General features: G+C 38.6%; 1 protein-coding gene and 1 pseudogene across 2 annotated transcripts; one reads left to right on the top strand and one right to left on the bottom strand.

Moving 5' to 3' along the window:
* Positions 1–3, top strand: part of LOC138151808 (large ribosomal subunit protein eL18 pseudogene) — a 782-nt pseudogene extending 779 nt beyond the window's left edge.
* A 5,914-nt stretch (positions 4–5,917) lies between these two features.
* Positions 5,918–48,615, bottom strand: LOC138151809 (serine/threonine-protein kinase 35-like). Of its 2 annotated transcripts, XM_069075378.1 has the most exons (5): positions 48,479–48,615; positions 45,078–45,693; positions 32,248–32,464; positions 29,304–29,556; positions 5,918–6,186 (listed from the first exon to the last, which is right to left on the bottom strand). In XM_069075378.1, the coding sequence occupies exons 2-4, from the start codon at positions 45,621–45,623 to the stop codon at positions 29,315–29,317; spliced, it is 1,005 nt and encodes a 334-aa protein (XP_068931479.1). In that variant the 5' UTR covers positions 45,624–45,693; positions 48,479–48,615; the 3' UTR covers positions 5,918–6,186; positions 29,304–29,314. The 2 variants fall into 2 exon arrangements, with proteins under 2 accessions (XP_068931479.1, XP_068931481.1); XM_069075380.1 differs by lacking the exon at positions 29,304–29,556.
* Positions 48,616–72,089: the final 23,474 nt, after the last annotated feature.

Consider the following 72,089-nt stretch of genomic DNA (forward strand, 5'->3'; position numbering starts at 1 on the left):
AAAAGATAATCTGTGAGTATTATGAAAAGATTTGTCTTACATAATTGCTTATCTCCATAATATTCCTTTTACTATCTGTCACAAAGTATGTGGCTTCCATTTGTTCCAACATTTTGAATCTTGACTCTGCTGTGCCCCTACATTCCTTCTTTTTACCCCACATCAACCTATTTTGTTTCTAAAAACCTAGACTAAGAAACAGCATCTGAGAAAACAAACATCATGGACATGGTCTCCTGCTGTGGAATATCAAAGAGCAGTGTCGACAGAAGAGGAACATCTTTAGTCCAGCAGGTTATATTCACTTAAAGTGGTTGTCACTACCTACTCTATTTTTATATTTTGTGACTTATTTTCAGGTTTTTTTTTAACCAGAAAAATACTATTGTTCTAAACTGTATTTTTAGCTTTATCTGTAAATTTCAATGTGATCTTACTACATCTTAGGGCCACTTTCCCCCCAAATACACTTAACTCCCTGATAAAGACGACTGAGAAAAAATTCAGAAATTTAGAAAATAGACAAATTTGCCTCAATTGTATGACACATAAAAAGAACACTGGGTTTGATGTCAGATTTGGGTGTGAACCCTGGAAAAGCCCCAGATCACCCTGAGACCTAACATAAGTCACTCTTCATCTTTCTTGGCCTTGGTAAATGAGGAGAATAATATGTGCACTATCCACCCTTCTCTCAGGGTTGTGAAGAGAAACAAATTATATAATGCTTCTGATCTGCTCATCTTCAACCCTATTAAGACTCCAGCAGCAGATTTTTCTGCTCCTGCTCCTAAATTCCCTGGAGAAAAATCTTTAAATCAATGTGATTTTACTCACTACCAGTTTATGACATAATGACAGTGGGACCCTTACACCACAATCTTAATACATGACTAACTCCTTATCTCACTCCCCATAGCAATTATTCCACACGTTTCCCATCTTTGTCTCTCCCCAAACCCCAAGTCAAATAATCAGTCAACGACTTCACACCCACCTATTTTTATGGTAGAAAACTTAGTTAAGTCTGGTTCACTAATGATGGAGGCCTCTCGGCTCACGTAGCTCTCACCATTCCTCACCCAATACTCTTTCGCTCCCTGTCCTTGTCCTCTAAACTCACCCCACCTTCCCTATTCTCTTATTTCTATCCTGGGCACCATAATCCTGCGAGTCATGCAGGTCTGTCATCTTGTCTGCTCACTCTCTTTCATGCCACATGACTAATCGATTGCTAAGTCTTGTTGGTTCTGCCTCCCTCACTCTGCCATCTCGTCCCCTCCCACGAAGCCTCCACCCTGGTTCAACCCTAATCACGTCTCACCTACATTTATTGCAATAGCCTCCCATTTGGTGTCCCTGCCTCATCCCCACAGGTTTCATCCCCACTGCCAAAGTGACGTTACTAAAGCATTAGTCTGAGCAAGGCACTCTACTCACTACCTGTTAAACCAGCAGCAACTCATCATCTTTAGGATCAAATTCAAAATTCCTCTGCTTGGTATTTAAAGCCTTTCAGGATCTGCCTTTCCAGACTTATTATAAATAGCCCTCCATCATGCACTTTATAGTCCAGTCAAATTGCATTATTTCTGCTTTTGTTTATATCTCCAGCACTTAGCACAATGCCTGGCACATTTGTTATTCCATCAATCAGTCATGCCTGACCCTGTGACACTATGGACTTGTCCCTGGGGTTTTCTTGGCAAAGATACTGGAATAGTTGCCACTTCCTTCTCCAATGTGGTCCCATTTTGCAGATGATGAACTAAGGCATATTAAGTGACTTGCCCAGGGTCACACAGTATCTGAGGCTGGATTTGAACTCAGATCCTGCCAACTCTAGGCTTGGTTCTCTACCCACTGCACCACCTAGCTGACTCAATAGTAAGCGTGGCACATAGTAAACACTTAATAAATGACATACCTGAAGTTTATTATCTTCTGTATCTGTGCCCCATACATGGAATATACTCCCTTCTTACCTCCCCTTCTTAAAATCCCTATTCCCTTCCAAAGTCAGTTCAAATAGCACCGTCAACACGGTGCTGCTAGGGCATCAGTAAGAAAAATTAACTTGTATTGATTTGGTGTACATGTATATGTGTATCTGTTGTCTGCTTGATAGCAAAAACTTTCACTTTTATCTTTGAACTTCCTGTAGCTAGCACACAGTAGGCACTTAATAAATGCTTTTTGATTGATCACAGAAGAGGTATGTTAGTCTTCACGAATATTCATCTTTCTCTGTATCTTTGATACCACCCTTGTTCCAGCAGCCATCTTTTTGTTTTTGTAGGCAATTGAGGTTAAGTGACTTGCCCAGGGCCACACAGCTGGTAAGTGTCTGAGGCTGAATTTGAACTCAGGTCCTTCTGACTCCAGGGTCATTGTGCTACCTAGTTCACCTAGCTGCCCCAGTCATTTTCTATCATGATGCATCTTCAATCTCCATTTGTTCTTTCATATCCTTCTACAAACATACTTCAATCTCCAACTCCCCCCCTCCCCCCCCCAATGCCTTCCCTTGACCCTTCTATTCCATATCTTCCTTCAGCTCTTCATTGCTATACTTTTGGGAAAAAAATTGTCTATCATCTTTTTCATCATACATTGTCTCTTCCACACCTCTCAATCTATGACTTCCAAGGTATCATCCTGTGATGTCATCAGTCCTCTTCGAAAACAAAGGACAAACAACACACACTAAAGTTGCTCTCTTAATGATAGTGTGCTCTGCCCCAGAGACCCCTTCCTCTGAACGGCTGATTCCTCCCAGAACATAGATTTTAAGGCAAGTACTAAGGCCTGCCGTGTCTTCATTCCTCTCCAGACTTTATCATAGCCCCAGTAGGTACCTCCTCTCCTCACACCCACCCCCCACACACTTTGCAACTTTCTTTTGAGAACTGTTTTAATCCATTAGGATGTAAGCTCCCTGAGGGCAAAGACTGTATTTCTACTTGTATTTGTATTCCTAAAACTTAGCACAAGTGCCTAGCACACAGAGCTTCATAAATGCTTACTGACTTGATTTGGTCAGCAAAAATCTCACCACTAACTACAAAGGTCTTTTTCACCCTTATCCTTGACTTTGTTAGACAGCTTGACCAGCCCCTCCCTCTGAGCACCGGCACACTCCCCTGCTTATCTTACCTCTCTGGCCACCTCCCTGCCTCCTTGTTCGTCTGTTGAGCTCTGGAAAGCAGGTGTTTTCCAAGGTTTTATTCTACATCCACTTCCCTGGCAATCTCACTCACTCCTAGAGCTTCAAATACTATCTCCATGGAGCTGGCTTCCAAATCCTCATCTCCATCCCTGACTTCTTTTGAGCTCTACACCCCCATCTCCAGATGCCTAAAGAATAATCCCACTGCTATCTCAAAGTTACCTGGTCTAAAACAGTATAGTCATTTTTTTCCCCTTCTATCTTGACTCTTTCTGTGATTCCCCTGTCCCTCATGTTTGAGACCTTGGGGTCATTTTTTCTTCAAAGCTTTCACTTTATGTTCAATGGTCATGCACTCCGTGGCAGTAGAGCAAATAAATATTCCAAGATATAACACCCCATGTTCTCTATTGGCTTCCCACTCTACTGCTACCAGCACCCAAGGTCTAAAAGAATAAAGATTTCTCCCATCTTGGCTGAGTCCCCATGACAATCCTTTTTGGAGTTATCTCTTAATTCTTCCCTCACTATCAATAATAAATTATCTCATTGTCTCAGGAATCTTCATAGTAGTCCCTAAGTGGGAAGGGTACACAGATGACACCCCTTATTTGTTTCTATGATTACAGTCGCTAAACCTATGTATTCATATGAGCACATTCCATAGTTTGATGTTCATTCCCTGCTCTACTCCCATGGCCTCCAACAAAGTTAAAAGGCTTTCATTATTACCTGCCTAGTACCACCAGGCTATTGCAGTAGCAGGCCGACCAATCTTCCTGGCAGACCTTTCCTCATGCAATTCATCCTTCATGCCACCGCTAGATTCATCTCCCTTACATACAGAACTGTCATCTTATTTCTCTGCTCAAAGAGCTTTAGTGCCTCCCAACTGACCTCAAACTTTTAATTTTTTTTCTGACAAGAAGTAGTGTGTCTTATTGACTAAAGGACAGGCCTTGAAATGAGAGTGTGAGTCACATTCCACCTCTGATGAATACCAGTTATGTGAATAAAGGCAACTTGTATAACTTCTGAGTATTGCAGGTAACCCTCTAAGTATATAAGTTACAGGTGCCAGATGTCAAACTGCACTGTTGGACAGCTTCCACACTGAGAACCCTATGAAAGCAGAGATTCATATCAAATACATATACACACACACACACATATATATGCACATATACATATATATGTGTGTATATGTATACATATATATTTAAATCAAACCTCTTCATAGTCTGGTGTCTTTTGGTGTCTTTTTTTTTTTTTAAAAGAGTCTTCCTTTGCCAGCTTTATCTCATTTTATTCTTCTCCCCATACCCTATGCATTAGTCAGACTAGACTAGTTGTTCCAAATATGGTGTCCATTTTCCCAACTTCATGCCTTTGCTCACACCTTATGCCTAGAACATCCTCTCTTTCCACCATTCTCTAAAGCTTGACACTGACAGCCCTCCTTACCTGAAGTCCTCTCTGATCCCCACTGTCAAGAATAATAACAATCTACTTTGTCAGACTTCACATAGTATCTTGTTCTATATTTTTGTACTACAGTTGATATATATCTCATAATATAGACAACTCCAATATGAAAAATCCATCTCCAGACAAAGAACTGATGGTGTCTGAATACAGATTGAACCATAATTTTTTAAAAAGCAATTGGGGTTAAGTAACTTGCTCAAAGTTACACAGACAGTTATTTCTGGGTGTGGTGCTGAGTATCTGAGCCTGGATTCAATCCCAGGTCATCCCGACTCTGGGGCTGGTGCTCTTACTCGCTGTGCTACCTGGCCGCCCCGAACCATACTTTTTAACTTTATTTTTCTTCAACTTTTTTTTTTTGTTCTGTTTTCTTTCACAACATGACTGTTATGGAAATGTCATGTATAATCTATATTAAACTGCTTGCCTTCTCAATGAGGGAGAGGGGGTGAGGAGGGAAGAAGAGAGAGAATTTGGAACTCAAAGTTTTAAAAACAAATGTTAAAAATTGTTTTATACATGTAACTGGGGAAAAATAAAATGTTAAATAAAAAAAAGAAAGTTGGCTGTTGAAATGAGTTGTCAATTGTGTTTTAACTCAGGTCAAATAGAATTGTGAAATAGCTAAAAGAAAATAGCATTTGTAGTACAGTAAAATTGTCTGGAGTTTTCCCATACTCGAGGTCAAACCTTTTTCTCACTTCCATCTATGTCTTTCCAGCACTTATGCCAGCTACAGATGGGTTCCCTAAGCATGCTACCTGCATGCATCTCCTCGAATGGATGGTGTTAGTGACAAACAGGCAGAGAAGTAGAGTTCATGGTTTTGGCTACAAATGGAGCAAGAAGCCTTGAAACCATCTCTCTCTTTTCTACAGAAGAAAGTCCGAGCAACTTTTATTTAGGGAGCCTGATATTCAAAAGACCCTTCACAGTCTGATCCTGGGTTACTTTTCTGGCCTCATCTTCTCATCAGCCCTCTCAGAAGCTTTTCACTTCAGCCTAACTTGTATTTTTTAGACTAAATTTATGAGCCATGACCTCTTGTCCTCATTGTCTAGTATTTTTTTTCCTTGTGATACAGCTCTCAACATGCTGTCTCAGTCTTCATAGCATCCCCAAGGTGAGAAAGCATAAACTAGCATCTTCCTGCTTTACGTTGTTAAATTTGTGTACATATACGTGCACACTCTCCATTGAGGTGAATGTGATAGCAGTTTCTCCAAACGTAAAAAGAGTAATTTTTCAAAGTGTCAGCAAATCTTTCAAAAAGCTTTTAAAACCCAGTTTTATTTCAATACTTAACAATTAAGAACCTGTTGGGAGAAGGGAAGAAGAAGAAAAAGACATGGAAATTTCTAAGTGTATAACTGCCAAAACCCATTCTTGCTGCTTCCAGGTTCCCATGAGCACCACTCTGGTTCTGTAGGATTCCACGAGTTTTTGTTTAGAACTCCTACAGGGCCTTCTGAAGTTTGACATGATAACTTCTATGAATGGCCTCATCCGCCATTGAACTATGATCACTCCTGGAATGAGAAAGAGAAAAGCATTAGTAGGAATTCTACCCTATATTCTATAACAAGAAGATGGAACACAGGCGAATAGGCTTATATAAATACCACAGCAGTGGTTAATACCTGATACTGAAAAAAGACCATCCTAGCAGAAAGGGAGGTGACTAAGCATTTGTACAGAGCTTACTACATACCAGGCATTTTATAAATATCTCATGTGATCTTTACAACAACTCTGTGAGGTAGGTACTACTATTTTCTTAATTTTGTAGTTGAGGAAACTGAGGCAAACAGAGATTAAGTGATTTGTCTAGGGCCACACAGCTAGTATCTGAGGCTGAATTTGAACTCCAATCTTCCTGACTCCAGGCCCAGCACTCTAAGAGTGCTGTACAACCTAGCTATTTCAGACTTATTAGGTTGTCTAGTCTGGTTATGGTCAGCAACCTTACAACATTGGAAGCTGAATTTTAGCTAAAATGGGAAAAAGAGAAAAAGGGGGTTTAGCTAGAAGAGATGAGATAATCTAGTTCACTAACTTTATCTTTCATTTTACATATGATGGCTACTTCTACTGTGACTAAAAATGGATTATGAATTCTTAATTTTCTCTGCTTTCAATAGCTTCAGACTCACACTAGCTATCATCTCAGCTTTCACATATACATAGGTGGCCTCCATCCCCCTGCATCTGAGCCCCTAGAATTCTGATCTATCAATATGACCAAACTCATTCAAGCAAAAGCCACTTCCACATCACTATTTTCTCCATTATGTCCTGAAATCTGGATTCTACCACCAGAACTCAAAAGTGCCATCAAACTGAGTTTCCTAAAGTACAGGTCTGACCATGTCACTACACCCTCCTTCCATTCAATCAGTGGCTCCCTATTGCCTCCAAGATCAAGTAGAAAATATTCTGCTTAGCAATCAAAACTATCCAAAGCTTTTCCTGCTTTTCCAGGCTTCTTATACCTCCTCTCCCTCTCCCCCAACCATATACTCTGAGATCCAGTGACACTGGCTTCCTTGCCATTCCTTGACCCATACAACTTGTCTCCAGACTCCAAGCATTTTCGCTGGCTATCTTCCATGGCTGAAATGTTTTTCCTCTTCATTTCCATTTTTTTTATTTCCCTGTTTTCTTTCAATTCCCACCTAAAATCCTACCTTCTATAAAAGTGTTTTCCTGGGGCGGCTAGGTGGCGCAGTGAGTAAGAGCACCAGCCCCGGAGTCAGGATGACCCAGGATTGGTTCTGGACTCAGATACTTAACACCCACACAAAAAAATTGGCTGTGTAACCTTGGGCAAGTTACTTAACCCCAATTGCTTAAAAAAAAAGTGTTTTCCAATCCTCCTTCAGGCTGATGCCTTCCCTCTGCTGAACATTTCTAAATTATCCTGTATGTATCTTGTTCATACATTCATGTTTTCATGCTGTGTCCCTCTCAGAGGTTCCCAAAGTGGGTGATACCACCCCCTGGGGGGCACTGAAATGATCAGGACGGGGCGGTAGTAGCCTTGGGTACAATTGGAAGGCACTGAATAAAAATAAGGGGGCTGTAGAAGCATAAGGAAAGAAGAGAAGAAAATTTTGAAAAAAACATTCATACATGTTTCATCTGTTGTATTAACAGAGTTAAAGTCATAGTGATTACAATATTTTCCAAACAGGTCCACAAAATGCAAGTTATAACTGATCAGTGGTCAAGGTGGCCAATAGGTCTTAACAAGCAAGTGCCGGCAGGCAAGTGTGTCACACATTCTTGGGAAGTCCAGCATGCTTTGACTTGTTTACAATACGATACTATACAGCTACATGACGTAATATTGTTTCATTAAAGTTTCAAGGCAGAAAAAATCCACAAATTTACAGTAAATTACTAAATTTAAGAAGAGTCTTTTTAAAAAATATATTTTGTATTTTTTTAAATAATGCAAATTTAAAAAAAAAAAACCTGTTAAAGATATTAGATTTCCAGGGTGGGGTGCTGAGTAATGTTTTTTAAAGCGGTGGTAGGCCAAAAAATTTTGGGAACCTCTGTTCTAGATTATGAGCTCCTTGGAAGCAAGAACTATTTTTTGCCTTTGTGCTTAGCACAATGCCTGGCATATAGCAGGTTCTTAATAAATGCTCATAGACTTGATTTGGCTTTTAAAAGAGAATCATTTCCACTTCTTTTCTGAGTCATAAATGTCTTTAATGACTTTCATGCCACTTCCAACATGCAACTCCTTATTGGTGGTATTCTGCAGTCTCCTTAATGCCTCTCTGCATTTTTCCATTGGACTTTTTTATTCTACCTGCTATTTTGATTCTTTTAAATTATGGTTTTACATAATGAAACAATATGGCATCAGTAAAAGAACTGGATTTTCTAAAACCTGGATCTTGTGATAGGAAGAACTAACCCAATTGCCCAGATGTGATCTCCTCCTCTTCCTCCTCCTCCTCCTCCTCCAGTACATTCATCATTCATCATTCACTTGGTTTTTCCAGTGCAGATTGCTAAACCTACTTTTCTTTCCAGTGTGGACCAAATTAAGGGGGCCCCAAAGTGCTCTAGGGGTCACAAAGCACAATGTTCTCAACATACAGAAACATTGCAGAGCTTACAAGTAGGCTGTGAGTTTTTTTTTAATTTCAACTTTTCACAGGACATCCTTCATAATACTGGAAAACACTTTCATTTCATCAGATCATTCTTCTCAAAATACCATTTCAACTATATAAATACCCTACTCAACTATATAAATCTCCATTGCATCTATATTTTCTACAGAATAAAATCCAAACCCCTTCAGAGACAAACATTATTCATTAAAAAGTGCAACTCTGTTGCATTATTATGATATGAAGATGACCATGAGTTTCTTGAATACTACACTTGGAAAGTGTAAGCTAGAAGGGTTTTGAATATAGGCACAACAGACTGTCTGCTATCCATAAAAGCAGAGAGGTTCTTATTAAGAGATTGACCACAAGATGCTATGAAATCTTTGGCAAAAACTTTGGCAAACCCATGGAGTACCCCAAAATAAAATATGGTCCTCATTCCCACGTAGTCATTTAATGAATAAGCTGATACAGTACAGATTATAAACTAGGTAAAGCAAACCTCAAAGTTAATACAATTTAGAATATAGGATAAAAGATGAAAAAACAGTGCATACAATTAAAAACACATCCTGACTTACTTAAACAAAATGCTGATTCTGAAAAATTAGGAAAAGATAAAAGTTAATATATGGACTCTGATGAGACCATTTTGTAGAGCATTTTAACCAATGTAAAAAGAGTCACCAAAATGGAAAAGTCACAACATCCCAGAAATCACCACAGCCAACAACATGATCATCTTCCTAAGTAGAGAGTTGTAGAGGCCAAGAGAAACACTGACTTGGAATAATCAATCAATGAACATTTATTAAGTACCTATTATATGCCAGCATGAGCAGCTAGATGGCACAGTGGATAGAGTGCTAGGTCTGGAATCAACAACTCATCGATTGTGCATGTACAACCTACATCAGATTGCTTATTGTCTTGGGGAGGGGAGAGAAGGGAGGAGAAAAATTTGGAATTCAAAATACAAAAATGAATGCTAAAAACTATCATTGCATGTAATTAGAAAAATACTATTAAAAAAAGACTCATCTTTGTGAAATCAAATCTGGCCTCAGACATTTACTAGCTGTGTGATCCTAGGCAAGCCACTTAGCCCCATTTGCCTCAGTCTCCTCATCTGTAAAAATGAGCTGGAAAAGGAAATGGCAAACTACTCCAGTATCTTTGCCAAGAAAACCCCAAATAAGGTCATGAAGAGTCAGACACAATTGACCAGTAACGACATCATATGCCAGCACTGTGCTAGGTGATGAGGATATAAAGACAAAATTCCCAGCCCTCAAGGAGTTTACATTCTATAAGAGGAGACAACATGTAAGTATATACAAAATAAATACCACATAATGACAGACAGGGGAAGGAAAGGCCTCCAACAGAGGGTGGAATATGAATTGACCTTGGAAGGTAACTATGGGTTCTAAGAGGCAGAGATGAAGAGGGAGTGTTTTCCTGTTATAAGGTATAGCCAAAACAAAAGCACAGAGATAAGAGATGGAATGTGAAGTTAAAAGACAGTAAAACCATAGAGTCTGATTGGACCATAGAGTGTATGAAGGCAAGCAGCATATAACAAGCCTAAAAATATAAGTTAGAGCCAGAAGGGCTAATGGGAGAGTTTGTATTAGATCTGAGAGTGACATGCTCAGAAATATGCTTTAGTAAGATCACTTTGGCAGTAGTGTGGAGGATAAGTTGGAAAGGGAAGAGATTAGGCTACTGTAATAGTTCAAGCAAGAAGTTATTAGGGCCAGATCTAGAGTGGTAAACTTGTGAGCAAAGGGAAGGAAAGGAGATGCAATGGAGGTAGAATCAACAAGACTTAGCAACTTATTGGATATTTGGGGTAAGGAAGAACTCAGAATCAAGGATGACTACAAGATTGTAAAACCTGAATGACTGAAAGGATGATAGTACCCTAGACAGATTTAGGGAAATTTGGATGAGGTTTTTGGAAGATAGAGAATTCTGTTTAGACATCCTGAGTTTGAGATACCTACAGAATATTCTCCACTCCTCAAACTTTTTCACCCTTCACATTCAATCTTTTTGCCAATTCAAAATTGCCAAGTCCTGTGAATGATACCTTCATAACAATCCCCTCCTCTTCCCTATGCTGCCACCACCCTAATTCAGGCATTCATCACCTCATGCCTAGACTACTGTAATAATCTGCTTGGTTGCCTCAGAATATTTACAAATGTCCTCAATTTGGTCTATGCCCATTCAAAAAGATTAATGGTAGATAGAAGTGTGCAGTACATAATGCCTTGCATGAAAAAGTAGTATAAAACTGGGTGCTGTGTCTGCTGGTTTTGCTTAAAGATTTTTCTTAGTTACAAAGGATTCAGCTGAGAGGAGGGAGGTAGGGGATATTCAGGGGGGAAATGACAGGGGTGTAAAAAAAGAAAACAACAATAAAATTTTTTAAAAATAAAACAGTATGAAATATATAGTCAAGGATAGGTATGAGAAAAAAGGAGTTGTTCAAAAAGAATAAGGAGTAACAACTGGGTATCTGAAAAGGTATGCTGGTACAGACAAAATATTAAAAGACATAGAGGGAGGTCTCCAGCATGTCGTGTAAATGTTTTACGAAGGATTCATGAAAATTTAAGAGCCACACAGGATGAGAAGCCATGACTGGGTTGCAATCTGTGCCTGTGAAGGGAGTACCCACTTTGAGGATGACAAGCCCATCAAAGTATCTCCACTACTCCATTAAATCAAGTCTCTACTAAAGCCAGATAAGGGCAGCTAGGTGGCACAGTGAATAAAGTACCAGTCCTGGAGTCAGGAAGACTCATCTTCCTGTGTTCAAATCCAGGCTCAGATACTTCTAGCTGTGTAATCCTGGGCAAGTCACTTAACCCTGTTTGCCTCAATTTCCTCATCTATAAAATGAGCTGGAAAAGGAAATGGCAAACCACTTCGGTATCTTTACCAAGAAAACTCCAAGTGGAGTCACAAAGAGTCAGACATGACTGAACAACAACAAAGCCAGATTGATCTAGCCCTTTGCTCACTCTAAACTTCCCAACTATCTTTTACTTCTACTCTTTCCACAATATAAATCCTATCCATCTTTCAAAACCCAAACCACCCTATTTGTTCTGCAAAACCTTTCCTGACAACCCCATCCCACAGTGATCTCTAAAATCTTTTACCAGTCATTTGTTACTTGACAATATAAAATAATAACTTTTTTTTCTACACGTGCCTTATCTTTTCTACTACAGTGTGAGCTTTTTAAATCTGGAACTGTATCTTATGCCTTTACACATCCACCACAGCGGATGTGTTTGCTGATTTAAAAGTAGAGACATAGGGTAGAATAAGAAACAAATCAACATAAGGAAAGAACACCAGCATAAAGAACCAAATATAAAAGGGGAAAAAAAACCAGAAGAATTCAAGAAAGCGAGCAGAAATTAACCACAGATGTGACTTTGACTTCTAAGCTATATTTAATTTTAGCAAATTAAATTCCTACCTGTGTTATGACCTTTCTGTATAATCCACTGGTGTCTGTAGCCCTCGCACAGTGCCTGACAAACAGTAGGTGCTTAATACTTGTTGATTGATCAATATCACAAAATGAAGATCACATTGCTATACCACCTAACTTTACAAAAGATTATTCCTCATAACCACTCTGTGGAGAAAGGTAGCACAAGTAGTAATATCTCCTTTTATAAATGAGGAAATGAAGGCTTAGAAAAATTAAAACAATTTGCCCATGATCACACAATAAGTGGCAAAACCATTCATAGAAACCAGGTCTTCTGACTGAAAGTCCAATATACTTCCAACCCCTGCATCTTGCCTCTGTTCTCCAAGTTTCTCTCATTGCCATTCCTCCCATTATCTAAGAGGAAGACAGCTATTGATCAGTTTACTTTTGTTCCAGTTATTTTAATTTTTCAGTTAAGTATTGCCTTATCAGACCTTCTTCCTTAAAGAGAAAATGTTGATGGTGACACACAAGAAAAAAATTAGTTCTCTAAAATATTAAATCACCAAGAATGTGTCTTGACATATGTGGTACCTGCCCTTTTTGAGTTGGGTGTTTTCAAATAAGTTTTTGTTACACTGAATTTGACAGACACCAATAAAAATGAACATTTCCATATAAAAAAGAACAGGACAAGATATCCAGGATCAATTTGGCCTCAGTTTATACGTTTCTGTTCCCATACTAATGCTTCAGGCCACAGTGAAATCAACAGTAACCTTTTCCACAACTCATTGTTCATCTGAAACTGGGTAGTACTGATAAATGCCCTGCCTTGTCTGGCCACTAACCAGGTTGAAAAAGAACAAGAGGAAATTGGATCAGCAAGAGAATAAATCTATGCTGTGCAGAGGCTCAACCCGCCTCTGGTGATAAGCAAAATAATAATAATAATGATAATAATAATAATAATGCCCTTGACATTTCACCCTTTCTCAGGAGGGTGTTGTTCTATAACTATTCTATAACTAGATTTGAAATTTGGTTATAAACCATTTTAAACAAATTATCTTTAAAAGGTTCAGAAGGAAAGAGAACCAACTTTTTTCTTAAATAAATACCATGAAAGCTGCACAAAAGTTTGTGATTAGTCTTTATCATCATTACCACTATTAGTACAATACATCAAGGATCTGTGATTCTGTCACTAAGGGCATTCCTTCCACCAGTACAGATAGCCTATCTTAGAGAGTTGTTGTGGCCAAAAATGTCCGTATCATCTGGGCAGTTAATCAACAACCAGGCACTCTTCTAAGCAATAAGAAGTTCACATTCAAATGGGAGAACAACATGTAAATAAATAGGTACACACAAGATGCATTTGTTGTTACTGTTCGGTTTTTTTTTTTCAGTCGTGTCTGACTCTTGGCAAATATAATGGAGTAGTTTGCCATTTCTTTCTTCAGCTCATTTTACAGATGAGGCACTGAGGTAAACAAGGTTAAGTGACTGACCCAGGGTCACAAAGCTAGCAAGTATCTGAGCCCAGATTTGAACTCATGAAGGTGACTCTTCCTGACACCAGGCCTAGCCCTCTACCCACTGCGCCACCTAGCTGTCCCACATGAGATATATACGGAGTGGATAGAAGCTTACCTTAGACAGGAAAGCTCTAACAGCTGGGGGGATCAGGATATGTCTCCTGCAGAACAGAGTATTTATCTGAGTCTCTAAGAAAGCCAAAGATGCTAAAGAGCAGAGGTAAGGAAGAAGGGAGCCTTTGAGGCATGGATGGCACCCACCATAAAGGCACAAAGACATGAACTGGAGTATCATGTGTGATACAAAAGCAAACAAAGCCAGCATGGCTGGGCCTAGAATTTATGGAGAGGAATGATGTATAAAGACTGGAATGATAGGAACCTTCCCTGGGTGATACCATTCTCTCCTGGTATGAGCTGAGATTTTTATCTCACTCCTGGTCATTTACTACTATATTTTTTTAGTATGTTCTGATATGTAAAAAATTCTCAGATTTTTGCTTGCTGTCTTGCTTGAGTAGAAGGGTTTACTCACGAGTCACTATTTGTGATGATCTTTTGCATAACCAGAGTTTTTTGGAAAGGGGCTAAATTGGCATCTGAAACCTAAGTGATATTCTCCTCCATAAGAGTGATCCTTAAGAGTGAAGAAGCTTTTCTTCTGAACCTCCAAATATCATGCCCTTAGATTAGAAATATTTGTAGGAGTAAAATACACATTTATATATATATATATACATATGATATCTATAATGCAAATCATATATGTGTGCATAAGAAATTCATCACATATATATTTGAAATTCTAGCCCAATAATCCTTTTACATGGGAGAGAGGAGAGACTGCCCAGTCTCAGCAGACCTGAAGCCTTGCTGCCCCTTTCTCCTTTGCAAGTGGTGATGAAATTTCCACAAAGGTGAGCCAGACATCAATTCATCTCTATCCATGTTACAATGGAGCTATGCACTTACATATTTAGACAGTCCCCTAATACATACACACACACACACACACACACACACACACACACACACACACACACACCTTACAAAGACTTTAAAATGCTAAACAGAGCAGTTGATATTTGATGGTGATATGCCTGAGATTCCTCAGTGTTGCAGACCCATGCTCATGGTCCCTCTAGTCTGGTATAACCTACTGGACCTCGTGCTCTACTGGCATAGCTTTCAAGGGTCTAGGGTCAATTCCCACAATACAGTGAGACATTGGACTTTGGTGCAGGTATAATTGCTGCTGCTACTCCTCTTCCTCCTTCAACTGTTACTATTACTCTTACTAATACTGTTACTACTGTTACAATTACTCTTACTTCTTCTACTACTATTAGTTGACATTTATAATGCCTGTTATACTTCTAAGGTACTTTACAGATATTTCCATTTGATCTTCACAAGGACTCTGTGAGGTGAGCCAAATGGCATTACTGGTCCTATTTTGAAGATTAAAAAAAAAAAAACTAAGGCTCAAACAGGTGAAAAGAACCTCTGAATCAAAATCCCTTGTTCTTTGAACCCCACTTCTATATGGTTCTATAAGGAATAAAAGTTTTCTATTTTCCATATTAATGAGGTTAATTTAATTAATCAATGAGATTTCCTATATCTTCTTATGAAATCTCATTTATGCTAATTAAATAAAATGCTGTTGAAAATTTAATTCATTTCATTTCTTGAAAATATACATAGTTAATGAGATTTCCAATGTGTCTAGACTTTGGGGACACCCTCTATAGAGATATAGAAATCTGTCCTTGGTCCTTTCTGTACCCCAGGAGAACCATTCAACAAATATTAACTACCTTTGCTCAGTTGTTTCCAGTTGTGTCTTATTCTTTATGACCCCAATAGGGATTTTCTTGGCAAAGATACTGGAGTGGTTTGCCATTTCCTTCTCCAGGTTATTTTACAGATGAGGAAACTGAGGCAAAAAGGATTAACTGACTTGCCCAGGGTCACACAGCTACCTACTGTGTGATAGATGTCAGGGGAGACAGAAAGCTCATGCCCTCACTGATCTCTCAGGTTCCTTCCAGGTCCAACATGTCCCTCTCAATGAATGAGGAACAATTTTAATGTCTTCTTCCTAACTGTCACTAGCAAGCAGATTTTTTTCTCTTGGTCCAGACCTATAATTCAATCTAAGTAAAGATCTCCTGATGTGGGAGCTACCTCCACCTGATGCTGATCTGCAATTTCTTTGTAACTTAGTCCTAGGGAGTTGCTAGGGTAATGAGTTTAAGTGACCTGCCCAGAGTCATATAACTAGAAAAATTGGTGAGAGTCAGCTAGGGGGAAAAATAAGCCTCCATGAAACCTGGCAGGAGTCCCAGCTAAGTAGACCATCCCCAAAGCATCTTCAGATAGAAATGAAAGGAGGAAATGGACAGAATGATCTTGTCTCATCAGCAGTGATAATGGAACTGTCATATTTGCCCAGAGGCAGCTAGGTTGCTCAGTGGATAAAGCACTAGTCCTGGACTCAGAAAGACCTGAATTCAAATCCAGGCTCAGATACATACTAGATATGCGACCCTGGGCAAGTCACTTAACCCTGTTTGCCTCAGTTTCCTCCACTGTAAAATAGGGATAATAACTGCACCTACCTTACAAAGTTATTGTGAGGATCAAATAAGATAATATGTGTAAAGTACTTAGCACAGGACTGAACACATAGTAAGCATTTGATAAAAGTTTATTTCCTACCCCTTGTGCTCAGTAGAGCAAAAGTCTGGCAGGCCATCCCAAGCTATATTTGGACTCTACAACCTCAATACCTTACACTCAATGTGAGGAATTAGCAATGACACTTAAGATGTAATCAAGACCAGCTGTTCCAGACCAAAGACTATAACGAGCTGGTGGAAGTTTAATTGGATCGGTTTTCAAGGTTTTACAAAAGAAAAATATTCTGAATGAAGGAAAAATATCACAATGCTTTCCCAAAAAAGGCACCTGGGTAATTACCGATTCATACACCTTCCTCAAAATTATAAAAATCTTCATGAGGATGGTCTATGAATATCTTCAATGAAAATGCAGGTTAATAAAACAGATTTTTGTAAATCATTTTTTATAGCAGACCAAACCTTTTGGTTACAACTGAATGGGAGGAAAAGAGAATTCTAAGATCCTGTAGTGTCTACCATTTGTCAATTTTTAGAATGCTCGTAACTTAATTTTTTGACATGGCCAATGTAAGAATTTGTTGTTCTTGACTCTGCATATTTGTGATAGGGATTTTGCCTTCTTTCCTCTGCCTCATCCTTCCCCCTGGGAAGTAGGGGATGATATGGGAAGGAAAGGAGATAAATGCTTAGGTGAAAAAAGAAAGGTTTTTTTTTTTTTAAAGAAAAAAAGCATATGACTGAGTAACACAAAATGCAGCCTTGAAGAATCATAGCATACAAGGTGTCACACACATGTTAAAATTACACAAGACTATGACATACACCTGGAGAAGGAAATGGCAAACACTCCAGTATCTTTGCCAAGAAAACCCCAAATGGGGTCACAAAGAGTCAGACATGACTGAAACAACTGAACTACAACGATGACAGGTACCACTATGGAGGTAACTATTCAGTGATCTGCTCACAACTGACATGAAGCAATGTAGAAAAAAAGATAGATACCTAAGGTGATTGTTGTGTCATGGAAGATTTAACACAAAATCCAGACAAAAGGATTATCTCATGGTGAAATTCTAGAAATTCTCCTTTTCAAAGATGACTATATACTAACTGCATTAAGCCTCCCTCTCCTGACCCAAAGATATAAAGCCTCTTCGGTATAATCCACAGCAATGCAAAGAGTAAGGTTAACCATCTACACTTTAAAAACAAAGCAAATGAAGAATGCATATTTCCCAGACATGCAAGCTAGACAGACAGTCCCCAAGTTAGATTATTGATATGTGTGTTCTTTACAGGTGCTATATATGGACAAAACTGTACCCAGAATTGAGTAGGATGCAGAAATCAAGCAAAATCTCATTTGAGGAAATGTTCAGTCCTTTCAACAGTCCCAAATTGCTTGCTGACACAAATGTCTATATTTTTAACACCAACTCTCATTTCCTTCCATCCAGTCTCTCCACCTCTAGTCTCACCCAAAACACCCTCCTTCACTATAATCTTTTTAATGTATCATTCTGATTATGTCATTTACCTACTCAAAAATGGATCCCCAAGGCCTACAGGAAAAAATACAATCTGCCTGGTCTGGCATTGAGTCCTCAAAAATCTGACATTTCCATTCTTATCTGTCATTACTTATACAAGCTGTCCACTTCTCAACAATATCTCAGTCAATCAATAAACATTTATTGAGCCAAAATCCAGAGTTTCCAGGTTAAAGAAAATACTTGAAGCAGCAAGAACTATTTCAAGTATAGAGGGGTCACAGCCAGGATCAAACATGACACAGCAGCAGCCTCCAGCTTGAAGGAGAAGACAGCTTGGAATGCCATGTTTCAAAAGGCAAAATATATAGGATCATAGCAAAGAATTACTTACCCAGCAAAACCGAATACAATCCTACAGGGGAAAAAAATGGATCTTTAATGAGATAGAGGGTTTCTAAGCATTTCTGATGAAAAGACCAGAGCTATTTATAAACTCTGAAGTTCAAACACAGGCATTAAAAGAAACATAAAAAGATAAAAAAACGAATGAATAATGATATGAAGAACTAAAACAAGGATAAACTACTTGCATTCGAATATGGGGAGTTGATACATGTGCCCCCTGTGAACTCTATCGTAATCAACTGTCATAGAGGGAGTCAAATTAGATAGAAGGTTCGGGAGTGCTTCTGTTCTACTTGATCTTAAAAGAAGAACAGAAAAGGAGGGGAAGAGGAATACATTGGGGGAGGGGAAGGAAAGGAAGGTTAAGGAAAATTATCACACATAATCACAGTGTGCAAACAGATATCTATACAAACAAGGAAGAGGAGTTGAGGGAGAGTGACTGACATGTAGAGTCTCACTCTCATCTGGATTAGTCAAAGGAAGAAAATACACACACACAGATGTTTACAAAAACAAAAGTCGCTCAACAGAGAAGTAGAAGAGAATGGAGAAAAGTAAGATAGGAGACTTAGATGAAGAGTAGGTTAAGGGAAGGGTTAATCCTAAGCAAAATAAACTTAAAGGATACATGAAAATGCTTACAACTCTTTTTTGAGTTAGCAAAGGATGGGAAGCTGAGGTGGTGTCCATCAACTGGAGAATAGCTGAACAAGTTACAGTATATAAATGGTATATATAATACTATTTTATGCTGTAAGAAATGATGAAGGAGATGGTTTTGGAAAAACCCAAGAAGACCTGTATGAACTGATTTAGAGTGAAATAACTAGAACCAGGGGAAAAATTTATTCAAAGACAATATGGCAAAGGCAAACAATTTTGAAAGAATTAGGAACTTGGATCAGCGTAATGAACAACTATGATACCAGAAGACTAATGAAGAAAAAGTCACCCAGTGGAGAAGGACTCATAGTACAAAGTTCTTACATATATATATATGAACATGTATATGTATATGTATATGTATATATACATATGTGCACACACATATAAAACTATATGGGGTGTATGTGTATATGCACATATATGTTATATACATATATGTATATACATGCATATGTGTATGTGTATTTAAAGCTAGAGGTGGCTTTAGAGGTTATCTAACCCAACCCCTTCATTTTACAAATGAGGAAATTGAGACCCAGAGAAGTCAAATGACTTGTCCAACTCATACAGCCTTGGGCAGAGATAAAAACGTAGCAGAATTCAGATTCTTTGAGAGAAAATCCAAGACTCTTTCCACTGCCTTTGCTACAGTCTAGCATGGACCTCTTCACTTACAAAAGTTCCATGGAATAAACAGTTTACCTCTCAATGAACTGGAGACTCCCTTAGCCAGAACAGCAGGTCCCTAGCTTTGTATAATAACTAAAGTAGAATTTCTTTGTTTCCATCTTTTAAAATAACAGATAGATTACTACAGAAAAATGTTAGGCAAGAAAAAAGACCTAAAATGCCAATTTATTTTACATTTATTTCATTTTATAGTAACACTTCCAAGAAAGCATGGTTTATATAGCCAAATAAAATGACATGAACTCTGTACTAAAAAAAGGTGGACAGGATGAGACAAACAGGTTTTTCAGTTTTTCCCTTGCCTGTAATGAATCTACCCATGCATTGTAAATACTAAACAGGACAGAGCTGCAGCTAGACTCCCTTGAGACTCAGTCACACTAACAGAAATAAAACACCATTTCATTATCAAGGCAAGGAGAGATGCTTAGAGCTTTGGGAACAATTGTTGATTATGGTAGGGAACTTTGCTGCTTTTTAAGTTACTTCTTTTAAGGGCCTAGAATTAACTGATTCAGAAACACAGAGGTTTAGTGCTAACTGAAACATTTTTCTCCTACTAAACAAAACCAAGAACAAAACGGAAGTTGATTTTGACAAAATCTTCTTTAATATAACCAGTCTCATTTGGCCAAAATCATGAGTCACACCATTATGAAAACAGACTGAAGAGAATGGGTACAATGGTACAGCCTTCAGGTAACATGAGCCTGTGTACTTTCATTTTCCTCAAGTCCCACTTCTGACACAAAGAACTAATATTTCTGGTACTCTAATATTAAAGAGGGCAGCTAGGTAGTGCAATGGATACAGTACCACGCCTAGAGTCAGGAAGACTCACATTCCTGAGTTCAAATCTGGCCTCAGACACTCACTAGCTGTGTGATCCTGGGCAAGTCACTTAATCCTATTTGCTTCCGTTTCCTCATCTGTAAAATGAGCTGGAAAAGGAAATGGCAAATCACTCTAGTGTCTTTGCCAAGAAAGCCCCAAATGGGGTCATGAAGAGTTGGACATGACTGAAAATGACTGTACAACAACAGCAAGAACAACACTATTAAAGAGATCACAGAAATAATAATATTCCCTGAAGCAGAATAACCTTATATAGAGCTGATAAAGATGAACTCCACTTTTTGCAACTCAAATGTAATGCTTACACAATTAGGCCAATACATTAAAAGAAAACTAATTAATTCACTTTTACTGGAAAGGTTACATATTCATTTCACAAACATAAAACTTTGAAAATAATCCTAAATTCTCAAAGTCCTGTAGAGTAGGGCGAATTCCTCTAGTTGGGAACATCCAGAAAATGATTATAAAATCTGTTCAGGCAACTGGAATAGCTTACCTATTGTTTAGACACACAAGAGCTCAGCAATATTTGCTCAGTGTGAGAACAGGTAGGAATAAGGAGAGAAAGAAAATGGGAGAATATTAGTAAATTAATAAGTAACCGATTTTGTAAAAGAACCCAGAAATATAAGCATGACATAATGTTCTAGTGTACAAAATTTTTAAAATACATATTTGACAATAACACAAAATATGCCAAATTACATAAATGTACATGTAAATGAATAGGGATAGGTGGGGGCACAAGAGTACTATTCCCCAAATAGCCAAGAACAGCTAATCTAAGCAGTAATACTAACAGTTTGGCAAAACCCAGAATTTGATTTAATATTTCAAATGAGGGATGAAAGAATACCTAAGTTGATGTGGGATGGTGAAATGAGCTAGGGTCTAGTCCCAGACTTCAGTCAATGACTTGACTGTGGGCAAAGCACTTAGCCTCTCTGAATCTAATCTTTCTCAGCTGTAAAATGGATGATAAAACTGCTTGCCCCTGCTATCTCACAGGATTCATGTGAGGATCAAATAAATAAATGTCAAAGCCCTTTGTAAACTGTGAAGTGCTATATACAGGAATTTTCTTGGGAAGTCAGAGCTCATAGTCAAACCTCAATTAAGAGAGAGAATAGAACCACCCAAACAGAGAGACATACTCAAGTCAAGTTAGCACAAGACCAATCTGCCTCAGAAAATGGGAAAATGACCCTTCAAGATCTGGAACTAATCACCCCTCAAGAGCAGATAATTTTAATTAGGGTTTTAATTAGCACATCAGTTCACAGAAATATCCAGTGGGACTAAAATGTAGCAATTCAGAAGTTACAATGGAATCAGCATACAAAAAAATTAAAAATATTCAAGACAACAGCAGTTGCCTGCTTCCCCATGACACCAAACAGGAACCATGTAAGCCCTTGTAAACATAGACTATTATTTCACATAATTTATGAAACAGCAAATTAACTTGTTTTACCTTATGTGAATTTCAACCTTGAAGAATTTTTTTCAGTTTTAAGATACTACTACTGTCTAACAAATGCGTAAACATGTAACCCAGTTCCAGACAGAACAATGCTACCTTCTATTCATAGAACATTTCATACTTTTTGACAATATCTTCATATCTATAATATCCATTTGATGTTCATTTGACCTAAACAAGGCAGGAAAAACAACCATTTTGCAAAGAAGGAAATTGAGGTTCCAAGAAAGCAACTACTTGCAAACATCATTTTTTTAGGCTAATTGACTTGCCCAAGGTCACACAGCTAGTAAGTGTTAAGTGTCTGAGGTTAGATTTGAGCTCAGGTCTTCCTGGCTCTGGGGCAGGTGCTCTATACACTGTACCACCTAGCCCCCCCTGCAAACATCATTAAACAAAATAGTGTCAGAGACAGAACTAGAACCCACATTTCCTTACTTAAAGTGTCCAGAGTTCTTTCTACTACACCACAAAGAAAGAGAGCAAGTAAGTTTCTGGATCTTCTTATCTAGAATCAGAGGATGCTCAGCCATTTGAGAAATTCCTATGTCCTTGGGGTAGGTACAAACTAAGGATAAAAGGAAGGGTCAGTGGCAGGCAAATCATGGTATTTTGCAAGTGCTACCAAAATTTCCCCATCAGGAAGGGTATTGCTACTATTTTTTTTTAAATCTATTAAACATATACCATTAGTAAGACCCTCCTGAGAATCCTATCTGATGTGGTATGGAGATGAACTTGGATTCTTGAAGACTATAGCAACAAAGCAAGAGGTCAGGAAGGCTCTACTCTGTTGAAAAGGCTCTAAGGATAATCCCCACAAAAGACTAAATCAACTGTATTGTGGACCAGCCTAGCTAAGAAGAGAGAATCATCACCAGTTACACTGGCAACTAGGCAATGAACATTTTGTCCATGATGACCCATGAAACAAAGAAAATGCATATATGGCTCAGCCCTGTGTAGCCCCCTTCTACCTACAAAGCAACAGTAACAGACTGGCAGAAAAGGGAATAGAAGATGTCAAGATTTTCCATTTTTAGAACATCCCCATTAACTTTAGTACCCTAAATGTGAGATTTTTTCTATCAGTGACCAACCAATTCAAATACCATTCAAAGGACTGAACCACATCTATGTTGATATTCACACAATAAACTCAGAAGAAAGCACAAGCTGCAGTTGAACAGAAATATGGCCACCAGATTCTCTGTGAAGAAGCAAAGAAGTTGATTTCATCACCCTCTGAAGAGCAACAAATGCCATGAAACCCTTGGTCATTATACCTCATGATAAGCACAGACAAAAAGACCCCCTCGAAGATCATCGCAGCTTATGAACCCCCGTAGTGCAGAGGAAGAAGAGCTAGAGCAGTTCTGTGAAGAAGTGGACCAGATCCTCCTAAGCAAACCAAAGACCTTTTACTCCCCAGTGACTTCAAGGCAAGGTGGGTACAGAAGTGGATGATGAAAAAAAAGCTGGAAAATACAAGCCATATTTGAGAAATGAAAAAAGCTGGCAGATTACTCAAAAGTCTCATGCCTGTGTGTTATCAATCACTTTCTTCCAGAAGAAATTTGGAAAGCCCTAGCCATGGAAAGCATCAAACATCACCACAAAAAAATGAAACGGATTATATATCATATATGTGTGTGTGTATATATATATATACATATATATATCTTAATAGAGAGAAAATTACTGGTCACTGTTGTGGAAATGATATCGATTTAACTGTCTATGTGTAGTCAACCCACTGACACATTAGAATAGAGCACAGGTTAAAATAAACATCAAATCAGAAGACTGAGAAGACAGTGTTAAAAACTTCATTAGCTTCAACCTGAACTATTCAAATAAACCAATAGATGCTCAAGTGAGGAAATGGAAATGAGCAAAGATACTGACCTTGATTATCATCACTTCCTGAAAGTGTAACCTACATAAAACAATCATTGCAATGAAGCAGCCTAAAGAGCCCGGAACCCAGTGTAGCTAGCAAACACTTAATCTCCTTGCCAAGAAGAGATATGGTAGCCATGGGAAACACCGGTTTAGGAAATTAGTTCATTTTTAAAACACTAGGAAGGAAGGTGGCAGACTACCCACAGCAAGGTCTCATAAAGCAGCAAAAATAAGTCTATAGAAAGATCAACAAGAGATCCAAATGAACCACTTCACCTTAAAAACATTCTTAAATGAAACTGGCGAGAGAACAACAAATAGAATAAAAAGGAACAAATTTGTAGATGTTTCTGTGAATATTTACTTTCATTAACAATGACAGAGGAACTGCATTTGGGCCATAATTCCTTAGTCCCTAATGTATTATGGCACTTAGAATGAAGCAGAAGTGGCACTTAGGAAGAAGAGCTGGCCCAGCTTATCCTCAGCCTTAAATACTTGAGAAGATCCATGCTGGAGGCATACAATTTTGAAAGCATTGAGGAATCACTTGGGAGGAATTCTCAAAGAGAAGATAGCAAAAAGAATGTGGGGAGGGGTGGGGTAGGGTGAGGTAGAATCTCAGATTATACTAACACCCCCCAAAATCAACTGAAAGTTCATCAATAACTAACAACTCATATTTGCTTACTTTCTCATCATTATAAAAATCTTTCTGAAATGATCGCAACATTGAGGGTATTCTTGATAAGACTCTCTACAGCAGGCCTGCACAACTTGTGGCCTGCCAAAGGATTTCGGATGGCCCATGAAAAATGTAGAGGAAAACATTTAAATAAAGAGAAGCTTGGTGGGGGAGGAGGAGAAAGTTTTTCCTTGAGAGGAAATGAGAAAGTTTGGTTTAAGAGTATTGGTCATTTGGAAATTCTTTCTGTTTGAGACTCTGCTCCCATTTCAAGAATACAGTCAATTTCTTTTTGTCATGTGGTTCTCCTATTTTCATGGATTTAAATTGATTTTTCAGTGTGGTAACTCCCCTCTTTCCAAACTCACCCACTTCACATACTTTCTTTTGTCTCCTACCCCCTCACCAAGAGAAAGTTGATGAGGCATTGAAAAAATTCATCCAACATACATACCAGGTTGTAAAGCTCTTGGGCCCTTGTCTAAGACTCTTAGTGAGATTCAAATTGTAACTAGAAGTAAAGGGGATGAAAGGAGATAAAGTGGGGGAGTTTAAAGAGAGGTGAATTTTTTAGTATAGAAGACCACAATTGTCATCACAATTCATTTCTGGAAATTGTATCACGAAGCTTATCATTTTAAGCAGACTGCTTCCTCACCACCATGAGAACAATGTTAAGATTGGGGACTGTGTTCCTTTATGTCCTTATTTCTCTCCAGGGTATGCTGCTGACTCATCCTCACAAAATTTTCTCTATCATGCCATAGAAAACCCTTCAATGCTAGAAGCTCACTCCACCTCTGGACTATTGGCAGCTAGGCAGTGCAGTAGGTAGAATGTCAGGGCTGTAGTCAAGACATGAGTTCAAATCTAGCCTCTGACACTTACTAGCTGTGTGACCCCGAGCAAATCATTTAACCTCTGTCTGAATCAGTTTCCCCAACTAGAAAATGGGGATAAAAACAGCACTTATCTGTCGAGGTTGTCGCGAGGCTCCAATGAGATAATAATTGTAAAGTATTTAACACAGTGCCTAGCACATAGTAAGCACTATATAAAATGTTGGCTATTATTATTTTTCACATTGGAAGCACTCTCAGACCCTGTGGCCTCTCCCTCTGAGTGGCTGGTTCTTCCCAGACCTCCACTGTAAGGAAGAGGCCCAGGCCAGCCATGTCTTCATTCTTCTCCAAGCTGCACAGCTGACTCATTTCCGTAGGCTTTTCTCTGCCATGTCCCATCACCACGTACCCACATCTCCACCTTCACTGCCCCTTTTCAGCTCCCTTTTATGTGTTGTCTTCCCATTTTAGAATATAAGTTCCTTGAGAGTAGGGATTGTTTTTCTTTCTGCTTATATTTATATATTCATCACTTAACTTAGTATTTAGAACATAGGAAGCACTTAATAAATGCTTAGTGATTCACTGAGCACTCATCATCAATAAATGTTAGTTATGACCTAAGGGTTCTAAAAGCAAAGATGCAACTGTAAACCTCAATAAAAATGGTAAAGTTTTCCCCTATAAAATAGGCATTAATGCACTGCACAGATTATACATGGGACTGGCTCTGATGTTCTATAGACATAGATTCTTTATTGCTTTTAGGAACTATGATTTTATTGGCAGGGGTACTCCCTTCTATAGAAGACAACCCTCTATGACTTAGTAGATGGCCTTGGAGATTTCTATGGTTGAAAATTTATCATCCTGGTGAAAAGCCTTTTCTAATTTAGTCAGACAGGTTCTTGGATGGCAAAAATACCACCTGTCACTGGACATATTTGTTGTTATTGTTCAATCGGGTTCAACTCTTCATGACCCCATTTGGGGTTTTCTTGGCAAAGATACTGGGGTGCTTTGCCATTCTCTTCTCCAGCTCATTTTACAGATGAGGAAATTGAGGCAAACAGGGTTAGTGACTTGCTCAGAGTCACATAGCTATTAAGTATCTGAGGCTGGATTTGAACTCATGAGGATGAGTTTTCCTGACTCCAGACCCAGTGCTCTATCCATTGCACCACTTACCTGCTTCTAGGAGACTTCATTCAACAAAATAAATAACAATAAAACACATTTAGTAAATGTATGAAGCACAGTACTTGGTCCAAGATAAAATAAGAAGGGTGCCTGAACCTAATAGTTAATGAAACAAGTAAAGCCATCCCCCTAATTGTACCTACTCCCACTCAGGTACAATGGTTCCCAGTTTTTTTGGAAGGAAGAGTTGCTTTTAATTTCTCTAAAGACTCAAGGTGACCGTGGCCAGTTAGAGGATTGAAAATAATAAAGCACCCAGGGAAAGCAGGGCTACCAACAACACCTTCAGAAATATTGGGAATCTTGGCAGACTTCGGAGTGGGTTGGGAAACTTGTCAACAGAAATTGACTTGGAAATCAATTCAATTCAATATGCATTTATTGGAAGCCTACTATGTGTCAAGACATAGAGACAGAAAGATAAAATAAAAACCAATCCCTGCATCCCTTCTCTTGCTGTTCATCAGCTCCCACAGGTGCAATTATCATCTCTATGTCCATGACTCTCAAATCTATATATCTATCCCTGATCTCCTTACTCACCTCCATTCCAACATGACCTAAATGCTAAAACACCATCTGATGTTCTGTGGACATCTCAAACTCAGTATGTCCAAAACAGAATTCTTTATATTTTTCCCAAAATGTATCCTTCCCCCAAATTTTCCTCTCTCTGGTGAGGGCACACCATCCTTCCCTTCACTCAGGTTCACAGCCTATGACAGAGATTCACTATCTCTACACTTCCTTCTCCCACTATATCCAATCAATTGCCAAATCTTGTTGATTCTACTACTACCACATCTCCTGAATCCAAATCTTCTCTCTGTGCCAGTTTCACCTCTACCACTATACTATTTGGACTCCTTGCTTCCATCTTTTCTCTTCTCTAATCTTATCTCTTGCACAGCTCCCAAACTGGATATTCCTAAAACACAGATTTCACTATGTCACTCCCCTAATAAAAAATCTTCCATAAAAAAACCTTCCATAGTTCCCTATTGCCTTTAAAATAAGATACAAAATCTTTGTTCTATCATTTAAAACCTTCCACCTATCTTCCCAGTCTTAATACTCTTCACATAGAGTCAAATTGGCCTGCCAACTTTTGCTTGTATTTGACATTCCAACTCCTACCTTATGTGCCTTTGTACAGATTGTCACCCCCAAAGTCTGGAATGTGCCCCTTTCTCACTTCTACTTCTTAGAATCTCTGTCTTCCTTCAAAGCACGGGTACTCTTACAGGAGGCCTTTCCTGATCTCCCCACTTGTTAGTACTTTCTCCCTCTACAATTTACCTTGTTTAAATTCAGTGGTGTACATATTGTAACCTTCAGCAGAATGTAAGCTCCTTGAGGGTAGGCAGTATTTTATTTTTGTCTTTTTATCCCCAGAAACTGCCACAATGTCTTACATATAATAGGCAATTTATATATTTATTAAATTAAATTCAGGTAGTATATTCTACTGGGAAATATAATATGTACCTATTAGATAAGTAAAGACAAGATAATTTAAGGTAGGAAAGAGCTCTGATAACTAAAAGGATCAAGAAATACTTCCCATGGGAAAAGCTACCTGAGTTGGGCCATAAAGGAAGATTAAGTTTTTAAAGTGGCAAACTGGGAAGGGAGTGTATTAGAGGTATGTGGTCCAACGTGGACAAAGGCTTATCCCTTTGTGGGAGAGCAAGAAAAGAAACACCAGGTTTGGAGAATAGTAAATAGGTGGGTTTGACAGGAATGTAGAGTGCATGAAGAGGAATAATATAAAATAAGTCTAGAAACAAGACTAGACTAGAAACAGATGATAAAGATCTTTAAATACAAGATAAGAAGTTTGTATTTTATACTAAAAGTAACAGAGCATCACTGAAGCTTCTTGGGTAACAGTGAAACATGTTTAGACCTACACTTAAAAGAAAATTATTTGGTGTAGAGACTAAGAGGAGGGAGAGATAAAGAACAGGGAAATCAATTAAGAGACTATTACAGGGGAGGTGAAAGTGATGTCCAGGAGAGAAGTGAAGGTCTTGACTGAAGTAGTGCTCATGTTTGTAGAAGGAAGAAGACAGACAGATGCAAGAGAAGTGGCAGTAAAATTTACAAGACTTGGCAAATGACTGAAGGTGGTGAGCAAAGAGTCAAGAATAACTCCGAAGCTGCAAACCTAAATAACAGACACAAGGAAGTTTGGAGGAATAGTAGGCTTTGGTATTTGGGGGCTTGTTAAGGGAAGGGAATATAACATGAGTTCTATTTTTGAACATGTTGAGTTTGAGGTGCCCACAGGATAGCGAGGCAGATATATCTAGTAGACAGTCAAATAATACTCTGAGATCTTCCAATAGAACCCAATCTTTGAGAGAACCATACCCCTGAAGCTGTAATCATTTAAATTAGAACTAGGAAGGATCTTGGAAATCATGTAGTCCATCTCACTTGTGTTACAGATGAGGAAACTGGGGTCTACAGAGGTTAACTGATTTACCCAAGGTTGTATAGTAACTACCTAAACCATGATTCAAACCTAAGTCCTTTAAAATCCAGTGTATTTTGTGCTAAACTTCCCTCACCCTCTTCCTCTAATAACCAAACATTTATAAAGACTTAAAATATACCAACCTGAATATATTTTACTTTGAAGAGCTGGAACATTGGGTCTTTTCCCCATAGGAAGTCTGCTTAATACGGCTTTCAAGCTGGAAGGCATCTAGCCGTTCCTTGGGGTTAAAAGCCAACATGTCGTGGAGAAGTCTACAGAGATCATTTGGGATGGACCTCTTTTTCTTCAAGGGAATATGCAGCTCCATGCTTGGGTTTTCTAGCATTGCCTCCCCAACTGGTATTATGTCCTTCCCTTGGCATATGTAAGTTCCTGAGAACAAGATGAGGGGCAAGAAAGAAAAAAAAGTGACCTGTTTCTAAATAAACTCAGAGATGCTACATGCAACAGAAAAATATAAATGGCAATACATAAAACTCAGCCTCAAAGGTTACAATAGCCTCTAAGACTAGATGATAACAAATGAATTGCACTAGAGATTAAAAGAAAACCAAATAAAGACAACAGGATTTAAGCAGTGAATCTTCCTAATTTGACCAAATAGCCAAAGTCAGTCAAGAGTACACCAAAAACAGATTTCCAAAAGTATATTATGGATTGTTACATTCTTAAGATAAAATGCCTTTAATATACCACTAAATACAAGTTAATAGATAATTTAACTAAGATGCAGGATAAAGACTGAAAATCCAGATTAGGACATTGAGGATTTGACAAGCTTCTCTCACTACATCAAAAACCACAAAGATAGATGAAAATAGAAATAACAGCTCAGAAAATGTTCCCCCAATACCAATAACACTAGGCAAGTCTCTTACAAGAAAAATGCCTGATTTTTTAACAGTTCCAAAATTGGTTAAGAATTAATTTTTATATCCACAAAATCATATTTGACCCAGGTAAACTGTACTTTATATAATGGAGCCAGTCACAACTCAGGAAGTGTCAGACACTTTTTTTTTGCCTTTTGGAGGGCAACTGGGGTTAAGTAACTTGCCCAAGGTTACAGGACTAGTTTTTGGGGGTGTGTGTGTTAAGTGTCTGAGGCCGGAACCAAACTCAGGTCTGGACTGCTGGACCGGTGCTTTACTCACTGTGCCACCCCCCAGATACTTTTTTAATAAAATAAAGAGAAAAGCAGTACATTCTTCAATTCACTGTGCAACTTTTCTTCAGAAAAACATGAAAAAGGTAAAGATATCTTTGTTCCCATAATGTTTTAATATATTCACTAGAAGGACATGGGGGTGAGAAGTAAGTAAGTGGATAAAGAGCAAGAGTCAGGATGAGCCAGGTTCAAGTCCTACTTTTCACACCCCCTAGGGGTGTGAACTAAGGCAAGTCAAACTTCCAGCAACTTAGGCAATTTTTTAAGATTAGGAAATGCATAGTAGTTACCAGTCTGAATTGGTAAAGGGAATTTGTTCCAAGTGGAATTCCCTATACTGATGAAATCACAGACCCAAATCAAAATTCACCAGCTCGCTGAAACAACTGGAGTAGTACCTCCCTCCATTTGAGAGACAAGACAATAGTGGCCTGTTCAGCCAAACTACTTTAAAGCTAGACTGTAAACTGATTGAAGGCAGGGATTGTGTTTCTTCTTCACAGCTCCTCCAGCTCCTAGTACAGTGCTGGGTATACAATAGTTACTTAATTAACATATGTTAAATCATATGTTTCTTAAAATAAGTCAACATGCATGAGGGCTAGTTATAACACAAGCTTCTTTGTTAAGACTGATCTGGACCTCCTTCTGAAGCCAAAATTGAGTTAAATGCTCCCCACACCCATCTTCTCAAATTTAGTGATTTCAAAAGCAAAAGGCAAAGTTAATAGCTCTGAAAAACCTGGAAGGGGACATAGAACAAAAGTATTTATTTGCCCCTTAGTCATTTGTTATTAAATTGGTTCTACTCTGTTAACTGCTAATGGATTTATGTAGAATTTTATATGTTTATTTGATTGTTTTTGTTGAATGTTATTAAGTTTATAATAATACTTTTTTCAAGTAAATAGTTCAAATTCCATTACTCTGATTCTTGAACCAAAGATAAACTTAAATTAAAACACTTAGGTTTTATCTTCAGCACCTTCTTCTTGGGTTTTTTCCCTGAGATGTTCTCATTTTCTCCTTTAAAAATGTAATTAGTGAACATTTTATTTATTTTTAAAATAGTGTTAAGTTCAAACAGTCTTTTTTATTTGGCTGATTATAAGTATCAGCTATCATCCCCAATTAAAGTCTCACTTTGTTAGCTCATCAAGACATGGAGGTGACCATAGGTTCTCCATTGTATTCCTCAAATAGTATCTCTTTGAAAAGAAAAATAAAAGAGTCAAAAAAATAATAGATTACTCTTCGGTTTTATACAAGACAGATAGAATGAAGATAAATTATTAAATTCAGATTAGTACAACATAGGACAGGACAATCCCTACACTCACTGAGTTTACAATCTACTTGCTGAGATAAAAATATATGTATATGTTGTTCATGTTGTTGTTCAGTCATGTCCTACTCTTCATGACCCCATTTGGGGTATTCTTGGCAAAGATAATGGGATGGTTTGCCATTTCCTTTTCCAGATCATTTTACAGATGAAGAACTGAGGTAAACAGGGTTAAGTGACTTGCCCAGGGTCACACTGCTAGTAAGTGTTTGAGGTCAGATTTGACCTCAGGAAGATGAGTCTTACTGACTCCAGGCCTGGAGATCTATCTACTGCACCACCTAACTGCCCCATAAAAAGATAAAGTGCCTAAAATTGTCCATTTTGAGTGTCAAGTGAATGGCAAAGATAGCGATAAGTACTGTGTATTTCAAAGGGAAAGCCGTCACCATAGAGTGAAACTGTCAGGAGAGGTTTCCTCAGGAAGGATTTTAGTGGATTGCAAAATCGATAGGAGTCAGCAATGACATATGGCAGTCCAAAAAAGCTAATGCAATTTTAGGCTATGTTAAAAGAACAGTATCAGAGTCATGTCTAAAAGGCAACTCACCAAGCAACTCCTTCTCAGAATCTGCCTCCCTAAAAGTAATCCTCTCAATCATGGCCCAGAAAATTATCCCAAGGGCAAATATGTCTGCTTTGGCTGTGTAGCTGCCTTCCCACACTTCAGGAGCCATATAAAAATCCGAACCACAGGCAGAAGAAAACCGGTGCTGATTGATATTCACTCTCCCTTGGCATACTTTACTCAGGCCAAAATCTGTTACCTAAAAAAACAAAGGGTGAGAGTAGTTAATTGAATCAAGTATAAAAATGTCCAATTCCACTGAGATAGATCCTCTTGGCTACCAAGTGAATAGTGAAGACCTTAATGACTTGGACCTGGATTTCCAGCAAATTAATTGGGAATTATGTAACTGACCATGATACTTTACCAGACAGATCTTCATGAAGAATTCTTCTCTATCCATTATGCCCCCTTTTTCATAATTGGCCTAGATTCTTAAGAAAAGGGGAAATGTGAGCAAAGTGGACTCTCCTTTTATGATATACTTGGGAATTCTGCTGTCTCAATACCACCACCCCCCTTCTCCCTTTGATTAAAATTGTACCCTTGATTAAAACTGCCTTCTCCCTTCATTACATAGCCCTAGGACAAAGTGGATGCTGTAATTCATAATTAAATGTAAAAATGTTTCCAATGTAGAAATTTGTTCTTAGTCTTTTTTTTTCTGATTGTGTCCAACAATCTGGGACCCCCAAGGGGGTTTTCTTGACAAAGATACTAGAGTGCTTTGCCACTCCCTTCTCTAGTTCATTTTACAGATAAGGAAACTGAGGCAAACATGGTTAAGTGCCTTGTCTAGGCGCATCCACCTCTTAAGTGTCTGAGGCTACAATGGAACTCAGGCAGAGTCATTTTCGTGACTTAAGGTCTGGCACTCTATCCACTGCACCACCTATCTGCCCACAGCTAGAAATTTATCAACAGCATAAATTTATCACCTATTTCTTGAAGTTATAGGAAAAATGTTTCTGTTCCTGAAAATATCTTTTAAACTTGCTTTTGAACAGCAAAAGTACTATAGACTGCTCAGTGCTAATGAGGAGCAGGTTAGAAAGGGGCCTTAAGGCTCATCATTCTCAGTCAAACCACCATAATATCCCATTTGATTGATGTGGTGCTAAAACCCCAAAGTTCCCTCAAGAATACAACCAATAAAAGAACCTTTTTTTCCTATCAAGGATAGACTTGTAGATACAAAGAACAGTTTAAAAGGTCAAGTGTCACTAGAATATAAAGAATGTAGAAAAGAGTAAAGTGTCCTTAGACTGGAAAGGTATGAAGGGTTTTAATAGCCAAAAAGAGTATTTGATCCTGAAGGTAACAGAGAACCACTGGAGCTTATTAAGTGGGAGGATGATATGGTCAGACCTGTGTTTTAGGAAGATCATTTTGGCTGCTGAGTGGAGGATGAAATGCAATGGGGAGAGACAGCATAAGGAGACGAATTAAGAGGGTACCATAATAGATGAGGCCCTGAATAAGGGTAGTGGCTATGTGAGAGACAAGAGAATGTATAGGAAAGATGGTGTGAAGGGGGAAATGACAAGTCTTGGCAACAGATTGGATAGTGAAGTGAGGAGATGAAGAGAGTGTGAAAGAAACAGTGAAGATGATACCTAGGTTGAAAGCCTGGGTGACTAGGAAGACAATGATGTCCTTCATAGTAACAGGACAGTTGGAGAAAAGAGTAGAGACTGAAACAAGTTCTGTTTTGGAGATATCTAATTCTAGATGTCCAAAAAGTAGTTGATGACACAAAACTGGAGGTTAAGAAAAAGGTTGGGGATGGATAAAGGGATCTAAGGAGATTCTAATTCAGGGGTGGGGAATCTACAGCCTCCCACTTGTGGCCTTCTAGGTTCTTGGGTGTAGCCTTTTAATGAAGTCCAGGTTTTACAGAACAAGTACTTTTATTAAGGGAATTTGTTTCAATCCAATTAAATCAAATATATGGGAACTGAGGAGAGTACCAAGTTAGTGTATAGCAGAGGTTCTTAAAGTGTGATCCAAGGACTCTTGCAGATCTATGGGATCAAAATTATTTTCATAATGATACTAAGACATTTTAATTTCTAACATAGTAAATATCAATTGATATAACCCACATGAACAAAAGCTCTTGGGGGGGGGGTCTCTTCAATAATTTTTAAGAATATAAAAAGGTGCTGAGACCAAAGAATTTCAGAACCACTGACATAAAAGCAAAAGATAAGAAGGCCAAGGACAGACTATGGGAGACCGACCAGCCACAGTTTGTGGGCATGACTTGGATGAAGATTCAACAAGGAAGACTGAGAAAGAATCATCAAGGTAGGAGGAAAACCAGGAGAGAGTGACATCACAAAAAAACAAAACAAAACAAGACAGGAAAAAGTATCCAGAAAAAGAATAATCAATAGAGTCAAAGGTTCTGAAGAGGTCAAGAATGATGAGGAGAGATATAAAATCATTACATTTAGCAATTAAGAAATCATTAGTAACTTTGAAAATAGTAGTTCCAATTGAATGATGAGGTCAAAAGTCAGACTACAGAAGTTCAGAAGAGCAGGAATGGAAAAGAAGCAGAGACACAAATTGTAGATGGATTTCTCAAGGAGTTTAACCACAAAAAGGGACGGGAGGGATATAGGATGATAACTAATAGGAGTGGTCAGATCAAAGGAGGGTTTTTTTCAAGGATGAGGGAGCAGTAGGCATGTTTGTAGGTTGTAGGCAGGCAGCCAGGAGATAGAAAGACTGAATATCAGTAATAGAGTAGGGATAATAGAGTGGGTAATCTACTTGGAGAAGACAGAATAGAACCAGATCATGACACAATAGAGAGGGGTTTGCCATGGCAAGAAAGACAACTTCTTTATGTGAAACAGGGGCAAAAGCAAACATAATGGGCAAAGACACCTGAAAGATATAAGGAGAAAGAGGGAAAGGGAAGCTCTCAGTGAATGGCCTTAATTTTTGTGCCTGATGTTGTGGATACAGTGACAAAAATGAAACGGCCATGCCTTCAGGAAGCTAATATTCTATCAGGGGGAAACCACAACCATTGAAGCAAACACAAAATACATTCAAATTAAATACAAAATATACTAAAGGTCAATACAAAACATATTCAAGGTCAATACAAAATTATGAGCTAAGGAAATTGTGGCCTCGTTTAGAAGGTGCTTGAACTGAACTTGGAATGAAGTTAAGGATTCTAGGAGGCAGAGAGGGAGAACGTGATAGGAAGGGTGGTAAGGGGGCTGCCTGTGCAAACGCACAAAGACAGGAGATAGAAGACTGAGTATGAGGAATAACAAGTTCAATTTGCTGAACTGTAGAATGTTTGAAGGAGAATAGGGTCATTTCCTTAGCTCCTAATTTTGCATTTGCTTTGTATGTGTTTTGTATTTACTTACCTCTGGGTTTATCAATTCCCCTGATAGAATGTTAGCTCCCTGAGGGCCAGGTCTATTTCTTTTTTGTCAAGTAATCACAGCATCAGGAACAGTGCATGAGTAATAAACTTGAAAAGATAGGCTAGCTAGAGTCTATATTAGACGAGAGAGAACTAAGGCAGGGACATCAATTTAAAGGCTATCTCAAAACTTCGGACAAATGGTAGTGGTCATGTGAGCAGAGCAAAGAGAACAGATGCAAGAAATGTGGTAACAGAATCAACAAGTCTTGGCATCTTGATTGACTATGAGGGATTTAAAAGAACGAACAGCTGAAGATTATGCCCCTGGGTTAACTGAAAGTATGGTGTCGCCCTCAATCTTTGTTTTACAGATGAGGAAACAGACTTGAGATTCCCTCCTTTTGAACTGGACTAGACTGCAGCTGGCAGACTGGGTGAGTAGGTCACTAGAAGAAAGTGAGTAGGGAAATACCAAGATCCAGGATATAGTAGGGCAGGGGAAGGAAATAGTCCTCCCTCTTTTTGTCCCCAAGGAAGGTCAATGAAAATCAAATACAAGATCTACCAGGAAAACAGGAATATCACTGGGTCATTGATGTAGAGCTACAAGGGAGTTCAGAGGCCATTTCTGGTCCTAACCCCCTCATTTTACAAATAAGGAAAGTGAAACCCAGAGAAGTTTTAGTGACTTGCCCAATGTTATACAGGGAACAAGTGGAAAAGTTTAGGATTCGAAATCCAGTCCTCTCTGGCAGACCTAAAATTTATCTGACCTAAAATTATATTTAGACTTAAAAAAAATATGTAAACCTATCTATAAACTCCTATACACTGAGGAGAAGCAAAATGAACTCTGGCTCCAGAAGAAACTAATACTACTTGGAAAGCACTTTGCAATAATTTCTCTTTCTCCCATGAAAATTTTAGTGTCCCTGAAATAGAAGGGCCTACCCAGTAAACTTGGCCTCAGTTGCTTTCACCTCTAGTAGCCTTAGAGTAAAACTGTAGGTCTAAAGTTACCCATTCAGAAAAGCATTATTCTTTCCGACCTGGAACTCTTTCAGACAAGCATAATTATGTTGACTGATCTCCCAATTAAGCAGTTCTTAAAAAACACAGTAAAAGCTGTGTTATCCTGCACTTCACCAATAGGAATTGACTGGGCATGTCTGAAAACATCCTCATATAAATGCTCAGTCTAATGACCAGATAGATGGATCGTCACCCACAAAGTCAACACTAAATGTCTGTTGAGTCAGATTCCCAATCAGAAGGAAGGACTAGTCCAAGCTACACCTAAACAAGAACAGCTTCTACAACCCCCATCCAGCCTTTGCTTGAAAATACCTCATGAGAAGGAACCCATTAATCAGCCGAGTATACTTCTCAATGATTGTAACTGATTTCTTAATGCAAAGAACATATGAACAAACATGAATGAATAAATGAATGAGCAGGTAACAAGAAACCACTGTAGGATTAATATTGAGGGCATTATGAAATTGATCTTTTAGGAAAACCAGTTTGAACGATGAATGAAAAGCATGTGGAGAACTTTCCTTAGGATCAAAGCCTCTCAAAAGCACTTTCAAACTTTCCCTTGATGGGATATGGCATTCCACTCCTCTGAAATAATTCTGAATGCCTTTTACATAGTAGGTACCCAGTGTATGCTGATCTGATTTAATCAGAATTTTAAATTAATTGACATTCCCTTCTACCCAACCCCCTCATGCCCCTAGTCCCAACCCAGGCTTCCCCAACTTGCCAAACAAAACTTTTATTATGTTATTGTTCACAGTCTCTGCAACCTTCTCCTGGAGGAATTAGAGTCAGGCTCCACTTCAAATCTCTTGCTTCATGTGGCTCTCAAAAGCTTAATTTCTAGAGCTCTACCCAGATTTCTTCCTACTGAGAATGATCATGACTATAACAACTTCCACTGAGAACTAATTATTAAGAAAGTAACACAAGGACCACATAGGCACAATCTCATTAATCCAATCACTTGAGATAAAAACCTGATGAGAATTAGTGAGGGTTACAACCTTGCAAGAGAAAGACCCACAGGAAAAACAGTAAGTACCAAATCCCTCTGTTCCCAAACTCTGATACCTAACCAAAACTTCAGGGGTATTCTGCTAATCTTTGTGGCTACTGAAAAGAGTTACAGGATAAACTAAACCAATCATCTTCTTCTTGTTGTTCAGTCATTTCAGCTGTGCCCAACTCTTTGTGACCCCATTTGACATTTTCTTGGCCAAGATACTGGAATGGTTTGTCATTTCCTTCCTCAGCTCATTTTACAGATGAGGAAACAGACAAACAGGGTTTAGTGACTTGCCCAGGGTCACACAGTTAGTAAGTGTCTGAGGCTGGATTTCAACTCAGGAAGATGAGTCCTCCTGAGTCCAGGCCCAGCACTCTTACCCTATCCTTATAGATAACACAAAGCATGCATCAATAAATGTGTATGGTGTACCATATGTGTTTGTGTGTGTATGTGTGTGAATGTGGACAAGTCAGGGATAAAAATGATCCCACTAGTACCAGGGAAATAACATGGTGTAATAGAAAGTGAATTGGAAATGGAATCACAAAATCTTGGTTCCAGTCCAAATTCAACCACTTACTGGCTGCTTAAATGGGAGCTAGGTGGCTCAGTGGATAGAGTGTTGGGCCTGGAATCATGAAGACTCATCTTCCTGAGTTCAAATCTGGCCTCAGACATATACTCGCTATGTGACCCTGGGCAAGTTACTTAACTCTGCCTCAGTTTCTTCATCTGCAAAATGTAAACTGTATCAATTTACTTAATCTTTCTGAGCCTCTCTCCCTTTTCATGAAATGAGGAAAATGTTTGTATTAGTTTTTGTGAGGAGTAAATGAGATGTTTTCTATGTACAGATGCTATATGGATATGCTTTGTAAATACATAGTACTACACAAATGTGAATTATTACAGCCAAGAGTTTTCATCAACAATACAGAACTTAGCCATCATCACCAAATTCTATCAAGGTAGTAAATTGCCCAACAAATGATCAGTCAAGAAGTTAAGATCCATTAAATGCCTACCAAAAGCTCAAATCGAAGAGGGCAACATGTTTTTTAGAGATTTGGCAAAGGATGGTCTCAAAATGAAGGTCTACAAAGCAATCCAAGCTTAATTCTGGCATATAAAGAAACTCAACTGCAAAACTCATTACCAACACAGATGTCACATCCTGCTTCTGAAGCCAGTGTCACTGATGAGCCATGATGAATATTCATTGACAGCACAAACACCTACAATAAGATCATAGAATAGAACCAGTCTGCCAGCACTCAAGTGATGCTCACAACACAGCTCTTATGAGCTAGACAACCTCTCTGGGTCTCCAATTTCCTCATATGGGGGGGGGGGAGAAGAGGGAAACTGACTAGAAAAAGCAACCTGTTGTAGTAGAAGTGGGGCCAGAAAATCTAGGTTTAAGTCCCAGCTTCACTTCTTGCGACCTGTGTGACGAGAGACAAGCTACAATTCTAGGGGCCTTAATTTCCAATTATTGATAAGGATAATAATACTCTCTCTCACAGAGTTAATGTGAGGGAAATGCATTGTAAACTACAAGACATATAACAGTAAACTGATAAGGGCTAAAGAACTTTTAATAATGTTCAAAAGCTTCATTCATATAACAACTACCACCCAACCCCTAGGTAAAATGCCAACAACTTCTAGAAAGCAGGGAAATCATTAGGTTGGGTTTTTTTTTCCTCTGTATACCCAGGTCTAAAATAGTGTCTTGCACAGAGTAAGGCCTTGATGTATACTAAACTGATTCATTCTACATATATTTAGTGGAGTACTCAATAAGTCAAAGACATTGTTCTAGGCATTATATGGGATATAATTGTACAAGACATGGTCTATGAATCTAAGGAAGCTTGCAATTTATTAGGAGAAATAAAACAAACTAGAAAACCACCATTAAGAGCATGGGTATGAAAAATTTATGAAGCAGAATTATAAGAGCAACTCCCTTTGCTATCCATCTTCATTTTTTTACTGCAGTCTGAAAAAGATCAAATGACCTAGTTGTTTATGGGAAGGGACCTCAGGTCATCTAATCCAACTGCTTCATGTTCCTCCTTCCTCTCTCAGAAAAATCTCTCTCTATCCCTTGATCCCAACTCTTCCTGATTCCTAGGAAAACTGATCTCTGTGCTCATGCCCTGCCACTCAAGCATCTACTTTCTTCTAGCCTATTGGGGTCCTTCTTCTCTGCCATTTAACACACTCAAGCCTCACCTCTTTTGAATGAAGAACCTTCAACTTGACCCTATAACTCCAGCCTGTACCATGTTATTTCTCCAATTCCTATATTTTGTTGTTCAGTTATGTCCAACTCTTCATGACCCCATGGACCACAGCACACCAATACTGTCTTTGGAATTTTCTTGGCAAAGATACTGGAGAGATTTGCCATTTCCTATATTACCACACTTCATAAAACAAATATTCCAAACTTGCTGCCTCTAGCTCTGCATTGCCCTTCTCCTTGAACCTTCTGAAATGTGGGTATTGTATCCACTGATACTACTCTCTTCTTAGGATCACAGATATTGAAGTGGAAAGATTCTCAGAGGTCACTTTGTCCAGTGGTATCAAACTCAAAGAGAAATGGACACCACTAATCTATATATAAGGATCTCTGTGGGCTGTATATTGACTTGATTTTAAAATCTGATATTATCTATGTTTTTATTGTATATTTTGTATTAAATATTTCCCACTTACATCTTAATCTGGTTTGAACAATTATTTGGAGGGTTATGCAACAGATGTGGCCCATAGGCCATGTGTTTTGACAACTCTGAACTAGTTTAATCTTAGAGGATTTCAACCCAGTTCCTCTACCTCCAAGTTAATACTCTTTCTACTGTACCATGCTACCTTCAATCACCACTGACTTCCCTTCTTGAGAAATTTCAAGTCCTTTTCTGTTTCCATATTCCTTGTCTTAGACATTTGTCCCTAATAAACCAACTCCTCTCCTCGAAACTCTCACCATCCTTGACTTCTTTGGCATTACACTATTCTGGCTCTCTTCTTTCTCTGAACACTCCTCTATCTTCTCAAATGTGACAATATTTGTAAGGCACTTGACACAGTGTTTGTCACATAGTAAATGCTACATAAATGCTTGTTCCTTTCTCCCTCCCTTCCCTACCTGTCCCCTGTGTATACTCTTCAGATCCCAGATCTCTCTTTTAACATTCTGTTTTAGAGAGCTCATTTATTCTCATGACTTCAGCTATTACCTCTATGCCAGGGACTACAAACGTTTGTCTCCAGGTGCAAATTCTTACTTGAGCTCCAATCCCATATGTCAAACTATTTGCTGGATCTTTCCACATAAGTCTGTAGGATTTAGAAGAGAATTTAAGTGTCATCTATTACAGCCTTTTGGTTTTATAAATAAATGAAGAAACAGAAGTCAGAGAGTCAAGCTGAGTTGTAAATAACGGGGGAGAAGGGAGAGAAGTATTTATTAAGCACCTACTATGTGCTAAACACTTTACCAGTATTATCTCATTCAGTTTTCACAACAACCCAGTGAGTTGGTGCTATTATTATTTCCATTTTATAGCTGAGGAAACCTAGGCAGAAAGAGATTAAGTGACTTGCTTGGGAGTAGACAGCGAGTGCCAGAGGCCAATTTTGAACTCCACTCTTCTTCGTACCAGGCCCAGCATTCTGCACACACTGGCGCCACCTATTGCCTGCTAAATAACAAAGCTGGGATTTATACTCAAGTCCACAGTCTCTAAATCAAGTACTTATTCCACTGTCACACCTCCTTCATGGATATTTCACTGTCACCTCAAACCCACATATTCAAAACTGAATTTAATCATCTTCCATCCCATATTAGTTCTCCTACTACTAGCAATGGCACTGTCATTCAAAGAGCAGCACAGAAGAGTGGAAAGAGCCCTTGCTCAGGAGTCAGGAGACTTGGGCTGAAATGCTACCTCTGACATTTCAGCAAGTCACACAAGCTCTCTAGGCCTCAGTTTTGTCATCTGCAAAATGAGAAAGACTGTACTGAACGGTCTCTGAGTTCCTTCTGGCTCTAGATCTATGATCCTATAATCATTCCTTTTTGACAGGATTGCTAAACTAGAAATGTCATCAATATAGTTTACCTAGACTTTAGGGAAGCATATGATCAAGTATTTCATACTATTTTGTGTAAAAGATAAAAGATATGTGGGATGGGTGATGCTATAGCTAGCTAGATTAAATACTGGTTCAATAGCCAGATCTAAAAAGTTGTCATTAATTCTTTGGCGTCAACTTGGCAGAAGGTTTCCAATGGAATGCCCCAGAAATCTATACTTGGCCCTGTACTATTTCACATTTTTATTGATGACTTAGACAAAAGCATAGATGGCACTCTTATCAAATTGGCCAATGACAGAAAGCTGGGATGGATAGTTAATATACTGGATGAGAGAGTCCAGATTCAGAAAGATTTTGACAGGCTAGAACACTGAGCCAAATGTAATAAGATAAAATTCAGTAGACAAAAATATAAAGCCTTACTTTTGAGCTCAAATAAATCAATTTCACAAGTATAAAATGGAGGAGACATGATTCGATAGCAATTTATCTGGGAGGTTTATTGGACTACAAACTAAGTATGAGTCAACAGTGTGATATGGCAGCCCAAAAAGGTAATATGATCTTGGACCTCATTAAAAGAGGCCTAGCTTCCAGAAATAAGAAAGTAACAGTTACCGTATATCTAGAATGGTATGTTCAATTCTAGGCATCATAGCTAGGGAAAGATAATGATAAGCCAGAGAGTGTCCAGAAGACAGTAAACAAGGCCACAAAGGGCACTGAATCAATGTTCTATGAAGATTCTTTGAAGAAACCAGACTACAGAAGAAAAGACTCAGGGCTGAAATGATGGCTGATGAAGTATTTGTGGAGCCATCATATATGTGTTCTGTTTGGCCCCAGTGGGCAGAACCAAAGAAACAGATAAAAGTTGATAAATTTAGGCTTAATATAAGGGAAAACATCCTAACAATTAGAGTTGCCCAAAAGTGGAATGGACTTCCTCAGAAAGTGGTTGGTTTCCCCTTCCTCATGAGAGGTCTTCAAGCAGGGGCCACATGACCATGTATGGGATCTTTTTTTTAGCTATAATGGCCTAAGGTGGGGCGGCTAGGTGGCCCCGGAGTCAGGAGGACCCAAGTTCGGTTCTGGCCTCAGACACTTAACACCCACACAAAAAAACTAGCCATGTAACTTTGGGCAAGTTACTTAACTCCAATTGCCCTTCAAACTTTGGAATCATTTTTCATTCTTCCCTCTTTTTTAAATCTCAAATAATAATAGCTAACATACAGCAATTCAATGTTTGCAAAGTGCTTTACATACTATCTCATTTGATCCTCACAACTCTGTAAAGTAAATGCTATTATTATGCACATTTCCAAGGAAAAGAGTATAGCTAAAGAAAAAAAATGATGGACAAAAACAGTCCTGAAGAATACCCACATTTTGGTATGACAGGAAGAGGAAGAACTAGCAAAGGAGACCTAGAAGGTCAGAGAAGTAGGAAGAGGACTAGAATTAAGCGACATCACAGATGCCAGGACAAAAGCACTCTTTGAGAAGGTGGCCAATAACATGGAGTTATGAAAAAGCATGCTGAATTTGGTAACAGAAGCTCTGGCTTCAAAATCCTGGTTCATTCACTTACTACCTGTGTAACCTTGAAAGGAGATATTTCAACTTTCTAGGTTTCAGTGTCCTCACCTGTGAAACTAAGAGGTGGAATTAGATGGTTTCTAAGATCCTTCCAAGTTCTAAATCTGTGACCTTACAAACCGATGAGTATTTAATCTCAAATATTACTATAAAAGGTTAATAAATCAACAAGCATTTATTAAATGTGCCTGGCACTACAGTAGGCACTGGAGATAACAAGACAAAAATGAAACACTCTCTGCCCTCATTTCTATCAAGGGACACATGTACACAAATAAGCATATACAACATAAATACAAGGTAAGGGGAAGGGGGCAGCTAGGTGGCACAGTGAATAGAGCACTGGCCTTGGAGTCAGGAGGACCTGAGTTCAAATATGACCTCAGACATTTAACACTTACTAGCCATGTGACCTTGGGCAAGTCACTTAACCCCAATTGCTCTGCATTCCCCCCTCCAAAAAGCAAAAAAAGAAAGAAAGGAAGAAAGGAAGGAAGAAAAAGAAAGAAAGAAAGGAAGGAAGGAAGGAAGGAAGGAAGGAAGGAAGAAAGAAAGAAAGAAAGAAAGAAAGAAAGAAAGAAAGAAAGAAAGAAAGAAAGAAAGAAAGAAAGAAAGAAAGAAAGAAAGAAAGAAAGAAAGAAAAGGAAGGTCAATGCTTGTGTATGGTGCAAAAACATGGAATCTTGTTAATATGGGTGGGGAAATGGTTAGGGGAAGGGAGGACTCTACTTGGGACAGATCAGGAAAGATCTCTTAGAGCAGATGGCATTTGACCTGAGCCTTGAAGGAAGGTAGAAATTTAAAAAGGCAGAGATTGGGGCAGCCAGGTGGCTCAGCGAGTAAGAGCACCGGCTCCAGTGTCGGGATGACCTGGGATCAAATCTGGGCTCAGATACTTAGCACCACTAAGTAACTGACCATGTAACCTTGAGCAAGTTACTTAACCCCGACTGCTTTAAAAAATAAATAAATAAAATAAAAAAGGCAGAGATGAGGAGAGAACCTTACAAGCAGAGGAGGCAGTTTGGGCAAAGACACCAAGATAAGAAATAAAAGCTGTCATCTCTCTACTCCCACCTTCACACCAAATCTGAAAGGTTGACAGGCTCTGGCAGACTGGCTTTCAAGGTCCTCTATAATCTAGCCCTACCTTATCTATTCAACTTCACCTCCCACTATTCTCTTCACTGTCCCTTGAACTTGCCATGGCGATCACCCCCTTAGTAATTTTACTCACACATTCCCATGTGAATGCTATATCTAAATCTCTCTCCCTATCCAATTTTTGCTTTCTTCACTCTTGTATTTCTTGTGCCAACTCCTCCTCAAAACCTTTCTGACTACTCCATTCCTCAATGATGCCCCCTTCTCTGAACTCCTATAATACTTATATTGTTTGTATCACTCTTTTTAGTATATGCTATCTTACATTCTTATTTGTGTCCTGGATTTATGGCCTTGTCTCCCCAACTAAATAGCAAATTCCTTGAGGACAGGTATTGGATTTAGTATTTCTTCTGTTCCTTCCTCAACATTCAATATGGTGTATGGGTCATAAGCACTTGTTGCACTGAAGTAGACATTTCATAATGTTACCCATCAGGCCAAGAGGAAGATGAAGAGTTTCTCATCCTTTACCTTTAACACAGGCCCTCCAGAGCTATTCGAGATCAGAATGTTATCTGGCTTCAGATCTCTGTGCACAATATGATTTCTATGTAGGAAAGCCACTGCCTGGCTCATCTGCTGCATGAAACTCTTGTTCAGCTGGGCATCTAGACTTCGGGCCAGCAAGAATTCATTCATGTTGCCACTGTCACAAAACTCCATCACAAACCACAGGTAACAGGTTGACTTGGGATCCATACATCTACGTCCTTTGAGACAGGTCTCTATTAGCAGCAACTGATCATCTGACTTATTGGAGTGGTGGCTCATTGGCTGGAAAACCTGGCCACTTTGCAAGATACACTCTTTCAACCAGATCACATTTTCGTGTTGGCTTTGAATGCTCTGAAGAGCCCAGAACTCTTGCAGAGCCAATTCCACATTTTCAGGTCCATTACAATGCATTCTTTTCACTGCAACCTTTTTTCCAGTCTGATTGACAACTGCTTCATACACCACCCCATAGCTGCCACGGCCCACTTCCTGCAGGATGTTATACTTGGAATCTGTAGTCATGGTTCACTTCTAGGCCCCGATGTGGAAGCAAAAGAAATCTCTGAAAAGTGCACCTAATTTTTAAATAACCCTGTAACAAAGAAGAAAAGTCATATAAAGTTGTATAATGAATAGATAATGCAAAATATCCCAGGCAGACAACTGAACCCCAGATCATTCTCTACAGTTTTGCTTACTCTCTAATAGGCCCATAACCCTGATCTGTATGGGTAACAACCTTCCCCATTCCATTCTTGGCCGCCATCATTCCCTCCTTAGTATCTAAGCTGCTCAGATTTCCCAAAGGTCTCCTGTTCTACAAGTAGATGAAAATCCTTTTTCCCTTAATTCAACAAAGCTACAATAGGGTTAAAAAATAAACATTACTAAGAAATTGAGGACACTGAATTAAACTAAAATATGGTCAAGTTTACACTGGCCACAGATGCTTCTCCTTTTAAACCCTATATCAGGGAGCTCAACCAACATCCCTCCTTATTAGTGCTAGAACAACAATGCCAGGTTCCTACTTTTGGGTCCAAACAAGAGCAAAAGGTCATACACACATCCACTAGTCTGGCAATTGGGACAAGGGATGTAGATCTCTAGAAAGAAAAGCTCATCTTCCACTCCTTTCTAAGGGTATATTTACATAAGAAATGTTTATTCCTTTGGAGAATGGGACACAGAGAAATGAAGAGACAAAAAAAGGAGGAGAGTCATCTCAGTACAAAAAAAAAACTCTTTGACAAAAACAGGTTATTTCATTTCATAAGAATTTTCCCTCCTCAGCTCTAATACACATAATATACATTCCTGAAGGTGTGACACATCAAAGGAGATAGATTGTGATTTCTGAAGCACTTATGAAGGTGCTAACATTAAGGAATGTCTAAATGTAGTTAATGACAAAATACCAGTGCCAAACATTAAAATATCAGACTAATAACTAATGTCAAATCAAAGGGTTAAATATAATTTTAAAATGATTCCCTAGTTATTGAGTTTATACTAGACCCAAGAGTCAAAAAGATTAAGTCTTCCTATCTCATATTTATTAATTTAATTCCAGAGGGTTGTATCTGTACCAAGCTACATTAATGATTAATAATAATAGCACTGTGATGAATGAAGCATCTTAAGTCAAAACTACATTGCTTGGGATCCATAGCCCTAGAGGACGCACATTCTACTTCTATAATATGCCTTCCTCAACATCTCAATATCGCCAGTCTCTTTTCACATCTTTATGTTACTGCCTCTTTCTACTTGTGTCTGTCTCAGTTCTCAATCTTTGACCCCATACTCCAAAGGTTTCAGTGCCCCTACTTATCCCTCTATAATTTAGATCCATTTCCTAGATCAGTGGTGTCAAACTCAAATAGAAACATCCCCACAGGCCACATACTGCCTTAGAAAACCTCAAATTAATATTATGTATGTTTTATTACATTTTTATTTTTTAAACATTTCTCAATTACATTTTAATTTCATTCCTGTGCACACTAGAGTTTTATAGGCTTCAAGTCTGACACCTCTAGATGCATAATAGGCATTATGTGTGTCCATTCAGTATAGATAGGTCTGACCATGTCACTCTCTTACTCAATAAACCCCAGGGGCTCCCTATTACCTCTAGGATCAAAATATAAAATTCCTACTTAATTTCAAAGTGCTTCACAACCTGACCCCTGCTTTCTTTTCCAGTCTCCTTACATTTTACTCCTACATATTCAATTATTCAGTAACACTGGTCTTTTTGCTCTTCCTCACACACGGCATTCCATCTCCTATTTGTGCCAGCTGTCCCCTGTATTTGGCATGTTCTCCCTCCTCACCTCTGCTTCATGGACTTTTTAATACTCAGGTTGGAGTTCACTGTTTGGTAGGGGCTTTTGGGGCCTGACAAACAGAACTATCCAAAAATGGAATAGGTTACTTCAGGAGATGGGTGGTTCAGCATCACCTTATAAGCCTTCGAGCAGATCGGATTACAACTTTTCAGAAGTGCTCAGTGATTTTCTATTTAGGTTATGAGTTGGACTAGATAAGCTCTCATGCCAGGCACTGCTAATGCCTTCTATCTTGTGCATGCATGATCATTTGTGTGTCAGAATGTGATTAGAATATGAGATCCTTGAAGGCAACAGCTATATTATTTACTTTCTCCATATTCCCCAGCACTTAGCACAATGCCTGCCTGGCACATCAGCAATGCTTAATAAATACGTACTCACTGACTAAAGTCCGCATGTTAATTCTAAGATCAAATATAAAATCCTTTGTTTGGCTTATAAAGTCCTCTTTAACCTGGCTTAATAAATGTTTATTGGCCAACTTACTGACCTTGGGCAAGTCACTTAACCTCTCTCTGTCTCAGTTTCTTCAACTGTAAAATGGGTGTGATAATAGCTCCTACCTCCCAGGGTTGTTGTGAGGATCAAAGAAGATAACATCTATAATGGGCTTTGCAAACCTTAAAGCACAACACAAGTACTAGCTATTATTGTCATTATTACCCCCCAAATCCCTAAGTACAATCAGTTCTGCTGCACAGTGACCTATGCATTCCTAAAAATCACCACAATGTGCAAAATCATGCAATAAAAACTATTACTAGGTTTTTATTGGGGAAAATGGGGTTAGGAGCACAAAACTATAAAACTTCATCAGTAAGACATAAAAAAGATAAGAACCTCATAAGAACAGCAGCACAGTTTCATATGGGTTAAATGTTTAAGAAATACATAAATACTACTATAAAGTTAACTGCTATGGATATGAGGACAGCCTCAGTCAAGACACAAGGGGAGGGGGAAAAAGTGGAGCACTCCTATGCCCACAGCTCCTAATGCACCAGAAAATATATACTTTACCTTGAAAACGACCTGAAGTTTGCTTGTGAAACGGTTGCTGTTTGTGAGTTATTGTGAAATGGAAGGAGCATTATCTGAAATCAGATGGAAAGCTGTAACCCCAGAAATGGATGGCTATAGTTCATTATCATCTTATTGTGTCTGAATGACAAAATCACTGATAAGCAAACTAGAAATTCTTGTTATGCTCAAATTGCTCCCTAATATGTCAAACAAGCTGGAACAAATTCGGGTTTTAAAAACAAGTATTGCTGCAGGACTGTCTGCACCAAAACCCCCCTTTCAAATTCTGTGTTCACTTGATCTATGCCATGCTAGTCTCCTTGGCATTTTAATAAGAGTAGGGAAGGCAAAAAAAAGAACCACCAAATGCCACTAACCACTGACTTCAGACAAACAAGTCATTTACCCTCTCTGGGTCTGCTTCCTTATCTGTAAAATAAGGAAACTGGTCTTGTTGATCTCTAAGGGCCATTTCATTTTGAAAAGTCTGGTTCTGAAACTGAAGGACTAACAGAATACTCTGAACTGGGCAATTCATAAAGGCTTAAAATCAAACAACAATATAGTATGTTACTTGGCGTTCCTGTCCCCTTTTCCCTATAGTGCCTCATATAGTATTCTCTTGAATGTAGAACGTTGTTGCTGTTGCTATTGTTCAGTCATGTCCATCTCTTCATGACCTCATTCAGGGCTTTCTTTTTTTTATTATTTTTAATTTTTTGGTCTCTATTAATTTGTTTACTTTTAGTTTACAAGATTTAGTTCCACAATTCCTTGAGTTTCAAATTTTCTCTCTCTCTCCCCCTCCCCCCCAATGGTGGCATACAATCAAGTATAGGATCTGCAAATACTTTCACATTAGACATTAGTCAGGTTATAAAGAAGGATTGTATCAGATGGAATGAAAAATGGGAAAGAGGAAACAAAACCAAACAAGAAAAAGAAAAAGAGCAGGTAGTTTGCTTCAATCTGGATTCAAACTCAGTTCTTTCTCTGGATGTAGACATCTCTCTCCATCATGAGACTTTTGGGGTTGACTTATAACCCTGAATTGCTGAGAAGAGTCCAGTCTATCAAAGTTGGTTGTCGCACATACCTTGTGTCTATAATTGTGTACAAATTTCTCCTGGTTATGCTCTTCTCACTCAGCATCAGTTTGTATAAGCCTCTCCAGGTAAATATAAAGTCCATCTGCTCCTTGTTGCTTATAGCACAATAGTATTCCATTACATGCATATACCACATCTTGTTCAGCCATTCCCTAATTGATGGGCACTCCCTTAATTTCCAATTCTTTGCCACCACAAAAAGAGCTGCTATAAATATTTTTGTACATATGGGTCTTCCTCCCACTTCTATTATCTCTTTGGGATACAACTCTAGAAGTGGTATTGCTGGGTCAAAGGGTATGAAATTATTTATAGCCCTTTGGGAATGCCAGATTGCTCTCCAGAATGGTTGGATCAGTTCACAACTCTACCAGCAATGCATTAGTGTTCCAATTTGTCCACATCCTCTCCAGAATTTATCATTTTCCTGTTTTGTCATCTTAGCCAATCTGACTAGTGAGATATGGTACCTCAGAGTTGTTTTGATTTGAATTTCTCTAATCAATAGTGATTTAGAGAATTTTTCCATATGCTTATAGATATCTTTATATCTATAGATATCATATCCTTTGACCATTTATCAATTGGGGAATGACTTGTATTCTTTTAGATTTGACTCAATTCTTTGTATATTTTAGAAATGAGGCCTTTATCAGAAACACAGGCTGTAAAAATTCTTTCCCAATTTTCCACTTCCCTCCTAATCCTGGTTACATTGGCTTTGTTTGTACAGAAGCTTTTCAATTTAATGTAATCAAAATTATCCATTTTGCATTTTATAATGCTCTCTAATTCTTGTTTAATCATTAAGTCTTCCCCTCTCCACAAATCTGACAGGTAAACTATTCCTTGCTTTCCCAGATTGCTTATAGTATCAGCCTTTATAACTAGATCATGCACCCATTTAGACTTGATTTTGGTATATGGTATTAGATAATGGTCTATGCCCAGTTTCTGCCATACTATATTCCAGTTTTTCTAGCAGTTTTTGTCAAATAGTGAGTTCTTATCCCAAAAACTGGGGTCTTTCAACATCTTTTCAAACAGTAGATTACTATAGTCATTGACTGCTGAGTCTCGTGTACCCAATCTATTCCATTGATCCACTACTCTATTCCTCAGCCAGTACCAAGTAGTTTTGAGGACTGCTGCTTTATAATATAGATTAAAATATGGTATAGCTAGTCCACCTTCCCTAGCATTTCTTTTCATTAATTCCCTTGATATTCTGGACCTTTTGTTCTTCCAAATGAATTTTGTTACTATTTTTTCTAGCTCTATAAAGTAGCTTTTTGGTAAATTGATTGGTATGGCACTAAATATATAATTTAATTTAGGTAAAATTGTCATTTTTATTAATATTACCTCGACCCAGCCACGAGCAATTGATGTCTTTCCAATGAGTTAGATCTGACTTTATTTGTGTGAAAAGTGTTTTGTAGTTGTGTTCATATAGGTCCTGGGTTTGTTTTGGCAGGTAGATTCCCAAATATTTTATGATGTCTACAGAAACTTTAAATGGGATTTCTCTTTCTATCTCTTGCTGTTGAAATTCATTAGAAAATATACAGGAGTGCCAAGGATTTATGTGGGTTTATTTTATATCCAGTAACTCTGCCAAATTTATTGTCTCAAGTACTTTTTTACTTGATTCTCTTAGTATATCATCATATCATCTGCAAAGAGTGATAGCTTGGTCTCTTCTTTGCCTAATTTGATTCTTTTGATTTCTTTTTCTTCTCTAATTGCTACTGCTAACATTTCTAGTACCAGATTGAATAAGAGGGGTGATAGTGGACACCTTTGTTTCGCCCCTGATCTTATGGGAAATGCTTCTAGCTTCTCCTCATTACATATAATACTTGCTGATGGCTTTAAATATATGCTACCTATTATTTTAAGGAAGGCTCCATTTATTCGTATACTTTCTAGTGTTTTTTATAAGAATGGATGCTGTATTTTGTCAAAAGTCTTTTCTGCATCTATTGAGATAATTATGTGGTTTTTGCTAGTTTTATTGTTGAAACAATCAATTATACTGATGGTTTTCCTAATTTTAAACCACCCTTGCATTCCTGGAATAAATCCTACCTGATCAAAGTGTATTATTCTTGTGATAAGTTGCTGTAGTCTTTCTGCTAATATTTTATTTAAAATTTTTGCATCTATATTCATGAGGGAAATTGGTCTATAATTTTTTTTTTGTGTTTTATCTCTTCCTGATTTAGGTATCAGTACCATATTTGTGTCATAAAAAGAATTTGGTAGGACTCCTTCACTAATTTTCCCAAATAGTTTGTAGAGTGTTGGAATCAATTGTTCTTTAAATGTTTGATAGAATTCACTAGTAAATCCATCTGGCCCTGGAGATTTTTTCCTAGGGAGTTGACTGATGGCTTGTTCAATTTCTTTTTCTAAGATGGGGTTGTTTAAGTAATTTACTTCCTCTTCAGTTAATCTGGGCAACTTGTATTTTTGTAAATATTCATCCATTTCACTAAGATTGTCAAATTTATGTGCATACAATTGGGCAAAATAATTCCTAATTATTGTTTTAATTTCCTCTTCATTGGAGGTAGATTCACCCTTTTCATTTTTGATACTCATAATTTGGTTTTCTTCTTTCTTTTTTTTATCATATTGACTAAGGGTCTATAAATGTCATTGTTTTTTTTTTCATAAAACCAGCTCTTAGTTTTATTTATTAATTCAATAGTTTTCTTAAATTTAAATTTTTTTAATCTCTCCTTTGGTTTTCAGTATTTCTAATTTAGTATATAATTGGGGATTTTCAATTTGTTCTTTTTCTAACTTCTTCAATTGCATGCCCAATTCACTGACCTCCCTTTTCTCTAATTTATTCATGTATGCATTCAGGGATATAAAACTTCCCCTAAGAACTGCCTTTGCTGCATCCCACAATTTTGGTATGTTTCTCATTATTGTCATTCTCTTGACATTCAGGGTTTTCTTGGCAAATATACTGGAGTGGTTTATGATTTCCTAGGTAGAGTTAAGTGACTTGCCCAGACTCACACAGCTAATAAGTGTCTAAGGCTGGATTTGAATTCTGGTCTTCCTGATTCCAGGACTAGCATTCTATCTACTGTGCCATCTATTTGTTGAATAAAGTATTTATTCTCCAAGTGCTATATTTATTTAAAAATTAATAGAAAGATCCTTGATGACAAAATGACACAATACAAATAACAATATTTTAAGTAAGCTGGGAAGAGGTTTCTGGTCATACATTGGTTTCCAAAGGAGAAGGCAAGAGGGAATGTGGCATCTAATTAAAAAGTATAAGAACTACAGAATTTCCAAATACTGATACCTATTTACAGGCTATGTCTTAGACACATCAAGACGTAAAAGTGATTCCTCTAAGTAATCAAAATAACAATACTGGCTGTCTGTAATGCCATGCACAGAAGCTTTCCAGAAGAACTGCTACTATGAACAGCTTTTTTTAAGGTTCTGATTACTCAATATAGTGATCATTCTATTCCATATCAAAAGAAAAAACATCCATGGAAAATCAAGGTACAGCATAATTCAAAATACAGCATTCACCATATTTCAGCTTATCACGGAAAATCACAATATAATATTCACAACATAGTCTCAAAGTAAAATAGTCACTCTTAAGTTAATTCAATCAGTCACTTATCAGTAGTATCAAAGTACACAGTCAAAGTCTTCCACTCTTGGGGCAAAGTCTTGATTAACTCAATCAGTCACTAATCGTAACAATAGTCAAAGCACTCAAAGTACAAGAGCCACTTATTCAGTAAAGTCTTACTAAGTATCATACACAAAACCCTCCACCCCTTAGGTCACTAGTAAACTATAATTCCATAATAACTCAGTACCCAAGTAGAGGTCTTTTCTTCATCTTGACTTGGGGCCTGTTCTCAGATTCCCTGGATCCCCTTCCATGGTCCCTGATTCTACCTGGGTTCAATGGCAGACAGCTCCCAGTTCCTTGACCAGCTCTCTGGGGAGGTCCTGCTCCACATTGGCATTCACAGGGTTTGGTCCATGTAGCTGTTCTGCCACCAGATCTCAGTCTCAAGGAAATTCTGAATGTGCCTCTCTGGGGCTTTTCTTATTTACACAATATTACATACTTCCTTCAGCCAACTTCCTGTTACATCAGTAATAAGGAGCAGGAGTTCATTCCTTCTGTTCCCCCAAATCAGAGGCTTCATCAGTTACTAAGTGTTAAGTACCTGCTACTTTTGCCAACACAAAGGGATCCTCAAATTCAAAATTACATTACCATGACACTGTCATAGAAGAAGAGACTTGAAATCCACCTCAGTGGCTCTCATTCAAGTATTTCTTAAGCATCCATTAATGTCCAGCAGAATGTTGAGTACTATGAGTAAAAAACAGTTGTGTAAGAAAGGTTCAACTTCGGGCCTCCTTCATTCCTCCTGATTAGCTATCTCATCCACTGCTATAGCTTCGACTTTCATCTTGATGTATATGATTCCCAAACCTTCAGTTCCAACCTCTTTCCCAAGTTCCAATCCTCTATTTTAACTGCCTACTAGGCATCTCCACTTAGAGGCAGCTTAAGTGATATAGTCGACAGAGCACTGAACTTGGAGACAGGAAAACCTGAGTTTGAATCCTGCCTCAGACACTAGCTCTGTAACCCTGGGCAAATCATTAACCTCTCTCAGCCTCAGTTTCTTCACCTGTAAAAAGAGTATTAATAACATCTACCTGCCAGGGCTGCTGTGAGGATCAAATGACATAAGATATGTAAAATGCTTTGCAAACCTTAAAGAGCTATAAATAAATAAATACTATAGTATAAATCAATGCTATTATTACTAGATTTCCCTCTAGTCTCCCAGCCTGTTGAAAATGTCCCACTCCTGATTTCCCTGTTTGTTAATGGCACCATCATTTCACTCTGACTCAAATTCTTCCAGTCAATTTTTCCTCCTTTCTCTTACCCCGATTCCTCCAAACATCTAATCCACATTAACTCATATTGATTCTATCATGTCTAAACCCATCCTCTTCTCTACATTACTACTGCTCCCCACTTAGTTTAAGCTCTAATTCTCTTGCCTGGTAAATATTTTATTTTTCCCAATGTGTGTATTGCATGTAAAAAAATGTTTTTTAATTCATTTTTTAAAATTTTGAGTTCCAAATTCTCTCCCTCCATCTTCTCCCTCTCCCTGAGATGGTAAGCAATTTGATATAGACTGATAAACTGATATAGATTGATATAAATTGAGATAGATATGCAATCATGCAAAACATATCATTAATCTTGTGATTGGGGGAAGGCAGGAAAAAGGAGTAAGGTTTTTTTGGTGGGGTTTTTTTGGAGGTGGAGGGCAGGGCAATTAGGGTTAAGTGACTTGCCCAAGTTCACACGGCTAGTAAGTGTTAAGTGTCTGAGGCCACATTTGAACTCAGGTCCTCCTGACTCCAGGGCCAGTGCTCTATTCACTGTGCCACCTAACCACCCCCATTAATCTTCTTAAAGCAGAGTTCCAACCATATCAATTCTCTTGCTCAAAAACTTTCCATGACTTCCCCAAGGCCTACTAGGTAAAGTTCACACTTCTCTGCCATTCATAATGTTCCACATTATGGCTCCAGCCTTATCTCTCACCATTCTCTTAATTCATATTTTACACTCTACCCAGGCAGAAGCACTCAAGTGTTTCTGAACACAACCTACTTCTTCCTGTACCTTTTACTCCTGCTGTTTCCTCTGCATGAACTGCTTCCCCATATCCACTCCCATCTCTCTACCTATCAGAGACCTACCCATCCAACACCACCCAGTTCAAATGTCACCTCCTTCAGGAAGCCTTTCTCCATACCCACAGTTATTATCTCACCCTCCTCTGAGCACTTAAATAATTTTATTGGTATTTCTCTAATGATATATCACATTTGCACTATACCATGTTTCCCCGATAATAAGACCTATCCCGAAAATAAGCCCTCCCCCTACTGTGTAAGATTCCTCTAAAATAAGCCCTCCCCCGAAAATAAGCCCTATTGAGATTGCTACTGTAGTGAAGGTGATCCCCTGCGCTACACGCTACATTACGGTACCCTCTGTATGCACCGTCCCCCCCTCTCCTCCCCCTAGGGAAACACACACCGCGCTCCGAGCTGCATCCAATCAGAGCTGCAGCAGTGAGCGCATCATCCTGTTCTTCCCCAGTGATTTGCTTATTGAATAAAGGTACATTTTTTTGTTCACATTTACCTGTTTATTAAAATTGCTGTCAATGTTCATTAAAATAAGCCCTCCCCTGAAAATAAGCCCTCTGGTGTTTTTCTGTCCAAAAAAATTAATAAGACAGTGTCTTATTATCGGGGAAACACGGTAATTATTCGATACTTTCCCCAATTATTAAATTCTCAAGAGCAAAGACTGTGTCTCTCACTCAGCATTTGGAGCACCCCACAGTCCCTAGAGTATTTTGAACATAACACTCAGTAAATGTTGAGATCAAAGAGCCTATAATCTCAGGAAGACATGTACACCATGTGGTATAATGGAAAGAAGGTTGGGTTTGAAGTCAGAAAACCTCAGTTTGAATCTCAACTCTGCTATTTAACTATTTGACTCAGTGCAACTGGGCAGGTCACTTAATCTCTTTCTAGGCCTTAATTTCCTCACTTCAAAATGAGAGGACTGGCAAATCATTTCATCTCTCTGGGCCTCAGATTCCTAATCAGTAAAATGATTTGTTTGTTGTTCAGTCATTTCAGTTGCGTCTTAACTCTTTGTGACCCCATTTGGGGTTTTCTTGGCAAAGATACTGCAGTGGTTTGCCATTTCCTTCTCCAGCTCATTTTACAGATGAGAAAACTGAGGCAAACAGGGTTAAGTGACTTGCCCAGGGTCACACAGCTAGCAAGTATCTGAGGCTGGATTTGAACTCATTGAGGATGAGTTTTCCTGACTCCAGACTCCACTGCACCACCTAACTGCCTCTGTAAAATGATAGGATTGGATTCAATAATCTTTAAAGTTCTTTTCAACCCTAAATCCTGTGATTAGTTTTCTTAAATTCTCTTCCAAACCTATGAAACATTATTTGAAGTAAGAAGTACAAATATTATCCCTATTTTACTGATGTGGAAAGTGAGACTTAGAGGGATTAAATAACTGAACAGGGGCACTAGCAGCTAGCAAGTGCCTGAGTCAGAACTTGAACTCAGCTCTCTTAATATCAAGTCCTGTCCTCTTTCCATTTTACCATCCTGTCCCTTCCCAAGTCCAAGTCCTCTTGGTCTCCATTAAGATCTGTTTAGCACTTATATAAGAAAACCACTAAAAGTTTTTTTCATACCAGGAATCCAAAAGATTCCCTTAAGGCAATGATGCTGAAGAACATGCCCAGGCATAAGAGTGCTGGGGGGGAGATTTGACAATTCAACACGTCAATTAAGTGTTATAGGAGCCAGAGAAATGAGGAACCAACGTGTCTATAAACAATTGAAAAGGGATCCAAGGAAATACATTTTAAGTTGGGCCTTGAAGGAGGGATGGGTAATATCTAGACGGGGGCGTGGGCGCAAACCATAGCAGGTATACATTCCAGGCTGGGAAAATAGCATTAACATTAACTCAGAGGCATTATGTTCAGGGAGAAAATGAGAGAATAGCTGGCTGAACCAGAAGAATTGGGGAATTCGGGCTATGAAGTGTGAATAGGGTGGCAGCAAATTGTAGACGGCTTTGGACATGAGGAGTCTGCACTTTATCCAGGAACTCACTGGAAAGTCTTGATGGAAGTGTTTTGTTTTTGACAAAAAGATGATTCTGGCAACAATGTACAAAATAGGAAATCAGTTAGGACTGCTACAACAATTTAGGCATGAGGTGATAAGGGTTTGGATTAGAAAAGTTTCGGTAGAGTTATTTATATAAAATCAGATTTCAGGCATTTGAGAAAACAGGTACTGAGAAAAGAAGATATATGTACCATTTGTTCTAGAATTTTGGCTGAAGAGAAATAGGTTGGTTACCAGAAAAGTAAACACCAACAAAGAAATGTTTTTTTCCCCCTCTAGCTAAGGGAAGGGAAGCTAGAGTAGGAAAAAGAGAAAAATATTGGAAAAGAGAAAAGCTTAAGAGGTATGCCCAGAAGTTCTTACTGGATTACAATCTTCCTGAGGGTGTCCTTCCCCCCCCCCAAATAAATAAGCCACTTATGTCTACATTCTACAACCCACTGAGGATTTGTTTCCAGACAGTAAGGCATCCTCTGACAACAGACATGGACTACTTCTTGTTTTTCTTCTTAAATATTAAACACAGCAACTTGATTATCCACCTAGACTAGCATACTTTTTCATTAGCTTCAGCTTGGAAAATTAGGAAGGCAGAAAGGAGAGCCTTTATTGGCCATAGGTATAGGCAAAATACTCTCCAAATGAGGTCCCAAAATTGTAAGTGAAACATCTGTGGTCAGAATCTCAAAAATATCTGCCCAAAGGTAGATCTATTGGATCTAACCAAGATACTAAAATTTTCCTGAGAATGATAAGCCTAAAAATGTTCTTGGTACAAGCATCATTAGGTTTCCTCCACATAAGCAAAATAATATTAATAGTGGTAGTTATTAGATGCAGAATATGAAGAAATTAATTCACATCATTATACTGACTGCTTATATATTCTATACAGATGAAGTAAGTTGAAAGATTTTCACCTGAATGATATCTACAATGTTCCCTATGAAGTCTAGTTGTCAAGCCAAGATGTTAGGTTTGTCAAGATTGAGTTCAAGACCCAAATTCAGTAACAGTCTAGTGAATAATACAAAAAGATGTGATAACATTAAACAAATAGTACAATCAGATATTTACTAATCACAGAGTATTCAAGCCAAAGCCAAAAAAGAAATTCTAAGAATTTTAAAAGACCTAAAGACATCCAAATTTCCAGTTACAGATCAACTGGGGCAAAAAAGTAAAACTTTCATATCTAAATATTATCAATCCCTATTCACCACCCAGTCCTGCTCAGGAAAACTTAATTTTTAATTTATCATAAGGTTATTTCTCAACCTGGAAATACATAAACTGATGTAGAGTGAAGTGAGCAAAACCATAAGAACCCTGTCATACAGTAACGGTAATACTGTATGATGATCAGCTGTGGATGACTTAGCTATTCTCAGCAATACAATGATCCAAGATAATTCCAAAGGACTCATAATGAAAAATGCTATCCACCTCCGGAGAAAGAGCTGATAGAGTACAAATGCAGATCAAAGCAAACTATCTTTCACTATCTTTTTTTTTTTTTTGAGCTTTCTTCCACAAAATGACTTATAAAGAAATGTGTCTTCCCTGAGAGCAAATACATAACCTATATTGGATTGCTTACTGTCTCAGGGAAGGGGGAGGGCAGGGCAGGAAGGAGAGAATTAGAACCTCAAAAGTTTTTTAAATGTTAAAAATTCTTTTTACATGTAATTTGGGGGAAAATAAAATATTCCTTAAAAAATAAGGTTATTCCTCCGAAATGCAGATTGGGACATATGCCCCAAATTTCTGGATGATCATAAGAGAAAATGTTGACATTTTAGCTTGTTGGTTTCAAAGTTCCTGGGGCAGCTAGGTGGCACAGTGGATAGAGCACCCGCCCTGGAGTCAGGGGGTTCTGAGTTCAAATCTGGCCTCACACAGGTAACAAAAAAAACTAGCTGTGTGACCTTGGGCAAGTCACTTAACCCCAATTGCTCTACCTTCCCCCCTCCAAAAAAAAAAAGGACTGTTTCTATGTCCTCCTCCCTATCCCTGATGAGGCATGGCTCCCAATAGGTTCAGCAGGAACTCTGATCTTATTTTAAGACCAAAAAACCTGCGATTCAGTCTGGAAAGAATTCAGCCCAGGATAACTTGGAGTCAGAGTTGTAAAAGTTTATTTTATGCTTTACAGTAGGCAAGGGTTATTAGGCTGTACAGTGGGCAAAAGTCCTTTAGAGGACCTGCAACCTTAAAGGGGTAGAATTAAGATTTTTATAGGGTAATCCATACCGTGTTTCCCGATAATAAGACCTATCCTGAAAATAAGCCCTCCCCTTACTGTGTAAGATTCCTCTAAAATAAGCCCTCCCCCAAAAATAAGCCCTATTGAGATTGCTACTGTAGTGAAGGTGATCCCCTGCGCTACACGCTACATTACGGTACCCTTTGTATGCACCGTCCCCCCCCCCCAGTGAAATGCATGCCGCACTCCGAGCTGCATCCAATCAGAGCTGCAGCAGTGAGCATGTCATCCTGTTCTTCCCCAGTGATTTGCTTGCTGGCGCCATTGAGAGCGGTGCCACGGAGGAGAGCTGAGGCAGGACAACATAAGCCCTCCCCTGAAAATAAGCCCTCTGGTGTTTTTCTTTCCAAAAAAAAAATAATAAGACAGTGTCTTATTATCGGGAAACACGGTAGTAGAACCTGTGCCAATTATGCTAACTAGGTGATTAAGGATGGGATTAGGGAGGAGTTAAGGTGGGACCAGTGTTTAAAGGAACATGCATTTTTAATATAACTGCACAGGCGTATTGCCCATGATTCACTGGGAAAAAGCCCAAGGCGGGGCTACCTGGAGGTGTGGTTTTAGGCTTGAAATGTCACTAAGTCGGCTAGCAGTCAAGGGCTGACTGAGAAGTGCCCAGTCTGCCACCCATCAGTGTCATATTTGACAAGATTGATGTCTGGGAACCAAGGCTAACGGAGACTCAATAAGCTAAGGAGTTAACCCAGAGATAGGGTCCTGAAGGATTCATTGAGGCAGCCAAGGAGTCAACCTAGAGATAGGGTACCAAAGGATTCATGGGGGCAGCAGGACACTATACAAAGGGGAGATAATAGTTGCCTAAGCTGGAATGTTTGTAGATACTTTTGTGAAAGATTCATAGGAATAGTTTGTTATTGTTCCAAGCTGAGATAGTTGTTGCTGGGCAGAGTTATTGCTCTAAAGCTAGGCAGAGTTCAGGTAGGGGAAAGGGGCAGAGTTAATGCTCTGAAGCTGGGGGGGAGGCTCGGGAATGGAGTGTGATTTTACAAACTGGTTTTACAAATTGATGTTACAAATTGGTATTACAAACATAGGTCCCAAGCACCCCATCATCCCCACTCCCATTTGTTCACATACACACATATATATTTGTGTACGTGTGTGTGTATGTGCACTATATATAGTGCACACACACACAGGCTTGTTGGTGGAAGTTTTGTTCTAAGGATTTCGCAAGTGAATAGGAAACAATTTAGGTGGTATCTTTCAATGACTTGTGCAGACTCGGTGGCAATGTTTATTTTTGAATGTGTATCCTCTTTGTAGAATGCAAGCTTCTTGAAAGGCAAGGAAGATGTTACTTTTGTGTTTGTGTATTCAGCACCTACTGTCTGGCACATTATAGGAAAATAATAAATGCTTGCTTGATTGGCATAGCCAAAGGATATGAGAAGTGCTATAGACAAGATCACACCAATGATTCTATATAAGGTGATAAGAGAGAACTGAAGAATTTTGTTCATTGTTTTGGGCATCTGGAATTCAGGGGTTTATATTCAGCCCTGGCATGTTTGCCATCCTGTTTTGGGGGGGGTTAGGTGCTCCTTCCACAATGGGAAAAATTCTAAAATAGAATATTTAACTCATGATTTGTGAGCATTTAAAAGAGAATACAGTAATAGCATAAGAAGTCATGCCAAATAAGTCTCATTTCTTTTTGATAGGGTTATTAAGATGGTAGGGAAAGGGGATGTCATAGACATTGTCTCCCACAATGCCCTTGTGATTAAAATATCAAAAGGTAGGCTAGATACCAGTTTGGTTAGGTGAATTCACAGTTAGGAAAACTATGCTCAATCAATGGTGATTAATGCTTCCATATCAGCCTAGTAGGAGTGCCTAAGGATTTTCTCATTAGCCCTGACTGATTCAACATTTTTTACCAATGACTGTAATCAAGACATAAATGGCAAGATTATCAAATTCAGACATAACAAAAAGTTGAAACGATTAATTCTATAGATAATAAAATCAAGATTCAAAACAAGCTGGAATGTGAGGCTGAAACCTAGAGATGAAATAGGTAAAAGATATTAAGTACTACAACTGAGTCCCCAAAAGAAACTGTAATATGGAATTGGATTTCTCCTGTTTCTATTTAGGCTCCCTAAGATCCCTCCAATTTTATGTTTCAATGATGAAACATAAGATAGATAATACCTGCATTGGCAAGAGAACATATGAAAATTAAGATTTTAGGGCGGCTCGATGGCACAGTGAGTAGAGCACCGGCCCCAGAGTTAGGAGAACCTGAGTTCGGATTCAGCCTCAGACACTTAACACATACACACACACACACAAAACTAGCTGTGTGATCTTGGGCAAGTTACTTAACCCCAACTGCCCTCCAAAAAGCAAAAAAAAAAAAGAAAAGAAAAGAAAATTAAGATTTTGTATGGAACACAAGCTAAATATAAGCCAACAATGCATCAGCTGCTTAAAAATAGAAAAGGCAACACAATCTTGGTCTGCATAATGTCCAGATGTGAATGTTTAAACTATGTCCACTATATCCTATGCTATTCAGACTACATCTGGAATATTGTGCTTAGTGTTGAGTGGTTCATCATAAGAGAGATATTAAGAAACTGTGGTACAGGTTACAGAGGTTAAATAGGATAAGAAATTCTAAAAATCCATATCCTAGTTAGAATAATGACATCCCAGAGCAACTGTGATGTGAACTACAAAACAGGTTTTATTTTATATTCAAGTCACATGAGTTAAGTCTGCAGGTTGTGAGTATGTAAGAGGAGAATGGGAACTGCATGACCTTTTTGGATCAGTCTTATAGCCACTCCCTACTTTGCTATTAAGTAGAATTAAAGATTTAGTTGCTGTAGAGACAAGATCAGTAAAAAGCAGGGGGTGTTTTTGTTCCTGGGTCCCCAGTAATGATGCTTCCAACTCTTCCTGTTGGTTCCATTGTACTCCAGAGACTCTTTGGCACCAGAGGACAGGTGAAGATAACCTATTCTGAAAAGAGAGCTAAGGAGGCTTCTGCATTGTGCATTGTTGAACACATCAACAAAAAAGGCATTAAAGATTGACAACTTTAGGCACAGATGAAAGCAAACTCTTTCCTGTACCATGAGTTTGTTTCTGTGATAAAGAAGCAAATAGATTAGCAAGCCTGTAGGTGTTAAAGAACTAGAATGTGCCTTTAAAAAAAAATTACTCCAGTAAACTGATAGACAAAATGAGACAAAAAGTTGTTACTCAATATTTTTCAAAAAAATTTTTAAATTGGCAGGCTTAAACATATAGCAGAGGCTGCCTTAGATGTGTACATCTCCCTCGGGGATTGGAAACTAAATGAAAAATAATGTAATGTTTCCTTATAGAAGGGAGATAGCAAGCCAATTCAATTCAACAAACATTTTTTAAACACATCCTACATACTAGGTCCTGGGGATAAAAATATAAGTATGATACAAACCTTGCTCCCAAGGAGCCTACAATCTAATTATGAGGTGCCAAAGGGTACAAAAACAAGTATCCTACAAGACAGCACATGATGTATATAGGAGAGATGTAGGCAAAATCCTATCAGAAATTTGAGGAGAAAGAAATCATTTTCCAATGGTGCTGGTGAGGGAAAGAAGGGAGAGATCAAAAGAGTAGAATGCAAATTGGGTCTTGAAGAGAGGGACTTCAACAAATAAAAATGAAGGAAGAATCCACTACAGCATGAGCCAAGCCAAGAGACAGGAAAAAGCAGCATGAGAAGATAAGACCAATGATAATAAAGTTGGCCTAGGAAATAGAAGAAATGAAGAGGACATGGCTTTAAAAATAGGGCAGCAAGGTGGCACAGTGGATAAAGAGCAGGTCTGTAGTCAAGAAGATCTGATTTCAAATTTGGCCTCAGACACTTACTAGTTGTGTGACTCTGGCCAAGTCACTTAACCCTGCTTGCCTTAGTTTCCTCATCAGTAAAATGAGCTGGAGAAGGAAATTGCAAATCACTCCAGGATCTTTGCCAAGAAAACCCCAAATGAGGTCACAAAGATTTAGACACAACATAAACAAGTGAACCAAAAAAGGGGAAATAGAATAAATGAAGGTGATATGGCTTTAAAGATAGAGACATTGTAAATGGCCCTGAATGGCAGGACCAGGAGTTTCAATTTTATTTCACATGCAACTGGAAATCATTTAAGATTTTTTAAGTAGAAGAGTGATATGATCAGAGTGACAGGTTAGGGTAGGAAGACCAATTAATATTGTATTACAGTAGCAAAAAAAAAAAAAAAAGATGAGGGCCTATACCAGGGGTGGTTTTAGTGGGAATGAAAAAGAAAGGGATGGATGCAAAACAACAGGTCATGGTAACTGACTGCATGTTAAGAGAAAGGGAAGACCACTCTAAATTTACAGATTTGTTTGACTGGGAGTATGACACGGTTGTCAAGACAGGGAAGAATAGGAGAGGTGATCAAGCAGAAGCTTATAAACCCAGTGACTGAGCCAGCCAGGCTGTGGCATCCACTCTGATTAACTTACAACATGTGATTGCAACAGGGGAGCAGTGGTTGATCTCCTGGAACTCGTATCTCCTCCTTCCTTTTTGGCCTTCCACCCTTCATAGTGACAGTGACGTTTGTTCTTTGGAGGTAAGAGAAAACTTTGCTTTGTGGTGGTAGAAAACTTTCACTTTCATCTAATCACCACTCAAGAGCCTATTGGGGCTCCTTAATTGTAGATTTGATCAAATCTTCATTATTCCATCTGGCTTTCAAGGCTCTCCATCAGCCCAGCCAAAGCTACTTTCTAGTATTCCATAATACTGGTCAACTTCTGTATCACAAACATGAAACGTTTGTTCATGCCATGTTCCACATGCTACCCCTGGACATTTCTCCACTGTCTATCCAAATATGTTGTCTCTTTCAAGGTCCAGCTTCATATCTTCTCCTAGACACAGTCAGGGGGTGCCCTGACTATTTTTAGCCTCCCTTCACAGCCACTGGAACAAATGGCTCTCATCCATTCATTCTACCTTGTGAAGTCTTCACATGCTTGGGATAGAGATCCCCCTAACTCACCAAAGCCTCCTATACCAGGGGTGGTTTTAGTGGGAATGTCTGGTTTAGCCCAACAGGAGGTGGCTGTTGCTCATGTTATAGCTTCTTGGAGCCACAGGTGAGAATTGAAGGTAGACACCAAAGGTGGATGAGCAGCCTGGAAAAGGGCCAGGCAAGGCTTCACATCAGAGGTGCTAGTCCTCCCCCAAATACCCCTATACAACAAGTATTCAAGTTTATACAAATAGTTTCATAGACTTAGAGCTGGAAGTAACCTCAGAGGTCATATAGCTTAAAATGCTCATTATAGGACCTTAGAAACCATCTATCCCTACTCTAATCCTACAGATAAGGAAGCTGAGGCCTAGAGAGCCGAGCTGAAGTGGCTTGCTCAGGGCCATGCAGGTAGTAAGTAGTAGCGATTGAATTTGAACTCAGAGCCTCTAAGCCCAAATCCAGGTCACTTCCCCCCCATACTCCACTGGCACTTGATAAACATTAACTAAACTTTAGGAAAAATACAACAAGTTGGAGTGCATCCAGAAGGTGATTAGGATAGCATCAAAACCATGCCATGTGAATATTGGTTCAAAGAACTAGTGATATTTAACCTAGAGAAAAGATTGGAGGAGACATCACAGAGTTTTCAAACATCTGAAGAGCTCTCAGTTTTCTCATCTATAAAATGGTTGGAACCTGATGACATCTAATGACCTTCCAGCTCTAAATCTTATGATTTAGCCAGGTAGTACAGAGGATAGAGCACTTAGTCTGGAGTCAGGAAGACCTGAATTCAAATCTAGCCTCAGGCACTTACTAGCTGTGTGACCCCAGGCAAGTCACTTGACCTCTGTTTGCCTTAGTTTCCTCAATGATAAAATGGGGATAAATAATAACAACTACTTCCTACAGATGTTAAGAATGAGGCAGTTAGGTGGTGCAGTGAATAGAGCACTGGCTCTTGAGTCAGGACGACCTGAGATCAAATCCGACCTCAGACTCTTAACATTTACTAGCCATGTGACCTTGGACAAGTCACTTAACCCCAATTGGCCCTGCCTTCCCCCCTCCAAAAAAAGAAAAAAAAAGAATGAGACGGCATACATCAATTGGGGAATGGCTAAACAACTTGTGGTATACGAATGTAATGGAATACTATCGTGCTATAAGAAATGAGGAACAGATGGACTTCATATTTACCTGGAGAGGCTTATATGAACTGATGCTGAGTGAGAAGAGCAGAACCAGGAGAAATCTGTACACAGTTACAGACACAACATATGTGTGATGACCAGCTTTGATAGATTGGACTTTTCTCAACAATCCAGAGTTATAAGACAACTCCAAAAGCCTCATGATGGAAGGAGATGCGTACATTCAGAGAAAGAACTAGAAAGAACAGAGTTTGAATGGAGATTGAAGCAAACTACCTGCTCTCTTTCTTTTTCTTGTTTGGTTTTGTTTCCTCTTTCCCATTGTTCGTTCCATACGTTACAATCCTTCTTTATAATCTGACTGATGACTAATGTGAAAGTATTTGCAGATCTTATACTTGATTGTATGCTGCTATGGGGGAGGGGGGAGAAAATTTGAAACTCAAGGGATTGTGGAACTGAATCTTCTAAACTAAAAGTAAACAAACAAATTAATAAAGACAAAAAAAACAAGAATGAGATGGCATAGTGCCTGGCACATAGTAGATACTATATAAATGCTTCTATTTTGCCCCCTCTACCCACATCTATGATCCTATATGAAAGAAGCCAAACTGACTTGTTTTCCTCTACCATACAGGGCTAAACTAAGATGAACAGGCCAAATGTGAAGAGGTAGATTTCAGCTCAAGTTAAAAGAATTTCATCACGCTTTGTTGTTCAGTTGTTTCAGTTATGTCCAACTCTGCATGACCCCTTTTGGAGTTTTCTTGGCAAAGATACTGGAGCATTTTGCCATTTCCTTCTCTAACTCATTTATAGATAAGGAAACTAGTGCAAACAGGGTTCAGTGACTTGCCTGGGGTCACACAGTTAATAAGTGTCCGAGACTATATTTGAACTCAAGTCTTCTCGACTCCAGGTCTGGTGCTCTATGTACTGCACCACCTGGTGGCCTTCATACCGTATTTCCCCGATAATAAGACACTGTCTTATTATTTTTTTTGGACAGAAAAACACCAGAGGGCTTATTTTCAGGGGAGGGCTTATTTTAATGAACATTGACAGCAATTTTAATAAACAGGTAAATGTGAACAAAAAAATGTACCTTTATTCAATAAGCAAATCACTGGGGAAGAACAGGATGACACGCTCACTGCTGCAGCTCTGATTGGATGCAGCTCGGAGTGCGGTGTGTGTTTCACGGGGGGGTGGGGGGACGGGGACGGTGCATACAGAGAGTACCGTAATGTAGCGTGTAGCGCAGGGGATCACCTTCACTACAGTAGCAATCTCAATAGGGCTTATTTTCAGGGGAGGGCTTCTTTTAGAGGAATCTTACACAGTAAGGGGAGGGCTTATTTTCGGGATAGGTCTTATTATCGGGGAAACACGGTAATATGTAGGTCCATTCAAAAGTAGAAAAAGCTACCTTAGACTGGTAATGAATTCCCCACCACTGGAGGTCAAGTAGATGTAACCATCTGTCATGGAGAACACAGAAAAGAATCCTATTCAGGTACGGATTAGGCTACATGACCTCTGGGGTCCTTTCCAATTCTGACATTCTATAAGCCTAAATCTTTATTTGGGCTGGGGTGGAAGGTGTCTGTTACAGTACCTAACCCAATGTTGAAGAAAGGATCATACACTGGGAACTTAGAGATCATCCAATCCCTTCACTTGAGACAGGAATAAACGAGACTCAGGTTAAGTGAGTAGCTTGCCTAAGGTCACACCTCTGGTACGAAACTCAGATCTCCAACTCTAAATCCTACCTACCCTTTCCACTCTACTAAGCTATCCCATAGCAAATGCTCCATAAATACTTGTAGAGTGAAATCCTGGAGACTCTAGTGGAGTTGTTCCATCAACTAAAGAACTATAGATCCAAGAACACCTTTCAGGCCTTTCTCCTCAAAAGATGGAACCCCATGTGAAATAGGGAATCAGGTATTAGAGAAATATTGCTATATAAATGAGTTATGCCTTGGCTCTAGGATCACAACAACAAAAACAACCCTACTTTCCAAATAGGTCTTAGGAGAGAAGAAAAAAGAGATACAGATTCCCCCCATGGCTCTCCCTACAGCCTTCTCTCTTTGTACCTATAACTTACTGATGTTAGTCCTCTAGATGTTTCTAGATCCTCTGGCGAGAGGCAAAGGAAAACTGAGCCAGGCAAGTTAGTGTACAGAGACGGCTCCAGAAGGGATAGACCTTGGATCTTAGCCACGGAGGTAGAGTCTTGGCCTTGATTTGACATATCAGCCATTGAATTTATAGCATAAATTTATAGTCTTCTAGGGATGATTTAATTCAACAATGACTTACCCAAGTTCACAGAGTTAATAAATGCTGAAGGCAGAATATGAATGTAGGTCTCTCCTGACTCTGGAGTTACTACTCTTCATACTATAACGTCCTGACTTTCAATTCAACATTTATTAATGGCCCACTAAATGCAAGGTGTTACGCTAGGCACTGGGGATACAAAGAAAAAAAAGCTGGCTCAAAAGTTGCAGAGTCAACTAGGTGGGTGGCACAAATGGATAGATCACTGGGCCTAAGTTCAAATCCTACCTCGGATACTTTCTGGCTGTGTGACCCAGACTTAATCTGTTTGCCTCAGTGTCCTCATCAGTAAAAAGAGGATGATAATAGCACCAACCTCCCAGGATTACTGTGGAGATCAAGAGATAATATTTGTAAAGGACTTAAAATCTACCTCAATGCTAGCTATTAGCTATTATTACTAATATGATGACTTAACACAACCTCTAACATCCTAGGAGAACTTGGATTGGATTCCACAATTTGCTTGAAGGTTTAATTTGCTAGTGCTGGCTCTTATCTTCTTTTCCTTCCTTTAGGGGCAAACCTTAAACCAAGTTCAAGATTTGCCATAGTCACTTTCTGAAACTGGGCTAAGGTAGATTGTTGTTTGTCCTTTGTTTTTCAAAGTAGGGTTTTAATGACATCATAGGGTAATGTCTTGACTGGTGCATGGATTGGATTTAAGTGAGGCAGAGTTGCACAAACTCATCAGCCTTGTTCTTTCTTCTAGAGTCATCAAAGTCCAGTGCCAAGAGAAAAGTCAAGATGACTGGTGATGGCCCCTGGAAGCAGTGAATGACTGGCATCTTCAATGCCTAACCAGGCTCTCCACAGTGACTGCTTCAGTCACCTTCACAGTCATTGGAACAAATTATTCTCATTCATCTATTCAGGAAGGGAGGAATGGGGAGTCTTCACATGCTTGGGGTAGACATCCCCCTAACTCATTGAAGGGTTTGAGGGCCATCAGTTACCCTCTACCTGGTTTAGCTCATCTGCTGAGACAGTTTTACCAGGATGTGGCCTGTGCATGGTATGACTTCCCAAGGGTAGATACATAAGAATGCAAGTTCTTTGATGGCAGGATGTGTGTTTTGTTTTACTCTGAACCTCACACAAGGCTTAATACAGTTCATTACACAAAACTGATATTCAATACGAGTTTCCAGAAAGAATTAATGTGCCTTAGCCCTTTGGTAGAAAAGGTTTGTACAAATAACAAATACTTCATGTGTACTTACCACACTATAAGGACCAATGAAATAGCATTAAAACTGTTTTCCTCAAACTAATTTGGCCAAGGAACACTTCTGAGCTTGAAACATTGATAAAATCATAAATGCTGGTCTGGGCATCCAGGATATTAGGAGGAATGAAATAACTTTGAAATAAAAGATAAGAAATTTTTGTAGAAAATGGAAGACATTATGACTCCTTTCATGATGAAAAATTGCCAAACATCAGTATTTCTGAGCTATTTAATTTCATATTTAACACTTTAGAGGGGGAAAATATCTTTGGTGTAGATGAAAATTCTCCTATGAAACCCCAATTTCCATCACATGGTCTATGAGGAGCCCACAAAACAATTTGGGAAATGTTCCCCACAAAACAACTAAATGTTTTGGGTTTCATTTTTTTGTTTTGTTTAAATATAGACATTCATGTTAAAGACTGGTATTCTCAAGTGGTACTACTGCCATAAAAACCAGAATTTGGAGTGTGCCAGAACAAACCCTAAAAAACCAATACTATCCCCATGAAATGAGATTGAATGCTGCCATATTTTTTTTTAAAAAAAGCAGTAAGAATAACTAGTATTTATATAGCACTTTTAGGTTTGTAAGGCACTTTACATGTTATCTCATTTGATTTTTATAGGAACCCTATGAGATAAGTGCTATTATAATCCCCTTATTAACCACTAATCGAGGAAAAGTAGTTAGAAAAGGGTTTCCCCCCCAAAAAAGTTGGTCACTACTTACAAAATAACCATTTATTACTCTTCTTCACAGTGCCATGCTATCCCAGAAGTTCCCAACCATAAGCTAATAGAAGACATGGAATGAAATGGGGAAAATCCCATAGCACCCAAGATTCAGAGCTTTCTACTTCCAAAGGAATTACAGAATATTTTAGAGTCAAAAGGAGCTTTCAGGAATGAGAGAGGAAATGATTTGTCCAAAGTCACAAAACTAATTAAGAATCAATGTCAGAACTAAATCTGGTCTCCTTATACCTAATCTTATGATCTCTAACAACTGAAGCCTTTACTAAGATTGGAAACTTCTGTCAGGAGTGCTATTGTCCCCCCAGCATCAGCACCACCTCTACCTCTGTTACAGCAGAAGTAGCACTGGGCCTAGAGTCAGGAGACCTGGGTATGAATTCAGCTAAGTCACCTAAGGCATGTCACTTAAATCTCTGAACCTCAGTTTCCTTATCTTTAAATGTGGGTGATGATATTCAAACTACCTATCTCACAGGGCCACTGTGAGGAAACAGCAGTGTAGATTTGACCAAGAAGTACTTGGGATGTCCTTAGGAAAAAATCTACAATCCTCCCCAAGTTCTTTTTTTCTGAGCCATGACTTGACAGCTTAAAACAAATAATCCTATAAAGTATAAGTACTCAATATTTTGAGGATCTGAAATTTTGCTGGTGGGGGTACTTCTACCAATGTGAACCAAAGCTTCTCTGATATGCGACAGCCTCAAAAGTGTAGACTGTTGCTGTTTGTTATTCAGTCATTCTCAGTAGTGTCTGAAGACAACCCCCCTTGGTAGAGATACTGAAAAGCTTTGCCATTTCCTTCTCCAGCCCATTTTACAGATGAAGAACTAAGGCAAACAGGATTAAATGACTTGCCCAGGGTGACACAGCTAGTAAGTGTCAGAGACCAGATTTGAAATCATAAAGATGAGAGTTCCTGACTCCAGGTCCAAACAATCTAGCCACTTCACCACCTAGTTGCCCAAATACGGCCTAAGGATAACACATATTTTGTCAACAGAAATTCTCAAAAAGTAGATGATAAATCAGAGACGTTTTGAAGACAAGTGAGGAGAGTACTCACAGCAATGAAATCACAGATTTTTAAACTATTATACTATGTAACTCTTTCTTATTCATCTATTAAAATATGGAGAATGAAAACCCACAGATCATCCACAAAACTTATCCATTTATTATTGTCAGGTTACCTCCCCCACCAAATGTGTAATGTGAATCTAATGCCAAAGATAACCCATAAAGGGTTTTGAGAAGGGGATTAAGCATTAAGGTAGCAGGTAGGATGCAATTACGTTCTACAGAAATGCCAAATGCATTACCACTTCATTATTAACAGCAATTCCAGGTTTCTCTTTTCTATCAATGGAAAGGCTAAGCTTTTTCCAAGTGTAGCAAGTGGGATCCAATCATTCCCTAGGGATTCTTTGTTCTTTATAACCCAATGAATGCTAGGTAGTCCCATTTATAACACTGTTCTCCAACGAGAATTCTCATTTGTTTTCAATAACCTAAGGCAGATGTCCCTAACTTAAAGCCAACATACTGCATCTAACTATTCCAACTGATGAAAGAAGCAATAATCCCTTAAAAACAGCAAGCTTAACTTGGGCTTAAAACCTTGTCAAACCAAACTCTCATTGTCAGTGCAGAAAAGCAGTTCTCAAACTTTTTGGTCTCAAAGACAGATCCCTTTATTCTCTTAAAAATTATTGAGCCCCTCCCTCCAAAAAAGTATTTGTTTTTGGGGGTTATATTTATCAACATTTACCTTACTCAAAGTTAAAACATCTTAGTACTATAGTTTTGACCTCACAGACTCCCTGAAGCCCCAGAGGTCCTCTAACCACACTTTGAGAACTGGTGGAACAGAAAGTATGATTCAGTTA

This window comes from Petaurus breviceps, unplaced genomic scaffold, assembly GCF_028583685.1.
Source record: "Petaurus breviceps papuanus isolate PSGF00001 unplaced genomic scaffold, PetGlider_PUasm1.0 90919, whole genome shotgun sequence".
NCBI lineage: Eukaryota > Metazoa > Chordata > Mammalia > Diprotodontia > Petauridae > Petaurus > Petaurus breviceps.

Coding starts and splice junctions, on each gene's coding strand:
- LOC138151809 (XM_069075378.1), bottom strand. CDS start 45,623: ATGACTACAGATTCCAAGTATAACATCCTGCAGGAAGTGGGCCGTGGC. Junction 32,465..45,077: donor CTGGAGGGCCTGTGTTAAAG/GTAAAGGATGAG, acceptor TTGTTTTTTTAG/GTAACAGATTTTGGCCTGAG. Junction 29,557..32,247: donor TTCTGAGAAGGAGTTGCTTG/GTGAGTTGCCTT, acceptor TCTTGTTCTCAG/GAACTTACATATGCCAAGGG.